Genomic DNA, 71,339 nt, shown 5'->3' with positions numbered 1-71,339 from the left:
AATTATACCCTAACGTACACCCTAAACACCCTAAACACTAAACCCTAAAACCTAGACCCTAACCCCTAAACACTACACCCTAAACCCTAAACTCTAAACACTACACCCTAAACCCTAAACCCTAAACTCTAAACACCCTAAACACTAAACCCTAAACCCTAGACCCTAAACCCTAAACACTACACCCCAAACCCTAAATCCTAAACCCTAAACCCTAGACCCTAAACCCTACACCCTAAACCCTAAAACTAAACCCCAAACCCTAAACCCTAAACCCTAATTAACCCTAACCCTAACCCTAAAACCCTAGCTAGATAACCCTAAACCCTAAACCCTAATTAAACCCTACATATATATATAGGCCAACGACACTTCATTGCGCATCAAGCAGGCGACCAACTAATTAGCGCTGATAAATTAATTAACTTGAATTTTGACAAGTTCTCTCGAATAAAAACACATTTGATTAAGTTGCCTCATATATAATATATATACAATTAGTGTGCATGCGCGCATGTCATACCTTGCACATATCATTCGTGCATATATTTCAATATATATCTGAACATATTCTTGGGGATATATATACATTTCAATCTCTCTCTCGATCTATATATCGTTGGTGGCCAAAAAAACACACTTATATAAGCATGCACTTTATGCGCAAAGGCGCGAGTGCCTCTAATAATGTGTGTGTGCACTCGATCGATGATCCCTAAACCTTAAACCCTAAAACCCTAATCCCTAATCCCTAATTATACCCTAAACGTACACCCTAAACACTAAGCCCTAAACACTAAACCCTAAACCCTAAACCCTAAACACTACACCCTAAACCCTAAACCCTAAACACTAAACACTAAACCCTAAACCCTAACCCTAGACCCTAGACCCTAAACCCTAAACCCTAAACCCCAAACCCCAAACCCTAAACCCTAAACCCTAGACCCCAAACCCTAATTAACCCTAACCCTAACACCCTAAAACCCTAGCTAGATAAACCTAAACCCTAAACCCTAATTAAACCCTACATATATATAGGCCAACGACACTTCATTGCGCATCAAGCAGGCGACCAACTAATTAGCGCTGATAAATTAATTAACTTGAATTTTGACAAGTTCTCTCGAATGAAAACACATTTGATTAATTAGTTGCCTCTCATAATATATATATACAATTAGTGTGCACGCGTTCATGTCATACCTTGCACATATCATTCGTGCATATACTTCAATATATATCTGAATATATTCTTGGGGATACATATACATTTCAATCTCTCTCGATCTATATATCGTTGGTGGCCAAAAAACACACTTATATACGCATGCACTTTATGCGCAAAGGCGCGGGTGCCTCTAATAATGTGTGTGTGCACTCGATCGATGATCCCTAAACCTTAAACCCTAATCCCTAATCGCTAATTATACCCTAAACATACACCCTAAACACCCTAAACACTAAACCCTAAACCCTAAACCCTAAACACTACACCCTAAACCCTAAACAACACTAAACACTAAACCCTAATTAAACCCTAACCCTAGACCCTAAACACTACACCCTAAACCCTAAACCCTAAACCCTAGACCCTAGCTAAACCCTAATTAACCCTAACCCTAGACCCTAAACCCTAAACCCCAAACCCTAAACCCTAAACCCTAGACCCTAAACCCTAATTAATTAACCCTAACCCTAACACCCTAAAACCCTAGCTAGATAACCCTAAACCCAAAACCCTAATTAAACCCTACATATATATAGGCCAACGACACTTCATTGCGCATCAAGCAGGCGACCAACTAATTAGCGCTGATAAATTAATTAACTTGAATTTTGACAAGTTCTCTCGAATGAAAACACATTTGATTAAGTTGCCTCATAATATATATACAATTAGTGTGCATGCGCGCATGTCATACCTTGCACATATCATTCGTGCATATATTTCAATATATATCTGAACATATATATATATTCTTGGGGATATATATATTTCAATCTCTCTCTCGATCTATATATCGTTGGTGGCCAAAAAACACACTTATATACGCTTTATGCGCAAAGGCGCGGGTGCCTCTAATAATGTGTGTGTGCACTCGATCGATGATCCCTAAACCTTAAACCCTAAAACCCTAATCCCTAATCCCTAATTATACCCTAAACGTACACCCTAAACACCCTAAACACTAATTAAACCCTAAACCCTAGATCCTAAACCCTAAACACTACACCCTAAACCCTAAACACTAAACACTAAACCCTAAACCCTAACCCTAGACCCTAAACCATGAACCTCAAACCCTAAACCCTAAACCCTAGACCCTAAACCCTAATTAACCCTAACCCTAACCCTAAAACCCTAGCTAGATAACCCCTAAACCCTAAACCCTAATTAATCCCTACATATATATAGGCCAACGACACTTCATTGCGCATCAAGCAGGCGACCAACTAATTAGCGCTGATAAATTTATTAACTTGAATTTTGACAAGTTCTCTCGAATGAAAACACATTTGATTAAGTTGCCTCATAATATATATATATATATACAATTAGTGTGCATGCGCGCATGTCATACCTTGCACATATCATTCGTGCATATATTTCAATATATATCTGAACATATTCTTGGGGATATATATACATTTCAATCTCTCTCTCGATCTATATATCGTTGGGGGCCAAAAAAACACACTTATATACGCATGCACTTTATGCGCAAAGGCGCGGGTGCCTCTAATAATGTGTGTGTGCACTCGATCGATGATCCCTAAACCTTAAACCCTAACACCCTAATCCCTAATCCCTAATTATACCCTAAACGTACACCCTAAACACCCTAAACACTAAACCCTAAACAGTAAACCCTAAACCCTAACATGCACTTTGTGCGCAAAGGCATGTGCCTTTAATAATGTGTGCGCAGTCGATCGATCTAGTTTTGATTAATCATAGCACACAAATAAACAAGTTGTATTTGAATCCACACAACCCTAATCTAAAACACATAGCCCCTAACATGGCCTAATTAATTGACCCCTTCTCTCTAGCTAATTAGTGGAAATTGCACAAAATCAAAAGGGGTCTCTCACTAATTATACATATATATCTAGATTGTGATAAACTTTTGCCCCATATTTGGTGGATAGGTGCATCTTGGCATGTAAAACAATTAATGTTTGCAAATGGCGTTGTCAAAATTTATGTACAAATGATTTCTCTCCATCCAAAGTGCATAAAATGGGAGTTTTAATGAAGAAAGTACAAATAAAACAGCTCAACATGCCTCCACGCCCCGATTTTCACACGAAGTAGAGCATATTTAAAGAATAATTCCAGAGTTTTACTATTTTTCAAGCAACTTTGCTAATTTCCACCCACTCACATGACTTTATGTCGATTTAACAAAAATAGGGCGAATTTAAACTACATGGGCGGGATAGTTTGAATTGTGCGCGCGGCAAAGGGAACCGCCTATTCCTCAACATTGTGCACGGCAAATTACACACGCAACTCCATTAAACACCACCTACCGGGCGGCCCGGCCGCATGACCCCCCCACCCACCCCTACACAACTTATCCCCGTCCGTGCGAAGAGCTTCCCCTCCCCGTCCCGTCCGTGCGAAGAAGAAGCTTCCCCTCCCCGTCGTTCTTCTCAAGACGCACCGGCGGTCAAGTTGATCCACGGTAGGGCTGCGATCTCTAGCTCAATCATGCATCGGGCAAGACGGCCTAACGATTTATATTTTCTTGATGCTGCTAAAAAAATCGTCAGTATGCTCGAACTAATTGGCACTTTATAGTTTTTCGATCGATTTGTCCTCGATCAATTTGTTCATTTGCGTGGGCATATAGAGTCAGTTCTGCACTCGATCCGTTAATTTGCTGAAATGCCATGGCAGAGTTTTATACACGATCTGTTTGCTAAAATGTCGATGGGCATTTTTTGTTTTGTACTCGACATGATTGCTGAAATGCATAATCATGTAGTATAGTTTTGTACTCGATGGATATACATTTCCTACTTCGCCTTAAAAATTAATCACCAACCATTGTATCTCATAATTAAACAGATGGACAAAACTTGGATACTGCAAGGACACTTATGTTCCCCTTCATATATAAATGGTGTTCAACCCTTTATGGGGTTTATTAGAGCTCATGAAGGTCACAACCTGGACGTGTATTGCCCGCGCTGCACATGTATGAATGGTGAGAAGAGGCCTCACCATTTAGTGGAAGATCATTTACACATTTTTGGGATGGACCGCACATATGTTAGGTGGGTTTATCATGGTGAACCATATAATGATCCTTCAGCGGGAGAAGCAGATCTTGCTCACACTGTATGTGTGCTGGCATATGTAGTTAATTATTTATATTGATGATGCCGCTGTTTCGATCAATAGTTTGCATTGATGTGCAAGGTTCTGTACTCAAATTTAACTTGTTGCAGATGGATGGACGGGAAGGAGAGAAAAAGCGCTTGCTTCAGGAACCGGGTTTCAGCTCTGGGACATGTGATGTGCCAGATGAGAAGGTAAATATGTAAAACGACATTTGTTCAGGTTGCATCCCTTAGATGTTTGTCTAATCTGTTGATGTACTAATTGCAGAAGCATAGAGTTGAAGAGGTCTCTCAGTTTGATGGGAGATTTGAAGATGAATCTCAGTTTGATGCACCTGTGGATGGTACTGATGACGGGCCTTTCATAGACGAAGGTCCTGCACCTGAGATTATCCAGCCTACAGAAGGAGGCCGTGGACCGAGTACACAGCTTTGCGTTGAAGTGGATGCACGCCCAGAGATCATCAGTGGCGTCCGGGTAGTCTCAAGACCACCCAGCCCTGATGCACCTGTGGATGGTACTGATGACGAGCCTTTCATAGACGAAGGTCCTGCACCTGAGATTATCCAGCCTACAGAAGGAGGCCGTGGACCGAGTACACAGTTTTGCGTTGAAGTGGATGCACGCCCGGAGATCATCAGGGGCGTCCCGGTAGTCTCAGGACCACCCAGCCCTGATGCAAAATGTTGAGCTACTTTATGATTCGTACTCTTATGTTCTGGTGCTGTAGTATGTACTATCTTTGTTATGATTTGTACGCCTTTGGCGCTAGAACTATAATTAAGCATTCAGTGGATGATCGCGTTGCAAAATTTGACACCCACACAATCAGTTCATCGTATGAGTAGTAGCACAATTACTTCTACAGCCAGTCCTGCCAGCGCATTAATTGGTAGCATGAAACACTTTCAGGCACTCCCCTCTGATTCATATTAATTGACTCAATTTTGTCTAGATATGGATGTATCTAGATGCATTTGTTAACTAGACTAACAAACTTGAGTCAGTTAATATGAATCGGTGTAAACCGCCCAAGTCCTCGAGCAGCTAGTTTATTGACTCTTGACTCCAAGCCTCTCGCGGCAAGCCATTGACGAAGCTTTGACCAGATCTTGGCCCGCTTTTTTTTTGCGAATAGCAAAGCTTTGACCAGTTCCTCTCGGGATACATCACGCCGGTGAGCTTGCACGGTTGCCATGAGCACTTTCCGGCGGAACTTCCTCTGCATCGCCCTCAAGCCGCCGCTGCGAGACAGCACGCAGTGCCTCGAGGTGGACGGAACGGACGAACTCGGGATCTCAGGGCGGGGGGTCCGCCTCGTCCCGGAACGATCTCCAGCGGGTTAACGAGGACATGCATGGCGGCCAGGGGATTTGGGGTTTTTTGTTGTTGTTTGAGCTTGGGATTTGGGGTTTTTTCGGATAGGGGAGGAGGAACCGAGGAAGAGGAAGGAACAGCCCGCGTGCTTGGCGCGTGGCAGTGTGCTTGAATTTCGAATTTTTGTGAAATGTTTCATTTCCCCGCTACAATTCGGGGGTTTTCTTGATGCGCCAATGCGTCCCGCCGGGCAGGTTCAAGTGAATTTGGGGTGCCACACTATGGGCCCCAGTTTCAGTGAGACATGTAATGACTAGTCACGTCAGTAAGTTCACTATGTAATAAAATATGTTACCCCTCCCCTTTATGTAGCCCCCTTGTCTCTCCCGATCGAGTGCCGACAGCCGACGGATGCAAGCCGCTAGCTCGATCCCCTCCTTTCGCCTCCACCGTCCAGGCATCCAGCTTGGAGGGGCAAGCTGCATCTAGACCAAGCGGATTAGGTAGTACTCTACTAGTAATGTTCTATCCTTTCTCGATATCGGTTCCTTTTTCCTCACCTCGATATCTTGCGCATCTATTTCCTATTCTGGGCGAAGAAGTGTCTTTCTGGTCACCCTCGCGCTGGGAGTGATTGATGGGGATGGGGGTGGGGGGCGAGGGCTACCTTTGCTTGGATTGGGGTGTTCTTCCTTTATTTGTCCACATTTGCAACCCTTGTAGTCTCTGCTGATCCTCAATGTATCTTTTGTCAGCTTGTACAGGAAAGGGAAGACCTCGGTGGTGGTGGGGGGAGCAATGGAGCGTAATAAGGCCACCACGCATGTGGGAAGTTGGCTGAGCCTGAGCTGCGTCCCCAGCCCCGCAAAGCAGGTACTCCGTTTGCTTATCCACTCTGTCTGTCTGCATCCTCAATCTGTTCCTGTTCTGGAAAATGCTTAAAGTAGCACATGTCTTCAGCTGTTTGTGCGTAAAGCCTCTGTGACACCATGCTCTATATTCTCTGTATCAGGTTGGTACCTCCGTGTTCCGTGGCCGAGGCTATGGGGAGCGATAGCGCCCACCCGCTGCAGGAGCATGGCCAGATCTGCAGCACAAGAAGCGAAATGCCACTGCCGTGCTGGGCAGGGACCGCCCAGGGGTAAATTTTTTTAACCAACTTACCATGATGTAGTCTGAATCTGATACTCCTTCAGATCCAAATTAATTGACTCAACTATCTGTAGATACGGATGTATCTAGATGTGTTTTAGCTCTAGATACTACTACCTCCATCCCAAAGCTTAGGGCTTATATTATTTTTAGAAAGTCAAACTATACCATGTTTGACTAAGCTTTTAACAAAAATCATTAACATGCAAAATACAAAATTAATATAATTAAATAGGTTGTGAAATATATTTTCCTACGGTATCTACACAATATTATATTTGTTGATAGAATGTTCTAAAATTTTGGTCAAACTTTACTTGTTTTGATTTCTCAAAAATAAATAAGCCTTAAGCTTTGGGATGGAGGTATCTAGACAAAGCTGAGTCAACTAGTTTTTTTTGTCTGTCCATATAGCTAGTGTTCATGGTGCAAAAGGCTAAGAGCATCCACTATATGCATCAGTCTATCTCATACCGTAATTCAATATAACTGCTGAGGTCTGCCTTTTGTTTTGCTATTCATATGCAGACTGAAACTTTAGGGCCTTTACTCAAAAGGAAGATCAAAACTGCGGCTGATCAGGCTGCCAGTATGTTGATGCCGCCCCCATCTTCTAAATGCCTCTACAAGCACAAGGCCATGCGCCAGCTGGGTGGTGACTTTTAATGAATATGGTATATTTTCTTAATCCACAAAACATGCCTTGATTTTTGTCTGTTTATTGTCGTTTTTTTCTAATGCTTGCCAAAAGTTTACAACAACAACAACAACCAAGACTTTCAGTCCCAAACAAGTTGGGGTAGGCTAGAGTTGAAGCCCATAAGATTTCGAAGCCAAAAGTTTAGAAACACCAAATTCGTTTGCTTACAATCATCATACAGTAATGTTCATCTACTCTCCAGTTCCCCTAACCCAACAAAAAACGATGTTAATTACGATTTTAGATTAAAAGAGCACCATTAGGCGCTGTTAATTACAACTTTGAGATTAAAATGTCATTTACAATTGCTAATTACAATTTTGAGACAAATGATTAGTTTAACCTCGACCTGTTCTGCTCTCCATTTTTCCCAACCGAACAAAAATGTAACCATTCCATTCCTCTGAAATGGAACCATTCCATTCCATTCCACGCTGTTTCAGAACCGAACACACCCTTGCATTGTTGTGAACGGTTGTCCATACACAGCCATACCCTTCCACTTACATCCAGCACTATATGCTTCAGTCTGTCTCAGAGTCATTCAATATCACTGCTGAGATTTGTTCCCATTCTTATGCAGGCTGAAACTGATGCGCCTTTACTCAAGTGGATGCAAAATGAGGCTGATGAGGCTGCTGTGAGGACGATGGTGCCGGCACCATCATCCGAAAACCTCTACAAGCACGAGGCCATGGGCCAGCTGGGTGGTGACCTTTTAATGAATCTGGTATATTTTCTTAATCCACATACATGATTTTATTATTATCTGTTTAATTACTGTTGGCTTTGCCTAATGCTTACCAAAAGTTTAGAAACACTGCGTTTGCTTACAATCATCATGCACTAATTTTTCACTTTTCAGTCTGTCTCATCCAGTATATAAACTGTTGAGTTCCGTTGGCTTCTTTTGTAATCATCTGCATTGTTGTCAACTGTTGTCTATGCACAACCCTATTCTTCCACTTACATCCCGCACAATTTGCATCAGTCTATCTCATAGATTTATTAAATATCAATGATGAGTTCTGTTGCTATTCATATGCAGGATGAAGCTTCTGTGCCTCTACTCAAATGGAAAAAACTGATCCTGATGAGGCTGCTGTGAAGAGGATGGTGACGCCACCATCTTCTGAAAACCTCCTCAAGCACAAGGCCACGGGCCAGCTGGGTGGTATCCTTTTCAGTAAGCAGGTATATTTTCTTAATCCTCATACATGATTTGATTTGTCTGTTTATTGCCGGCTTTGTCTAATGCTTACCAATAGTTCAGAAACACACACAACCCTATTCTTCCACTTACATCCAGCACTATATGCATCAGTGTCTCATAGATTCATTTTATATATCACTGCTGATGTCTGTTGCTCTTCAATTTTCATATGCAGACTGAAACTGCTAAGCCTTCATTGGTCAAAAGGATTGCAACTGCTGCTGATGAGGCATCTGCAGAGGCTGCCACCAAGTTACTGTCAGCCCCACCTTCTGGATGCTTATATAAGCTCAAGTCCAAGGACCAGCCGGGCAAGCTTTTGCTCTTAGCAAGTATGTATGTATGATCATCTATTATGATAACTAATGTTTGTGTTCATCTTAATTTGCATTTCCATTTTAGAAAAAAACTTAATTTCTATTTTGGCTGACCTGTTAGAGAACTATCAGATTGAATCCACAACATGATTCAAATAGATTCATTACACCGAGCCACATGTCTTGACCTTGCTGTACACTAGTTCCATTAATCAGTGCAAGAAGGCTTACCTGAGCTGCCTGAACCACGGCAGATTTGAATCCACCTTAGCTATCTAGCTAGAAATACAACCTTTGCAGAAAGAGGATTTGCAGTATGGGGAGGCTGACATTGGGGACCCATGAGGCAGCAGCGTTGTCCACGTTTTAAAGGCGGAAGGAGATCAAAACAAAAAATAAGCCAAAAATCAGTTGGTAAACAAAATCCAAGAAATGAAACATTTACCTTTCTGAGAGGATGACATGCGGGACCCATGAAGCAGCAGCATCCTCAACTATTCGAAGGCGGCAGGGGATCAAAGTAAAAAAGGGATTTCTATTTTCGTGCCCTAGGGTCCTTAGTTGTGCTCAGTTTTCCCCAGCTCGTTAGTTTTTCCTCAGTTTTCCCCTCCCTCTAGTTTGAAACCCCTCGTAGACGGGAGGGTTGCCGTCAGGTCAGAGGCCTTACCGTTACCGTTAATCTGACGGGTGGGGCTGCACAGAGGGCAGTTCCTCTCTGACCCGTCTCGTGCTGACAAATGGGGCTGCTCTATAGGGCTGCCGCAGCAATTGACCAGTGGGGTCATCTATTTTTCAGGAAAAGTCATATATTGCCGCTCTGAGGGGCTGCCGCAGCCAATGACCAGTGGGGTCGTCTATTTATTTATAGAAAATCATATATTGCCGCTCTGTGGGGCCTCCGCAGCCAATGACCGCTGGGGTTGTCTATTTATTTAGAGAATATAATATAGAGCCGCTCTGTGGGGCCGCCTCAGCCCATGGCAGGTGACTATTTTCGTAACTTAATCTAAAGTGACTCTTATGCTAAACATCGTGCATAATATATAGAAAATAGCTAGATCTCTAAATATATAGAAAATAGCTAGTAGATCTCTAAATCGATGCATATGAAGCTACATATGTATTCTTGGTCATAATCCCCTTATCTAAAGGGGATGGATGCATGGCTTCACGTCGTCGTCACTTTCATCGTCAGTATCTTCGTCGTCAGAGTAGTAGTACTTCCTGCACATTGTTCCGTCGAACACCTTCACTGTGAGCACATCATCGCCTTCATATTTGAAGTGTACGTAGCAGCCGAAATCCACACCGTGCGCGATGGCGAAATTCTCCCAGCCCTTGTCGAGATACATCCGTCCTTGTCCGTCAAATAGGACCTCCACGGTCCAGAGACGAGGACCGCAGTCAGCTGCTCGCAGATACACCTTAGCTGGCTCCTGGCCGTCAAGATAGTCCGCAAACTTTTTTGGGAGTGCCTGCAAAGAGATCGAGCGCCGATCGTTTGAAATTAAAAGTTTTTTAGAACATGCCCATAATTAATCACATGCATCATATATGTGTGAACGCGTACGTACCTTCTTGACCAAAGGGTCTTCGTAGATGACGATGAAGAACTCCTCTATGATCAATTGCAGTGTTGACGACGGTGGTGGTGGCAATGATGATGATCCACCACCCCGGCCGCCCCTTCCCCTTCCCCTTCCCCTTCCCCTTCCGGTCCGCGTCCGAGACGTGGAAGCCATGGCAATGGATGATCAAGTGTATGTGAACGAAGAAGAGAGAGGCAGAACCTATTGACACAAGGGATGGCCGTTGTGGGTGTTTATAAGGGAGAGATGACCGTTGTAGGGGTTTACACAATTAATTAAGGAGGAGGTGACCGTTGTGGGGGTTTACACAATAATTTAAGGAGGAGATGACCGTTGTGGGGGTATATATCTCAACAAAAAAGTAATGCGGACTATTTTGACGGAAATGGAACTTCGTGATTTAGTTTATCATTTTACCGTGAAAAGTAATGCCTAAAAGAAATGGTAATTCGTGATAGTTTATCATTTTACCGTGAAATGGCTACAAGAAATGGGTGATGGTGTATCATTTTTTGCGTGAAATGGCTACAAGAAATGGGTGATGGTGTATCATTTTTTGCGTGAAAAATAATGGCTACAAGAAATGGGTGATGGTGTATCATTTTTTTGCGTGAAAAGTAATGGCTAAAAGAAATGGTGATGGTGTATCATTTTTTGCGTGAAAAGTAATGGCTAAACAAATTTGTGATGGTGTATCATTTTTTGCGTGAAAAGTAATGGCTACAACAAATTGGTGATGGTGTATCATTTTTTTTGCGTGAAAAATAATGGCTAAACAAATTGGTGATGGTGTATCATTTTTTTGCGTGAAAAGTAATGGCTACAACAAATTGGTGATGGTGTATCATCTTTTGCGTGAAAAATAGTGCAGAAAACCAAACTTTAGCGTACTGGGTAACCGCCCTTAAGCATACATAGAGGGTGGAAGCTAACCGCCGACAGAGAGAGAGAGAGAGAGAGGGTGGTGGCCCCGACCAGAGAAAGAGAGAGATAGGGGTTATCCTGCCCGTTAAATCCTACGATCAACGGTCGGCGGGCACGATCCGCGTGACATCGGCTAGACCAATCAGGGCAATGTTGGGCGTCTATGAGAATTTGTGAAGGGAGAGGGCAAAACTGAGTAGTATCAAGAAACCAAGGGCAAGTGAGTAGTAAACAGACTAAGGGATTCAAATATGAGATTTAAAAAATGGAAAATGCGTGTTTGGTACAATGAAACCCATCTTGGCCTACCTCAAACTATTTGCAATACAAATATACATGAGTGTGAAAATTATGGCCTCATTCAGACAAAGTATGTTTTGGGGAAAGCTGTTTTGGGTAGGGCTTATTGTGGAAAACCATGCACCTTCATAGCTACTAGGTGATTTGAGAAGTGGCAATTGGTGGTAAAACTTGATTTATCTATGATTTATCTATGATTTGAGAAGTGGCAATTTGTGCTAAAGACTCCATGAGTAAGTGCCACTCTTTTTGGGAATTTTTTGCACATTAAATAACTCATTTAACTAGTTAATCCCATTTGTTGACTCTCTGTTGACCAGCCACTTGAGGGTAAAATTGAGTATATTGCACTAGCCAGTATTAGCACTCAAGGCGAAAACTGAGCACACAAAAAATGCTAGTATATGACTCGAGGGTATACCTGAGTATATCTAAATTTCCAGGGTTAGACTCGAGGACGCGTGTTGCGGTGCAAAAGTGGAAGACGTGCCATTGTTGACGTGTGTCGCGGTGCAGACGTGCAATAGTGGACGCGTAGGACGCGGGTCGCATTTAGGACGCGTAAGTCTCCCTCCCTCTGGACACAGTACGTCTCATTCCCGCTCACGCACGAAACCACCCCTCTCACGTCCCATCAACTTCTCCAAAAAACCCCAACCGCCGTACGAGCGCTCCCCTGCCGGCGATGGAGAAGAAGAATGCGCCGGCGGCCGTCGCCTCCGAGCCCGTCGCCTCCGAGCCCGTCGCCTCCGAGCCCGTCGCCTCCCAGCCCGTCGCCTCCGAGCCCGTCGCCGCCGAGCCCGTCGCCTCCGAGGGCGGCGCATCCAAGCGCGGCGCCTCCGTGAACTGGGCCTGTCTCACGGCTGACGGACCACTTCACAAGATCGGCGAATGCTTATTGGCGAATGAGGAGTACGTGGACACCTACTCTGCTATGAGGCAAGTCTGTAGAAATTGGCGCTTAGGTTTACCTGATCCCGACGTGCACCTGCACGAATGGATCATGCTAGACCACGCCCTTCCACGCGCCGCTGAGTTCACCTTCCTCCATCTCGGCACATCCCGCTACGTCACCATAGATCTATCTGCAGTTCGTGCAAGGTTCAAATTCCTCCATATCTATAGGGTTAATCTATTCTTATTTTCAATCTTAGTGCTGAATGTTATCTTCATCAATATATTTTAGATTCTACTTCGTCGGCTTTTCCCGTGGCGTCATCGTGCTTGCCCAGAAGAACCCGCCGCACAAGATACGGCTTCTGAACCCACTCACAAAGACATCGAACACTATGTTTGGGGTGCAGATGCCAACTATTTTTCTGGATTCAGTCGCTGCAATCAACTCCCCGACTATGGTCTTCGCTTGCAGACATTACCCGGAGGAACTTGGTTGGGTCGATGAGAGCATTCCAACTAAGGATATATATGAACATGGTTGGGGAGAAGGAAGATTTTCGATCAAGAACCATAGTATGCGTTGCATTACCCCGTTCAATGGTGAATCAGATGCAATAGCTTCGGACAATTTTGAGTCCTAAGAATAGTGTGCACCAATGTACGTAAGCAGCGCGCGAGCAGTGTCAAGATGGAGACACTAATTTCATTTCCAGAACTTGGACGTGACAAGTTCTACCTTGTGAAGTCGGATGGTGATCTGCTGCTTGTGTTGATGAAAAACACGCCTGTGGTGTACCGTGTGGATACTCAGATCCGCTCTCTCCATCCCGTCAGTAACATTGGCATTCATGCCTTGTTCGTGCATTATATCCGGTGTATCTCCGTCGACACCAGAGTGCACCCGACTCTTCGACCTGGCTGCATCTACTACGCGGATTTGGGTTATACCAGAGAGTACTTTCATGATACAAATTCCTGGGATGAGTCGCCACAATATGTGCATAGATTAGGAAGCTACGGTCTGAGAAATGAACACATGCCATACCGTTTGGAGGATGTATTGGCCGCACACTGCAGACGGCGGGAGTTCAATGAATATTTCCTCGGGATAATGCACGGCTGGAGCGACGGAGAAATATATAAGGAATGAATAACAAATTCATTCATCCTGGGGTATCCTAATCTTCTTGTTGGCCATACATTGCGTGCGTCTTGTATTTTTTTTCAGCTTAGTTTGTCGTGAACATTAACAATGTTATTGGCTGCTTTTGGCTGCTGTATGCAGTTTACCTATGTATTATACTTAGTTTTCTGATTATGCTGCTGTGAATTTATCATATAATAGCTTCTAGATTTGCTACTAAATTTTCTGCCATATTGGGGAAAAACGAGAGCCAAAAGGCATAAATAATTGAAGAAAGACAGAAATAGAAGCTTCTCTAGATTTGATACTAATTTGGTGAAAAACACAGAGAGAGAAAGAGGGGAAAAGGTGCTGTTAAAAATGCCAATTTGGGCCGAGAGAGACAAAACCCAGCTCTCACGTACAACCAAACACGGTCTCGTGCTGTCCCACACGGCCCCTTCCTACCAACCCCACACGACGCGGCCCCACATACGACGCGGCCCCACACGTCAGCACCGAACGTTCAAATAAACGGATTCCTTCCGTCTGAGCTCTTTCTGCGGGTTTCAGACAAAGGCTTGGGGAAAACTGAGGAAAAACTAAGGGGCTGGGGAAAACTGAGTACAACTAACGACCCGAGGGCACGAAAATAGAAATCCCAATAAAAAAAGGAAATAGCCAGAAATTAATTAGGGTCAAAAATAAATCTATCAAAGGAAACCTTTATTGTTCATAGAGGATGACATGTGGGACCGACCTGCCAGCTGCGTCGTCATCGTTTCAAAGGGGGCAGAGGATCAAAAGAAAAAGGCAAATAGCCAGAAATTAGGGGTAAAAAATAAATCCAATAAAGGAAACTTTTATTGTTCACAGAGGATGACATGCGGGACCCATGAGCCAACAGCTTCCTCAATGTTTCAAAGTCGGCATGAGATTGAAAGAAAAAGGAAAGTGACCAAATATCAGGAGCCAAAAATAATCCAAGAAAAGAAATTTTATTGTACATAGAGGATAACATGCGGGTCCCATTTTGCAGCAGCGATCTCAACGTTTTCAAGGTGGCACATGACCAAAACAAAAATGAAGTAGCCAGAAATCAGGGGGTGAAAAAAATCCAAGAAAAGAAAGATTTCAATTGGGCTGCATCTGGACATCTGGGCCTTCGAACTATCCTGCTGGGCCTTTTGACTCGTACAATTTCAGCCCACTCCAAAACAGGAAAGTTCGGATTTTTCTAAAAAAAACAGGAAAGTCCTATGCTTCGCAAAAACACAAAACAAGGAGATTCAAAATATAAGTTCGTTTATGTAAAAATAAAGATTTAATTTATCCGTTTGCAATAGCTCAGAGCGAAATACACTGTTTATTGTCTGCAAAATAATCAAGATATCACATGTTTCTTGTACGAGGAGGCTGACATCGGGGACCCATGAGCCAGCAGCGTCGTCAACGTTTTAAAGGCGGCAGGGGATGGAAAGAAAAAATAAATCAAAAATCTGTTGGTAAAAAATCCAAGAAAAGAAACATTTTCGTTCTGAGAGGATGACATGCGGGACCCAATGAGGCAGCAGCATCCTCAGCGTTTATTGTTCATAGAGGTTGACATGTGGGACCCGTGAGCCAGCAGCGTCCTCAACGTTTTAAAGGCTGCAGGTGATCGAAAGAAAAAATAAGCCAAAAATCGTTTGGTCAAAAAAATCCAAGAAAAGAAACATTTACCGTTCTGAGAGGATGACATGCGGGACCCATGAGGCAGCAGCATCCTCAACGATTCCAAGGCGGCAGGGGAAATATCCAAAAATTAATTAGGGGTTCAAAATAAATCCATCAAAGGAAACTTTTATTGTTCATAGAGGATGACATGTGGGACCGACCTGCCAACAGCGTCCTCATCGTTTCAGAGGGGGCAGGAGATCAAAAGAAAATAGCAAATAGCCAGAAATTAGGGGTCAAAAATAACTCCAAGAAAGCAAACTTTTATTGTTCGTAGAGGATGACATGCGGGACCCATGAGTCAGCAGCTTACTCAACGTTTCCAAGACGGCACGGGATCAAAAGAAAAAGTAAATAGCCAAAAATCAGAGGGTGAAAAAAAATCCAAGAAAATAAACTTTTATAGCACATAGAGGATGACATGCGGGTCCCATGAGCCAGCAGCGTTTCAAACGTGGCATGAGATCGAAAGAAAAAGGCAAGTGACCAAATATCAGGATCCAAAAATAATTCAAGAAAAGAAACTTGATTGTACATAGAGGCTGACATGTGGGACCTATGAGCCAGCAGAGTCCTCAACGTTTCAAAGGCGGCAGGGGATCAAAAGAAAAAGGAAATTACCAAAAATCAGAGGGTGAAAAAAAACCAAGAAAATGAACTTTTATAGTACATAGAGGATGACATGCGGGTACCATGAGCCTGCAGGTTTCTCAACGTTTCAAACGTGGCATGAGATCGAAAGAAAAAGGCAAGTGACCAAATATCAGGGTCCAAAAATAATTCAAGAAAAGAAACTTGATTGTACATAGAGGATGACATGCGGGTCCCATTTAGCAGCAGCGGTATCACCGTTTGAGAGGCTACACGGGATCGAAAGAAAAAGGCAAGTGACCAAATATGAGGAGCCAAAAATAATTCAAGAAAAGAAAGTTTTATAGTACATAGAGGATGACATGCGGGTCCCATTTAGCAGCAGCGGTATCACCGTTTGAGAGGCTGCACGGGATCGAAAGAAAAAGGCAAGTGACCAAATATGAGGAGCCAAAAATAATTCAAGAAAAGAAAGTTTTATAGTACATAGAGGATGACATGCGGGTCCCATTTAGCAGCAGCGGTATCACCGTTTGAGAGGCTGCACGGGATCGAAAGAAAAAGGCAAGTGACCAAATATGAGGAGCCAAAAATAATTCAAGAAAAGAAAGTTTTATAGTACATAGAGGATCACATGCGGGTCCCATTTAGCAGCAGTGGTATCACCGTTTGAGAGGCGGCAGGGGATCGAAAGAAAAAGGCAAGTGACCAAATATCAGGAGCCAAAAATAATTCAAGAAAAGAAAGTTTTATAGTACATAGAGGATGACATGCGGGTCCCATTTAGCAGCAGCGGTATCACCGTTTGAGAGGCGGCAGGGGATCGAAAGAAAAAGGCAAGTGACCAAATATGAGGAGCCAAAAATAATTCAAGAAAAGAAAGTTTTATAGTACATAGAGGATGACATGCGGGTCCCATTTAGCAGCAGCGGTATCACCGTTTGAGAGCCGGCAGGGGATCGAAAGAAAAAGGCAAGTGACCAAATATCAGGAGCCAAAAATAATTCAAGAAAAGAAAGTTTTATAGTACATAGAGGATGACATGCGGGTCCCATTTAGCAGCAGCGGTATCACCGTTTGAGAGGCGGGACGGGATCGAAAGAAAAAGGCAAGTGACCAAATATGAGGTGCCAAAAAAACTCCAAGAAAAGAAAGTTGATTGCACATAGAGGATGACATGCGGGTCCCATTTAGCAGCAGCGGTCTCAACGTTTCCAAGGCGGCAAGGGATCAAAAGAAAAAGGAAGTAGCTAGAAATCAGGGGGTCAAAAAAAATCCAAGAATAGAAAGAATTTTCGTTCATAGAGGATGACATGCGGGACCCATGATCCTGCATCGTAAACGGCTCGATCGGAGAGCGTTGAACGAGATGGCGCGATCGAGAAAAAAACAATGCCAGAGAGGCTGCCATCTGGGCCCTACATCCCTCGGCGGTGCGGATTTGCGTTGACTCGGCCGGCGAACCCGAGAATTCGAGATGCTTGATGTCTACGGGTGCTTCTATTCTTGTAGACAGTGTTGGGCCTCCAAGAGCAGAGGTTTGTAGAACAGCAGCAAGTTTCCCTTAAGTGGATCACCCAAGGTTTATCGAACTCAGGGAGGAAGAGGTCAAAGATATTCCTCTCAAGCAACCCTGCAATCACAATGCAAGAAGTCTCTTGTGTCCCCAACACACCTAATACACTTGTCAGATGTATAGGTGCACTAGTTCGGCGAAGAGATAGTGAAATACAAGTGGTATGAATGAATATGAGCAGTAGTAACGGCGCCAGAAAAGTGCTTGCTGGCGTGCAGTTGATGGTAGTAATATTGCAGGAAGTAAAGATGCAGTAAAACAGTAAACAAGCGATGATTGCAGTATTTGGAAACAAGGCCTAGGGATCATACTTTCACTAGTGGACACTCTCAACATTGATCACATAATAAATAAGTTCTCTTCCTTTGTGCTACATATACTCTTGTTTGGTAATGAACACCATTCGTTGTGTAGGGCTACAAGAGCACCTCAATGCCGGAGTTAACAAGCTCCACAACATTCGGCATTCATATTTAAGTAACCTTTAGAGCATAATAGATCTTTGCAATTTAAACCGAGTACTAACATAGCATACACACTGTCACCTTTACACTATGAAGGGGGAATAGATCACATCAATACTATCATAGTAATAATTAACTCCATAACCTACAAGAGATTATGATCATAGCGTACGCCAAGAACTACACGATGCACACACTGTCACCATTACATCATGAAGGAGGAATAGACTACTTTAATAACATCACAAGAGTAGCACATAGACTAATAGTGATACAAAGCTCATATGAATCTCAATCATGTAAGGCAGCTCATGAGATCATTGTATTGAAGTACATAGGAGAGAGATTAACCACATAGCTACCGGTACAGCCCTTAGCCTCGATGGAGAACTACTCCCTCCTCATGGGAGACAGCAGCGTTGATGAAGATGGCGGTGGTGTCGATGGAGAAGCATTCCAGGGGCACTTCCCCGTCACGGCGGCGTGCCGGAACAGAGACTCCTGTCCCCCAGATCTTGGCTTCGCGATGGCGGCGGCTCTGGAAGGTTTCTCGTACCGTGGCTTTTCCGTCTCGAAGATTTAGGTCAGGGACCTTTAAATAGGCGAAGAGGCGGAGTCGGAGGAGCCAGGGGGTGGCCCCCCCATAGGCTAGCGCGCCCAGGGTCCAGGCCGCGCCGCCCTGGCGTGTGGCCCCCCTGTGGCTCTCCTCTGGTGGCTCTCGGGTGTTCTGGAAGCTTCGTGGAATTCTAAGATGCTGGGCGTTGATTTCGTCCGATTCCGAGAATATTTCCTTACTAGGATTTCTGAAACCAAAAACAGCAGAAAACAAGAACTGGCACTTCGGCATCTCGTCAATAGGTTAGTTCCGGAAAACGCATCAAAACGATATAGAGTGTGAACAAAACATGTAGGTATTGTCATAAAACTAGCATGGAACATAAGAAATTATAGATACGTTTGAGACGTATCAATGCACCACGTCCCGGGACACCATACGCCACGTTTTGGCCGTTTTCGTCGGGCTAGGTGGCCTCAAAAACGAGAAAAAGAACGTTTTGACATGCACAACGGAGAGACCAAAAATCGTCGGCCATGGTACACCAGCAACCACGGCGCGACTTCAACTTCGTCGGCCATGGCAACTTTTCTTGTAGTGAGGGGAGACGGAGAGGAGGCCCTGGGCCCCAGACCACAGGGCGGCGCGGCCTAGAGGGGGGGCGCGCTGATACGTCTCAAACGTATCCATAATTTCTTATGTTCCATGCTACTTTTATGATGATACTCACATGTTTTATACAAATTATATGTCATTATTATGCATTTTCCGGCACTAACCTATTGACGAGATGCCGAAGAGTCAGTTGCTGTTTTCTGCTGTTTTTGGTTTCAGAAATCCTAGTAAGGAAATATTCTCGGAATTGGACGAAATCAACGCCCATGGGCTTATTTTTCCACGAAGCTTCCAGAAGACCGAGGGAGATACGAAGTGGGGCCACGAGGCGACGCCACACTAGGGCGGCGCGGCCCAGGTCCTGGCCGCGTGGCCCTAGCGTGTGGGTCCCTCGTGACGCCCCCTGACCTGCCCTTCCGCCTACTTAAAGCCTTCGTCGCGAATACCCCAGTACCGAGAGCCACGATACGGAAAACCTTCCAGAGACGCCGCCGCCGCCAATCCCATCTCGGGGGATTCAGGAGATCGCCTCCGGCACCCTGCCGGAGAGGGGAATCATCTCCCGGAGGGTTCTTCATCGCCATGATCGCCTCCGGATCGATGTGTGAGTAGTTCACACTGGACTATGGGTCCATAGCAGTAGCTAGATGGTCGTCTTCTCCTCATTGTGCTATCATGTTAGATCTTGTGAGCTGCCTATCATGATCAAGATCATCTATTTGTAATGCTACATGTTGTGTTTGTTGGGATCCGATGAATATTGAATACTATGTCAAGTTGATTATCAATCTATCATATATGTTGTTTATGTTCTTGCATGCTCTCCGTTGCTAGTAGAGGCTCTGACCAAGTTGATACTTGTAACTCCAAGAGGGAGTATTTATGCTCGATAGTGGGTTCATGCCTCCATTGAATCTGGGACAGTGACAGAAAGTTCTAAGGTTGTGGATGTGTTATTGCCACTAGGGATAAAACATCGATGCTTTGTCTAAGGATATTTGTGTTGATTACATTACGCACCATACTTAATGCAATTGTCTATTGTTTACAACTTAATACCGGAAGGGGTTCGGATGATAACCTGAAAGTGGACTATTTAGGAATAGATGCATGCTGGATAGCGGTCTATGTACTTTGTCGTAATGCCCTGATTAAATCTCATAGTACTCATCATGATATATGTATGTGCATTGTTATGCCTTCTTTATTTGTTAATTGCCCAACTGTAATTTGTTCACCCAACATGCTATTTATCTTATGGGAGAGACACCACTAGTGAACTGTGGACCCCGGTCCATTCTTTACATCTGAAATACAATCTACTGCAATTGTTCTTTACTGTTCTTCACAAACAATCATCATCTTCCACACAATACGTTTAATCCTTTGTTTTCAGCAAGCCGGTGAGATTGACAACCTCACTGTTACGTTGGGGCAAAGTACTTTGATTGTGTTGTGCAGGTTCCACGTTGGCGCCGGAATCCCTGGTGTTGCGCCGCACTACACTTCGCCGCCATCAACCTTCAACGTGCTTCTTGGCTCCTCCTGGTTCGATAAACCTTGGTTTCTTTCTGAGGGAAAACTTGCTACTGTACGCATCACACCTTCCTCTTGGGGTTCCCAACGGACGTGTGTTAACTGCACGCATCAAGCACTTTTTCTGGCGCCGTTGCCGGGGATCTGAACAAAAAAGCTACACCACAAAGATTGCTAACTCCCACGGCAATAGCACTTTTTCTGGCGCCGTTGCCGGGGAGATCAAGACACGCTGCAAGGGGAGTCTCCACTTACAATCTCTTTACTTTGTTTTTGTCTTGCTTTATTTTATTGACTACTTTGTTTGCTGCACTAAAACAAAACACACACAAAATTAGTTGCTAGCTTTATTTTATTTACTATCTTGTTTGCGTTCTCCATATTAAAAACACAAAAAAATTAGTTACTTGCATTTACCTTATCTAGTTTGCTTTATTTACTACTGTTAAAATGAATACTCCTGAAAACACTAAGTTGTGTGACTTCACAAACACTAATAATAATGATTTCTTATGCACATCTATTGCTCCACCTACTACTACAGCAGAATTCTTTGAAATTAAACCTGCTTTACTGAATCTTGTCATGAGAGAGCAATTTGCTGGTGTTAGTTCTGATGATGCTGCTGCCCATCTTAATAATTTTGTTGAACTTTGTGAAATGCAAAAGTATAAGGATGTAGATGGTGACATTATAAAATTAAAATTGTTTCCTTTCTCCTTAAGAGGAAGAGCTAAAGATTGGTTGCTATCTTTGCCTAAGAATAGTATTGATTCATGGACTAAATGTAAAGATGCTTTCATTGGTAGATATTATCCTCCTGCTAAAATTATATCTTTTAGAAGTAGCATAATGAATTTTAAGCAATTGGATAATGAACATGTTGCTCAAGCATGGGAAAGAATGAAATCTTTGGTAAAGAATTGCCCAACCCATGGACTGACTACTTGGATGATCATCCAAACCTTCTATGCAGGATTGATTTTTTCTTCACGGAACCTATTGGATTCAGCTGCTGGAGGTACCTTTAGGTCCATCACTTTGGGGGTGGTAACAAAGCTTCTTGATGATATGATGGTCAATTACTCTGAATGGCACACGGAAAGGGCTCCACAAGGTAAGAAGGTAAATTCTGTCGAAGAAACCTCCTCCTTGAGTGATAAGATTGATGTGATTATGTCTATGCTTGTGAATGGTAGATCTAATGTTGATCCTAATAATGTTCCTTTAGCTTCATTGGTTGCTCAAGAAGAAAATGTTGATGTAAACTTCATTAAAAATAATAATTTCAACAACAATGCTTATAGGAATAATTCTGGTAACAACTATAGGCCATATCCTTCTGCTAATAGTAATGGTTATGGTAATTCTTATGGGAATTCTTACAACAATAATAGGAGTGTACCCCCTGGTCTTGAATCCATGCTTAAAGAATTTATTAGTACACAAACTGCTTTTAACAAATCTGTTGAGGAAAAGCTTGATAAAATTGATATTCTTGCTTCTAAGGTTGATAGACTTGCCTCTGATGTTGATCTTTTAAAACTGAAAGTTATGCCTAATAAGGATATTTATAATAAAATTGTTACTATAGCAAATGCCATCCAAGTTAGAATTAATGAGAATATAAGATTGATGGCTGAATTGATGCTAGGTGGGATAGAGAAGAAAACGAAAAACTTGCTAAAGAGAATAATGTAGCTAAAGTTTGGACTATTACCACCACTAGTAATGATAATAATTCACATGCTGCTAAACCTCCTACTATCAATGGTAAAACAATTGGTGTTGGCAATGTTTCTACTCCTAGTGCAAAGCATGCAAAACTGCCTGAAACTGCTTGTGATAAAACTGCTAAAAAAATTTCCAACATTGGGGACAATGATCCCATTGCTATAGACCATAATGGTTTAGATTTTGATGATTGTCACATCTCTGAAGTTATAAAGTTCTTACAAAAACTTGCTAAAAGTCCCAATGCTAGTGCTATAAATTTGGCCTTTACAAAACATATTACAAATGCTCTCATAAAAGCTAGAGAAGAGAAACTAAAACTTGAAACTTCTATTCCTAGGAAGTTAGAAGATGGTTGGGAGCCCATCATTAAGATGAGGGTCAATGATTTTGATTGTAATGCTTTATGTGATCTTGGTGCAAGTATTTCTGTTATGCCTAAGAAAATCTATGATATGCTTGACTTGCCACCATTGAAAAATTGTTATTTGGATGTTAATCTTGCTGATAATGCTATAAAGAAACCTTTGGGGAGGATTGATAATGTTCATATTATGGTTAACAATAACCTTGTCCCTGTTTATTTTGTTGTCTTGGATATTGAATGCAATGCATCTTATCCCATTATATTGGGAAGACCTTTTCTTCGAACTGTTGGTGCTACTATAGATATGAAGGAAGGTAATATTAAATATCAATTTCCTCTCAAGAAGGGTATGGAACACTTCCCTAGAAAGAGAATGAAGTTACCTTATGATTCTATTATTAGAACAAATTATAATGTCGATGCTTCATCTCTTGATAATACTTGATTCACACTTTCTGCGCCTAGCTGAAAGGCGTTAAAGAAAAGCGCTTATGGGAGACAACCCATGATTTTACTACAGTACTTTTGTTTTATATTTGAGTCTTGGAAGTTGTTACTACTGTAGCAACCTCTTCTTATCTTTATTTTATTGCATTGTTGTGCCAAGTAAGTCTTTGATAGTAAAGTCAATACTAGATTTGGATTACTGCGCAGAAACAGATTTCTTGCTGTCACGAATTTGGGCAGGGTTCTCTGTAGGTAACTCAGAAAAATCTGCCAATTTACGTCCATGATCCTCAGATATGTACGCAACTTTCATTCAATTTGAGCATTTTCATCTGAGCAAGTTAAGTGCCCCTGGAAAATTCGTCTTTACGGACTGTTCTGTTTTGACAGATTCTGCCTTTTATTTCGCATTGCCTGTTTTGCTATGTTTGATGGATTTCTTTGTTCCATTAACTTTCAGTAACTTTGTGCAATGTCCAGAAGTGTTAAGAATGATTATGTCACCTCTGAATGTATGAGTTTTCAATTATGCACTAACCCTCTAATGAGTTTGTTTTGAGTTTGGTGTGGAGGAAGTTTTCAAGGGTCAAGAGAGGAGGATGATACAATATGATCAAGAAGAGTGAAAAGTCTAAGCTTGGGGATGCCCCCGTGGTTCATCCCTGCATATTTCAAGAAGACCCAAGCGTCTAAGCTTGGGGATGCCCAAGGCATCCCCTTCTTCATCGACAACTTATCAGGTCACCTCTAGTGAAACTATATTTTTATTCAGTCACATCTTATGTGCTTTGCTTGGAGCGTCTGTTTGTTTATTTTTGTTTTTTGTTTGAATAAAGTCGGATTCTAGCATTCTTTATGTGGGAGAGAGACACGCTCCGCTGTTGCATATGAACACATATGTTCTTAGCTTTATTCTTAATGTTCATTGCGAAGGTTGAACTACCTCGTTCATTGATATATGGTTGGAAACAGAAAATGCCGCATGTGGTAAATGGTATAATGTCTTGAATAATTTGATACTTGGCAATTGTTGTGCTCATATAGATCATGTTTAAGCTCTTGCATCATGTACTTTGCACCTATTAATGAAGAACTAGATAGAGCTTGTTAAAATTTGGTTTGCATGATTGGTCTCTCTAAGTCTAGATATTTTCTGGTTGAGGTGTTTGAACAACAAGGAGACGATGTAAAGTCTTATAATGCTTACAATATGTTCATATGTGAGTCTTGCTGTACCATTTATACTTGAGTTTGCTTCAAACAACCTTGCTAGCCTAGCCTTGTATTGAGAGGAATTCTTCTCGTGCATCCAAATCCCTGAGCCAAAAACTATGCCATTTGTGTCCACCATACCTACCTACCACATGGTATTTCTCTGCCATTCCAAAGTACATTACTTGAGTGCTACATTTAAACTTCTATTCTTTGCCTTTACAATACATAGCTCATGGGAAAATAGCCTTAAAAACTATTGTGGTGAAGAATATGTACTTATGTATCTTATTTCTTAATAAGTTGCTTGTTGAGCGGTAACCATGTTTCTGGGGACGCCATCAACTTTTACCTTTGTTGAATATCATGTGAGTTGCTATGCATGTTCGTCTTGTCTGAAGTAAGGGCGATTTTCATGATCAAATGATTTGAGTATGCATATTGTTAGAGAAGAATATTGGGCCGCTAACTAAAGCCATGAATCATGGTGGAAGTTTTAGTTTGGACAATAAATCCTTAATCTCTTATGAGAATATTATATGTTGTTAAATGCTTATGCATTAAAGAGGAGTCCATTATCAGTTGTCTATGTTGTCCCGGTATGGATGTCTAAGTTGAGAATAATCAAAAGCGAGAAATCCAATGCGAACTTTCTTCTTAGACCTCTGTACAGGCGGCATAGAGGTACCCCTTTGTGACACTTGGTTGAAACATATGTTATGCAATGATAATCCGTGTTAATCCAAGCTAATTAGGACAAGGTGCGAGCACTATTAGTATACTATGCATGAGGCTTGCAACTTATAAGATATCTTATACATAACACATATGATTTATTACTACCGTTGACAAAATTGTTTCTATGTTTTCAAAATGAAAATCTCTAGCACAAAAATAGTAATCCATGCTTCCCTCTGCGAAGGGCCGTTCTTCTACTTTATTGTTGAGTCAGTTTACCTACTTCTTTCTATCTTAGAAGCAAACACTTGTGTAAACTGTGTGCATTGATTCCTACATGTTTACCTATTGCACTTGTTATATTACTTTATGTTCACAATTATCCATGAGATATACATGTTGAAGTTGAAAGCAACCGCTGAAACTTATATCTTCATTTGTGTTGTTTCAAAGCTTTCTACTAAGAGTTTATTGCTTATGAGTTAACTGTTATGCAAGTCTTATTGATGCTTGTCTTGAAAGTACTATTCATGAAAAGTCTTTGCTATATGATTCAGTTGTTTACTCATTATCTTCATCATTGCTTCGAATCGCTGCATTCATCTCATGTGCTTTACAATAGTATTGATCAAGATTATGATAGCATGTCACTTCAGAAATTATCTTTGTTATCGTTTACCTACTCGAGGGCGAGTAGGAACTAAGCTTGGGGATGCTTGATACGTCTCAAACGTATCCATAATTTCTTATGTTCCATGCTACTTTTATGATGATACTCACATGTTTTATACACATTATATGTCATTATTATGCATTTTCCTAAGACTAACCTATTGACGAGATGCCGAAGAGCCAGTTGCTGTTTTCTGCTGTTTTTGGTTTCAGAAATCCTAGTAAGGAAATATTCTCGGAATTGGACGAAATCAACGCCCAGGGGCTTATTTTTCCACGAAGCTTCCAGAAGACCGAGGCAGATACGAAGTGGGGCCACGAGGCGACGCCACACTAGGGCGGCGCGGCCCAGGTCCTGGCCGCGCGGCCCTAGCGTGTGGGTCCCTCGTGACGCCCCCTGACCTGCCCTTCCGCCTATTTAAAACCTTCGTCGCGAATACCCCAGTACCGAGAGCCACGATACGGAAAACCTTCCAGAGACGCCGCCGCCGTCAATCCCATCTCGGGGGATTCAGGAGATCGCCTCCGGCACCCTGCCGGAGAGGGGAATCATCTCCCGGAGGGCTCTTCATCGCCATGATCGCCTCCGGATCGATGTGTGAGTAGTTCACACTGGACTATGGGTCCATAGCAGTAGCTAGATGGTCGTCTTCTCCTCATTGTGCTATCATGTTAGATCTTGTGAGCTGCCTATCATGATCAAGATCATCTATTTGTAATGCTACATGTTGTGTTTGTTGGGATCCGATGAATATTGAATACTATGTCAAGTTGATTATCAATCTATCATATATGTTGTTTATGTTCTTGCATGCTCTCCGTTGCTAGTAGAGGCTCTGGCCAAGTTGATACTTGTAACTCCAACAGGGAGTATTTATGCTCGATAGTGGGTTCATGCCTCCATTGAATCTGGGACAGTGACAGAAAGTTCTAAGGTTGTGGATGTGCTGTTGCCACTAGGGATAAAACATCGATGCTTTGTCTAAGGATATTTGTGTTGATTACATTACGCACCATACTTAATGCAATTGTCTGTTGTTTACAACTTAATACCGGAAGGGGTTCGGATGATAACCTGAAAGTGGACTATTTAGGCATAGATGCATGCTAGATAGCGGTCTATGTACTTTGTCGTAATGCCCTGATTAAATCTCATAGTACTCATCATGATATATGTATGTGCATTGTTATGCCTTCTTTATTTGTCAATTGCCCAACTGTAATTTGTTCACCCAACATGCTATTTATCTTATGGGAGAGACACCACTAGTGAACTGTGGACCCCGGTCCATTCTTTACATCTGAAATACAATCTCTAATTGTTCTTTACTGTTCTTCGCAAACAATCATCATCTTCCACACAATACGTTTAATCCTTTGTTTTCAAAGAAGCTTCGGTGAGATTGACAACCTCACTGTTACGTTGGGGCAAAGTACTTTGATTGTGTTGTGCAGGTTCCACGTTGGCGCCGGAATCCCTGGTGTTGCGCCGCACTACACTTCGCCGCCATCAACCTTCAACGTGCTTCTTGGCTCCTCCTGGTTCGATAAACCATGGTTTCTTTCTGAGGGAAAACTTGCTACTGTACGCATCACACCTTCCTCTTGGGGTTCCCAACGGACGTGTGTTAACTGCACGCATCACGCGCCCAGGTGTGGTGTGGGCCCCCCAGGCACCCCCTTGCGCCGCCTCTTCGCCTATATAATCTCTCGTGACGTGAAAACCCTACAACAATTGACGAAACTCCAGAAAGACTCCAGGGACGCCGCCGCCATCGCGAAACCCGTTTCGGGGGACAGAAGTCTCTGTTCCGGCACGCCGCCGGGACGGGGAATTGCCCCCGGAGTCATCTCCATCGACACCACCGTCATCTTCATTGCCGTTGCTGTCTCCCATGATGAGGAGGGAGTAGTTCTCCCCCCGAGGCTGAGGGCCCTACCGGTAGCTATGTGGTTCATCGCTCTCTCCCATGGTGTGATCTTTATGTGATCATGAGCTTTGTATCACTATTAATCTATGTGCTACTCTAGTGATGTTATTAAAGTAGTCTATTCCTCCTCCATGATGTAAAGTTGACAGTGTGTGCATCATGTAGTACTTGGCGTAGGTTATGATTGTAATATCTTGTAGATTATGAAGTTAACTATTACTATGATAGTATTGATGTGATCTATTCCCCCTTTCATAGCTATTGTTGACAGTGTGTATGCTATGTTAGTACTCGGTCTAAATTGCAACGGTCTATTATGTACTCTAGAGGTTACTTTAATATGAACTCCGGACGTTGTGGAGCTTGTTTACTCCGGCTTGAGGGTGCTCTTGTAGCCCTACACAATGAATGGTGTTTGTTATCCAAGAAAAGAGTGTTTGAAAGTAGCACAAGTGAAGAGAAGTTATTTATTTATGTGATCATTGTTGAGAGTGTCCACTAGTGAAAGTATGATCCCTAGGCCTTGTTTCTAAGCATTGAAACGCCGTTTCCAATAAGTTCTGTTACATGTTTGCTTGCTGCCATCTTTATTTCAGATTGCAATTACTACTTACAATCATCCATTATACTTGTATTTCAATGTCTCTTCGCCGAACTAGTGCACCTATACATCTGCCAAGTGTATTAGGTGTGTTGGGGACACAAGAGACTTCTTGTATCGTAATTACAGGGTTGCTTGAGAGGGATGTCTTTGACCTCTACCTCCCTGAGTTCGATAAACCTTGGGTGATTCACTTAAGGGAAACTTGCTGCTGTTCTACAAACCTCTGCTCTTGGAGGCCCAACACTGTCTACAGGAATAGAAGCGTGCGTAGACATCAACTAGCACATATATTCCTTACTTACTTTATTGTGTTCAAGAGTCAAGAGAATAATAAGAATCAAAAGAGAGGACAACAAGTCTTCCAAATCCAAGCATGCTTTATAGAATGTGAGAGTTATCACATCATGAGATCATATTACTTATTGTCATTCTTTATTGACTGAACGTTGTAAGATTTTGCATGATTATACAGAAGCAATATAATAAACTCCAAAGTTCATGTTAGTTTTATCACCTTTATGCTCGAGGACGAGCGTAGGTTAAGCTTGGGGATGTTAATGCATGTCAAATGCATACACGAACTTTGTACTTTATTAAGACATATTTCCACATATTTGCAACATATATGATGTTATTTCCATGTTTTATATTTATTTACGGGGATTTACCAATGATCTCCTTTATTTGGGTTATAACTCTGCAAAACAGGAAAACACTATTTTGTGTATTTCTCACTTTAAGAGACCGATACGAAGTCAAACTGAGCTAGGATTTTGGAGACTGTCATTTTTTCATCAATAGAAGCAGTATGGGCATTTGGACCAGACCTGGGGGATTGGAGGCCAAAAAGAGGCCAGGTGGCGTGCCCAGCAAGGGAGGCGCGCCACCCACCCTCTTTTGACCGTCGATCGTCCAATTCGCTTGATCCCTTTGCGAACCGATTTATTTTGACCTAAAATCCACTATATATGACTCCAGAGGGTTCTCTGGAGGAGAGCGCCGCAGAAACACAGAAACACGAAACGGAGGTTGCAACAGCGAAGATTGGAGGGGGAAAACTCCGTCGGAACCGCCACCAGAGGGATCTCCACCTTCTCCAACATCTTCCTCATCAACACCATGATCAACGGGGAGTAGTCCACCTTTGGATTACGGGTTTGTGGCAGTAGCTTGATCTATTTTTATCATGTTCTTCATAGTTCTTAGTACCATATGAGCTTCCCAACATGATTATGGTCATATATGCAATTTCTTATGTGGTGGATCTTTATTCTATGATACCATGCTATGAGATTTGACTCTAGTTTGTGTAAGATGTATTGATAGATGCATATTATGTACCCTGTTCTTAAGCATTGGTTCTGATCTAACTTGTATGCAAGGACGTGTGTGGGGTGATGTGTGTGTTAGATGTAATAGCATGGTTTTAGTGATTGAATAGTGACAACAAATTCATGATCTATTATGGCTTTGAATTTTCTTTTGCTATCTCACTAGGGATAAAGTGAATGCATGTGATATGTTCGTCACGTGAAAAAGTGATAATTTTGGTTGTTCAAGGTAGCATATTTGATATTCAAACATCATGTCAAAATACTTATGTCTATACTCTGTTAATTATTAATACAAGATTACATGGAGTTTCCCTTTCTTGTGGAGTATAAGAGAGATATGTTGCATCATATCTATGTTAGGATGTGATGCCCATATGAATGCGTATCTTACACATATTGAAATTATATTCTTATTATCTCATTGATGAATTGTTATTATCCACTACAACATAAAAGAGAGAATAGTCTAGTGAACCCATGAACCCCGGTCTAATTTTAATCATAAGAAATATCTTTCCATTGCATTTATCTTACTTTCTACTTGTAGCACTATTTTAATCCAAAAATACAAAAATATTTAGTTATCTTATTTGCACACAAAACCCAAAAAACAATCAATCATTTACCGCTTTTACTTAGTTTCCTTTACTTGTCTAGTTTATATTACTTTTGTTACTACTTTATTTTACTATTAGTAATACCAAAACTTGTGCTTTACAACCACACGGTGGAGCAAGGCTTTATTTTATTTTGCAGGATTTGTAGAAGAAGGGAGGGATAGATAACTCTTTACTTCAATTCTCCGAGAGTTCGATATAACCCTCGAGTCCCTTGTGGGTGAAATATTCTGCTGACACAACACTCTGCACTTGAAGTCCCAATGTCATCAGCCCCTCCCGCCGCGAGCCGACCGCCGCTCGTCCCCAGAGCTCAGTCGTGGCGCGCGCCACGGCTGCCACCGCTCCTCCCTCAAGCTCATCTACTAGCCTATCACTTCTCTTTCCCGGAGGTCCTCTGCTCAGCTGCTGCCGCCGCCCCTCCCCGAAGGCAACCGCTCGATACCGGACCTGGAGGATATGGTGACCGCGGCGATTTTTGGTAGGGCTCCCTCGATCTGGCCCAATCCAGATGCCGCTCCTCCTCTCGCTAGCCATCGCAGCCACGACTGCTCCTCCACCGCCGATGCAATTGTTGTCAACAACCTCAAATCGGGTATGGTGGTGTCTCCATGAATTTACTACAGAGAGTTTTTGCACCAATGTTACATATGCTATGGTGTAATGTTGGATACATTAGACCAAAATGTTGAATGCAATGCACCAAACTGTTATATAATAATGTCACATTTTTTTAAAATGTTACATATGCACAGAAAAGTATTACATTTGAATTTTTTTTGTACCATTGGCAAAAAAAATATACCATTATTTTGCAATTAAATGAAAAATGTTGGAGACCGATGTTACATACTACCGGAAAAATTATTGCATGCAAATCATTTTTATACCACGATTGAACACGTGAAATTCGCTCGTTTAACTAGATCGGACGGTCTAAAAGACGACTGATGGAAGACATTTTTAGAGCCAGTGGATGCCTAGCATTCGCCTTTGTAGTATAACAAGAGTGTTTCCACCCAATGCCCTTCAGAAAATATCTTCAAATACTCTGATACACTTCTGCCATACGAGGCCTTAGAGGAAAAAAAAAGGCAAACGGTGTTATTCTTGGACGGCACTACACAGCGGGGCCGCACCAGAGGCTGTTCCGTGCGGCGGATTTCACGTATTTAATTATGCATGCATGCAGTCACATATGCAATTACGTCATCAAGATTTCCCCTAATTTGTAAATTTAAAAACCATTATCTCTCAAACCGTTAATCCATTAGAAAATCCGTTTTCACCGTAGGCTTAGTTACGACGAGATCTTCAAAACTAGATCCCATGTTGGTATGTTTTGAGAACTTTTTTTTTCTGTCAGTAATTGCCAGATTGTTATCACTTACTTACCAGATTATTCACTACTTAGTTGCCAGATTGTAATAAGTTGGTTGTTCGGCTCATGTATGTCATTGTACACCAATGTAAAGCTTCAGGACACCTGATTTGTGTGAAATGATATCATCCCTTAGCTCTTAGAGACACTTTAACACTGTTCATTAGATATCATTGCAATATTTATAGATGAGTAAACTTTTATTCGATAACCATGTACACTTATCATAGTATGTTCGTTGCTAATCTGGTAAACCATATTACTATAACCTGAAATTGGTGTTACAGAAAATAATATCACAAACATAGTGTAGTTGTGCATATTAATGCAATGTTTAAAAGACACGTAAAAACTTTTCCGGCATCCATGAATAATTATTGTGATAGTTGTTCGATATTAATCTGGTATTGTTCGATATTAATCTGGTAACTGATGCGGTGAAAAAATAATAATCCAAACATAGCAACAACGGATCTAGTTTTGAAGCTCTCGCCGAGACGAACGCAATAGTGCAAACGGATCATAAATTAGATAAACGGTTTGGAAGAAAAATCATTTCCAATTTTCAAATTCTACTAGTAGTAATGCAATGATGCCATTGTGAGCTGGCACATTGGTGCATGCATGTACGTAGTCACCTCCTATAGGGGGAGAGCACCAAAAATCTGCCGCCGCACAAGCTTACAAGTAGTGCGGCGCTTCTCATTAGCTTTTCCCGTTATTCTTTCCGTTGGAGAAACGTATACGGTGATATATTCGGAACATGACACATCAAGAATAGAATACGTTACCGAATCGTACTTGGGTAACTCCTCTTTATAAACAGAGGCGCAGGTCCTATTCTTCCGTAGATCAGTATCGACACGAGACACGAAAGTACGGAGAGGGTCGATCGGCCTTGGGAAATTTCTCCAGCGACGACAGGCGCGTGCAGCTAGGTTTAATTGAACCTAAATTCTAGGAAAGCGCTGAGCGTCCTCCGGGGGATCAGAACTTTCGATCCCCCGCCTCGCGAGCCGTCGGATGTAGTCAATGCAGCGCGCTAGTCTGTTCGATATTCAACACAGAAGCGGTTTCTCCACCTCCACCAGGTGGGTGGACCCCGCCGTCCACATGCCCCCGAGTTTGCAGGAAAGTAAAAAAAAAAACAAATACTCCCATCATCTTCCGACTCCCGAGCGGATCAAGCTCCTGTGCTGCTGGGAAAAATCAATGGAAGAACGGCGAGAATGCCGCCGCTCGCAGTAGCGCTACCGACGCAGTAGCCGCCGCCGCTGCTCGCAGTACCGTCACCACCGCCGCTTGTAGCACCTCCGGCAAGGGCTAGTAGCACTTCCGCTTGCTGCTTGCGTCGTGGATGCTGTCGCCGGCAGCGCCTTCACCCGCAGCAGCTTCGGCCATGGCTCACCGGACCACCGCCGCCTCTCGCAGCATCGTCCTATGTCCCTTGTAGCAACCACGACGAACCTTAGTAGCAGCGCCGATGAATGGCTGCGGCAACCCGACGAACCCATGGCAGCGACGCCGCGAGCCCCTTGTAGCATGGCCGGCAGCCTTTTGTAGCAAGGCCGGCAGCCACCGGCAGCAAGCGCCTCCGCCGCGGGAAGCAACGTTGCCAACCCCTTGCAGCAATGCGGCCGGCAGCAACCGCCTCCGCCATGGGAAGAAACACGGCCAACCCCTTGCAGCAAGGGTCGGCTGCCCTTTGTAGCAAGGTCGGCCGCCGCCGGTAGCAACAACCTCCGCCGCGGGAAGCAACGATGTGGACCCTTTGCAGCAAGGCCTGCCGCCGCCGGTAGCAACCACCACTGCCGCGGGAAGCAACGACGCGGACCCTTTGCAGCAAGGCCGGCCGCCGCTGGCAGCGACCAGCTCCGCCGCGGGAAGCAACGACGCGGGCCCTTTGCAGCACGGCCGGCCGCCGCTGCGGTATGTCCATGGCGAGAACCGTCTCCACGAGATGGCGCGATTTGTAGGTGGCGGCGTGACTCGCGGCAACGGCCGGCGGCGAGAGTCGCAGCAACACACTCAGGAGAAGGAAGAGGGAGGGATTGGGGGACGGCACGATCGCGGAGGTGGTGACCGGCAGCGGGGCGCTCGCGGAGGTGGTGACCGGCAGCGGGGCGCTCGCGGAGGAGGAGGTCGGAGGAGAACTCATGTTGTGTTTGCGGGAGGCAAGAGGAGAGACATCGGCGTAATACGGCGGTGGCGGCGCGAGCGAGCGCTGCAAAGCTAGAGAAAAAATGTGGAAGGGGATTGTGGAAGAGATGGGTCGGGAGGAGATAAGATGATGTGGGCTCCGCCGCAGTGACACGCATGAAGGGAAGGACACGCGTCGCGCCTGGGAGGCGGACGATGCGAACGCGCTGTCCCCCGGGGGATTGGCAGCGTTTTCCTAAATTCTATCTAGCGGGCGCATGCCAGACCAATCTCCCGAGCACGCGCACTGCACGACAACTGACGCCCCACGCACTCGTCCCTAGTTCCGTCCCAAATCACGCCTCCAGCGCGCCGCCGCACCTCTCTCCGCCCCGCAGCTACGCGCGACCATGCCGGCTGCAGCGCCTCTGCTCCTCCCGCACCGACCGGAGGCCGCGCGCCGCCCCTGATCCTCTCCCACCGGAGCAAGTCCACCACCGCGCCTGCTTCTCCCCCGCCAGCGCGAGGCTACCGGCGCTCCAGCTCCTTCCCAATCGACGGGAGACCGCGGCGCCCCTGCGTTCGCGGCACCCCGCCACGGAGGGCCCCGAGGCGCGCCGCTCCCTTCCCCGCTGTTGACCTCCTCCGCGGCGGCGCGGAGGCCACCACCCGCCTCAACCACATGCGGTTCCCATCCCGGAGTCCGGTCGCCACAGTTAGCGACATTGACCATGACCGTCAATGTCGTAACTTCAGTGCCCAAGGGAACAACTTCGAGGGCCGGACGGAGCAATTTTGGTACCGTGCAATTTGGTACGGTGCAGAGAAAGTTTGGTGCCTGATGATGTAACTTCAGGCCCGTCAGAGCAAATTTGTTACGTAACAGTGTAATTTTGGTATCCAATAGAGCAATTTTGGTGCTTTGCGGAGCAATTTTGGTACTCGATGGAGCAATTTTGATACCCTATAGAGCAACTTTGGTGCCCGGAGACGTAACTTTGGTGCCCGTCAGAGCAAATTTGGTGCCTAATGGTGCAATTTCGGTGTCCAACAAAGCAACTTTGGTGCCTAACGGCACAACTTTGGTGCTCGATAGAGCAAATTTTGTGTCCATCTGGAAAATTTAGGGGACAACCACGGTGGCATCCGGGCATTGCTTCATGTTGTTGTGAACTTGCCTACCGTTGAAGTGAAGTTGTATTTTGTTGTTGCATAGTTGTCTACAGCTGCTGCTTCGTACTACTTTGAAGTGTCCTACCGTTGGTGTGAAGTTACGATGCAATTTTGGATACACTACAAAGCAACTCTAATGCGTGACAGGGCTACTTCGGTGCCTTACGACACAATTTTTGGTACAACTCTAATGCGTGACAGAGCAATGTTGGTGCCCGTCAGAGCAACTTTGGTGCCTTACGACACAACTTTGGTACCCTACAGACCAACTTCGAACCCTCACAGAGCAACTCTAATGCGTGTTAGAGCAACAGTTGATGTCCGCCAGAGCAACTTTGGGATCGAAAGGGAAATTTTGTTGCCTAGGGCAATTTTGGTGCCAACGTCATGATTCTAGTGAGCTACAATCAACTTTTAGCTCCCATCAAAGCCCTTTTCATGCCTGACAACATAACTATGGTAGGAGAAAGCGCAACTTTGGTGACTAAAAAGGAAAAAAATTGCGCCAATAAAGCAAATTTGGTGTCTACATCGCAACTTTGGTGCTCGATGGCACAAATTTGGTGCACTTGAGTTCTCAAACGGCTCCGCGGACTTTCCCGATGGCCGCTTTGGTCAGCTAGTGAAACATCAACTGTCACCGATGCTGACGGTGATACTCACTTCACAACATTCTTGGGTAATTTCATAGCATCGGCACACAACTTTAAATTGTGGTAACTATATAGGGAAAATTACAACTACGGTAATAGTCAACAATTATTATATGATTTAAGGCAACAAACCAGCATTTTTAGCAACTATTATATAATTACAGGAAATAAATTGGCACATATATGTTGCTTCTAGGCAACAAACTACCATTACGCAGGAACCTAGCATTTTTAGCAACTATTATATTATTTTAGGCAACAAGATACTATTCACGTGGCAATGCCCACCCCGGCAAGTGTTGCACTTGAGTTCTCGAGCACCACTTCGAACTTTCCGATGGCCGCTCTAGACTTCCGATGAAATGTCGATCATCGTCACGATTTCATAGCATCCACATCGAACTTCAGAATTCGTTAAATACATTGTATGGAGGAAATTACAACAATAGTATTTTTTTTAGCCAACAAATTATTATACTATTTGAGGCAACAAATTAGCATTTTTAGCAACCACTACATAATTTTGGGCAACAAATTGGCACCTATATAGCTTTTAGGTAACAAATTACGGCAGACAAAAAACTAGTACTCCCTCCGTCCCAGTTCGCAAGGCAAAGTTCCAAAAAATATTTGTCCCAAAATGCCTCACCTCCTAGGCACATTTGCATTTAATGTGGGAGTAAAACTGATTCATTATTGCATGCAAAAGACTACTCCTTTCGCATCCCACCAATTAAAGGGTAGAAAATAAAGTTCTTTTTAATTTCCCAATTAATTGCAGCGCCGATATTAACGTTTTTACGTGGAAATTTAGAGCTAATGAGAATTCACCTTGGGCCAAGATATTTGCGAACTGGGACGGAGGGAGTAGCAATTTGTAGCAACTGCTCGTATTGTTTAGGCAGTAAATGGCATTGTTTACGCAACTTTCATAGACAAGGGACTCGCTTATGCCCCTCTCTCTCTCCTCGTTATCTTCTTCCTCCCACCACAGCTTCCTCTGCCCTTCCCGATTGTCTCTCTGGCCTCCCGTAAGATAGCTCCCGCTGCTGATTCCGGTTGCCGAACGTCTCCTATGTCACTTCCATTCACCGGAGAAGCCCCGCCGACCTGCTCTCGCCCAAATCCCGACTGGCGTGACGCCGTCCCCCCGCGTGCTGCTGCTCCCGGCCTAGGCGCGGTCGTCGCGCAGGGCGGCGCGTGCGAGGATTCTGTCCGTTGCTCGAGGATGCTCCACGGAGACTGGGACCAGGAGAAGGCGGCGGCGCGGGAGGGAGGCTTCGGGGATGAGGGCGGCGACGTGCAGGCCCACGGCGGCGGGTTCCGGTGCGGGAGCAGGTGGTGCGACGTCGGCGGTTGAGGAACACTGGATGCCCGGGGTGGATCTCGGTCGAGAGGCAGCGACAGCGAGAGCCTTGTCCGGCCCAAGCTGGATAAGCTAGTTTGGGAAGACACTTAGAGCATCTCTAGCAGATCCCGCAAACCGCAAACCGCATACGCGCGTATGCAGGCCGCGAAAAACGCGATATGCAGGCCGAAATTTGCTCCGGCCGGGAATATGCTGTTATGCGGTTTGCGCATGCGGGATCTGCTCGGCCGGAGCACGCACGAAACCTGTATACTAGACTGCAAAACAGGGTTTTTGCACATTTCAACATTTCTATTCAACCTAGTTTATTTCTAATGCATAATATAACAGAATAAAACATAATAATTCATAGTTCTGAACAGCACACAATACAACAATAATCCATATTACAACAAGAGTTCAAATCCAAATAATTAAACAAATTATTACAAATACAAATGAATGTTTGAATCATACATCAAATAAATGTGAAAAATGTTCATCAATGGCCACCATGCCTCATCCAATGATGCTGAATCAGATCTTCCTGGAGTTGCTTGTGAGATCCCGCATTCTCAATGTTGCGGTATGTCTCAAGAAATGCTTCAATTTGATCCGGATTTCGGGCTGGCTTCACCCTAGTGCCGACATTGTCAAAGAAGAACTCCAAGTTCAAATCCCTCTCATCTTCGATAATCATGTTGTGAAGAATTACACAAGTTGTCATGATATCCTTGAGGGTCTCTTTGTCCCAAAACCTACTGGGACCTCTCACAATTGCAAACCTAGCTTGCAAAACACCGAAAGCTCTCTCAATGTCCTTTCGGGCTGCCTCTTGTGCTTTTGCAAATTCAGATTCAGCTCTACTAAGAGGATTTCTGATTGTTTTCACAAATGTTGACCACTCCGGGTATATGCCATCGGCAAGGTAATAACCCATTGTGTAATCATGGCCATTGACGGTGTAGTTGCAAGCCGGGGCATCACCACTAGCTAGCCGGGCAAGAAGATGAGACCTATGCAGCACATTGATATCATTGAGAGAACCCGGCAAACCAAAAAAGCAATGCCAAATCCATAGATCCTCAGAGGCAACAGCCTCAAGAATAATTGTTGGATCATGGCTTTTGCCACAATATATGCCCTGGTATGCCTTCGGGCAATTCTTCCATGTCCAATGCATACAATCTATGCTGCCTAGCATTCCCGGCCAACCTCGAGCCTCATTTTGTGCCATCAGCCTCACCGTGTCTTGTTCATTGGGGGCTCGCAAATAAACAGGGCCATACATACGAATCATCACTTTGCAAAACCGCCGGACAGATTCCATTGATGTATCTTCACCAATGCGAAGATACTCATCGGCGTAATCGGCCGGGATGCCGTAAGCTAATATCCGCATGACCGCGGAGATCTTTTGATGCGCGCTGAAACCTAACAATCCGGCGGCATTGCGCTTGCGCTTGAAATAGCGAGTATTTGTCTCGCAAGTTCGCACAATTTTGTTGAAAAGAGATCGCCGCATTCGGTACCGGCGGCGAAAAAGATGAGGAGGATATGTCGGTACCTCGGCGAAGTAATCGCGCATCAACAGGTCGTTGCCGAGCTTGCGGTTGCGTGGAATGCAAAGGCGGCCGACCTTCGAGCCGCCCCGCACCTTCTTCTGCCTGTCCGCGAGCTCCTTCACGGCGACAAGCACCACTGTGTCCTCCATGTCGTCGTCGAGCAGCTCGTCCATATCGGAGTCGGAGGAGTCCGATGAATCCTCCATTAAAAACAGCGCCGCGGGGCTCAACGGCATCTACAAAGGAGCCGCGAGTGAGGTGGGCGAAGGCCGGCGAGAAATGGCGAAGAACAAGCCGAAGAACAAGCATACCTTGCGACGGCGGCGGCGCTCGAATCGCGGGCGGCGGCGCTCGAATCTCGGGCGGCGGCGCTCGAATCGCGGGCGGGATTCGCTCGATTGGGTCGCCGACGGCCACCCGCGAGCGGCGATTCCGTGCGGCGAGCCGGCTAGGCGCTCCTACGCGGGGGGCGAGGTCGGACGTGCCCGAGATCTGCGGCGGCGCGCGGCGGCGGCGGCGCTGCTCGCGGAAGGGGGCGACTGAAAGTTCCTTCGCGCGAGTTTTTTCCCTTCGCACCGACGCCTCGCACGCGATGCAGACCGGCCTGCATAGGGCACCAAAAACTGCTTTTGTGCGGTTTTGGGCGACGCGGATGGCGGCCCCTGCATCGAAATTTGCGGTTTTGGCGGCTATGCGGGATCTACCCTGGTCCATTTTTTGGCCAAAAACCGCATAGAGGCGATGCAGGGCGCGTTTGCGGGATCTGCTAGAGATGCTCTTATACGGTTTGGTAGGAACTTTCTTAATTTGGCAGGGGCGCCAGGGACTACCAACGGCAGGGACGGAGCCAGAAATGAAGTATAAGGGGGGCAATCTTACTATGAGGGGGCAGAACTAGCTAAAATCAAACAAATAAGGAGCTGGCATGGCTTGTCTACAAAGGAAAATCATGAGCATAGGGGGGGCGCAGCCCCCCCTCGTCCCCCCTTGTCTCCGTCCCTGACCAACGGGCGGTCGGCCGCCCGCTAGACTCTCCCTTGATTGAATCGAAGGACGATCAGCATGGCGTGCAGCACCAGCTGCAACGTTGCCGACGAAGGCAGCACCGGCGCAGGTGCCGCCGCCACTCAGCCACCAGCATTACACGTCCTCCGCGCTCTGCCACTCCTCGTCTTCGAACACCAACCCATCCTCGTGGACAAGAACGAGAATACGATGACCACCGCACACGACGAAGAAGACGAATACGATTGCGAGATGCTCATGTATAGCATCTCGGAAGGGAGGAGCGTACACTCGGAGGAAAGGCTACCCGAGATCATATCAACCAAAGACAGGATGTGCTACACCACCCCGCAGGGCTGGATCTTCATAATGCACGGCGCCGCGCCGTGGGAGACCTGGCTGTGGAGCCCGCTCACCGGAGAGACGATACCCCTCCCGCCGATACAAGATGACCACTACATCCCCGTCAACGGCAGCTGCCTCCTCACCCACGGCTCCCCCTCCCACCCCGACTGCGCCGTCGTCCTCCTCAACATCGGTGAGCCCGACATGTGGTTCTGCAGGATCAGTGGCGGAAGCGACAGGAGATGGGGGCAGCACACATACGATATCGGCGAGTACATCCCACATTATCCAGATGATGCTCCTCCGAGAAAGTTCCCCATCCCCATCATCGCCGCGCTGGGAGGGAAGCTGCACTTCGTCTTCTCGGATTCGGAAGCCAACCATGATAAGATAGGCGTCGTCCATTTGGACTTCAGCCGTCCTTCTCCAGTCGCCGAGCTCGAGACGCTCGAGGACGTCGATGCGAGAACCGTCTTCCCCCAAGGCATGTGCTCCGGCGAGCCGTGGCTGGTAGAGTCCCAGGGGGAGCTCTTCCACGTCTTAGTCTGCTTCTGGGAGTTCGACCCCGATAACATCGGTGCGGTCCTTGTTCACAAGATGGATTTCGAGGACCGCCGCTGGCTTAGGGTTCATGACATCGGTGACAGGGTCTTCCTTCTGCCTGACGGAGGCAACGCGGCGTCCTGTACCGCGAGCGCTTGTAACTTGAGAGGGAATCGCGTCTACTTCATGAAGAACTTCAAAGAGGACGATGCAAATATCTGCGTCTACGACATAGAGGAACAACTCATGGAGATTGTGCACAGGGCCGGCCCTGAGCCAGTGCACCCAGTGCGGCCGCACTGGGCCCCCAATCTATAGGGCCCCCAGCCAAGTACGCCCATTAACTTAGACTTTGATTGCAACGGGATCAGCCCAATCCCTAGCTAGCAGGCTCAGGCAAGGCATGCATGCAGCTATCGTACAAGGAAAAGAAACCGAGCTTCACGCAATGATTCCAGTCCAGATCATCTCAATCGTCGCATATTAATTGTCTGCTCCTCTCGACTCTTGCCCTCTTTTTTCCCTAATCACAGCCGTCTCTCTACCTGTTTCTTAGAGAATTAATGGAGTAGGATATGCGAATTTGATGTTCCCAATTATTTATTCCTCGACCTGGACTGTCTGTAAATCTTATACCTCCTTGGATTAGTCTACTTTTGTGCATATGATTCATTTCGATTCATTCTCCTTCTTCATTTCTCAGGCTGGTCATAGTGCATAGTAACTTCAACTAGTAACATACACATGACACTAGTTTATGTTACTACTCTCATAGTGCATAGTAACATCAAGTTAGTACTATCATAGATGGTTCCATTAATTACCTTGTAGACTCATTGTGTCTTGAAAAGTGTGATGTTACAATAACTAGCTATGTTACTCTATCCTTCTCTCTCCTCATTAACTCAGTGCCACATAAGCAAACTTGCTGAGTTGGCTTCTAAGTTACTACTGAAGTTACTTGAACTATGAGTAGTCTCATAGACTTGACTTGAGAGAGAAAAACTGTGTCAGAAAAGATCAAATGCAAGGGGGCAAGAGGAAAAGAGAATTGGCGTCCACGGCAAGCGGCAAGGGGATGGCTGACGGACGGTCCATGAGCAAGCCAGCGGTAAAGCATCCCTCCTCCAGGTATTTTTGTTTCAACTTTCCCTTAATTATATGCCCTAATTTTCTAGTGTTTTTTTTTTGCTTCTGTGTGAAGATGACATCTTTTTGCAAAAAAAAAAAGATGCTTGCTTACAAACGACAAAAGAAAATGTAAGTAGATTAATGTTGTGTAATTGCTTAGAAAGTGTATGTGTATAGCGAGAATTGTCACTAGTAAGACCATGAGTAGTTTGCATTTGAGAATCTAGAAAGAATTTGATGTCATTAAGTTGCTATTAAAATAAGGACATGCTGTTTCTGCTCCCGGGAGCACATGCACCTGGTTTTTAAAATTAAATTTCAACATATTATATAATGTCAAAAAAATCCGATAAAAAATGTTACGGATACATCTTGATGTTCTATGTGTTTGCAAAGTCGTTTCACGAAAAATCAATACTTTTTGTGTCATGTGCAAAAAAGTTAAAATTTGGTGCTAAATATAAGCTCTTCACAAGACGTTTTGCTTGTCATTTTTACACAGGACACCAAACCTACCGGTTTCGCGCGAAACTTGGCATACACATATGGATTGTTGACATATACGCGTGAAATTTGTGTTCGTATTTTTTGTGATATTTTAAAATGTTTTTCTCTGTAGCAGGAGCATATGCACCTGAGATCAAAATTGCATTTCCGTTAAAATAAATAATCTATAAATATTTGTGTATAGGGGCCCAAAAATATTTCTTGCACTGGGCCCCTGATATCTCAGGGCCGGCCCTGATTGTGCAAGCACATGACCTAGACTTGGTTCTCGGGCGCACAAAGCCGTACTGGATTGTACCGCATAGTATCTAGTAGTAGCAGAAATGAATAATTATATTAATTAGAGGTGGATGAATTAGTTAATTATATACCTCTATATATTGTCTTTTGTGTTCGTTTTCTTCTGCATTTGCATTAGTGCATTGTATCTTTAACTGTTCGTGGCTTTATTAACCACGTGACGATTAACCGATGATAGATGCCCATTCCAGATCGATGATAGATAAAAGCTCAGATAAGACCCAAGATTAGCAACTGAACTGTTGAAAACCCAGCCAACCAGAAATAAATTGGCAACCTTCATAGCTGAACTTTTCTGAAGGTGCAGAGCTCACGTTAAAACATGACACACATAGCAACTTTGCCGATACAAGCAAACCCATGGAATACAAGCAGCTTCGGTTGTTAAAGTTGCCGGTCAATTCAAGCAACTACCCATGCAAACTAATCTCATTCTATGCGTCTAAGCAAGCTCTTCTGCTCATAACATTCGTTGGAGAACTTAATTATATCTTTTTAATAAAGAGCCTTTGTTATTTAAAAGGTTTAAATATCACATATGTCCTCTACATAACTAGGATGCATGCTGACCAAATCATGAAATCAAACAAGGAGAAAAGCAAGGGGAAAATCATCCTATACTAGATCTCTCATGGACACATGAAACCACACAAGAAAAATAGATACCATAGGAAGATGACCTAGCTCGCAGCTCTGTACAGCGCGAGAAGGAACAACGCTCGCCGAGAAGAGATCCAATATATCTAATCGACGACGTCGGTGTCACTCATCTTCTCGCATGTGCTCTTTTATCCTCTTCTCTTCTTTTCTTCTCTCCTCGATAAAGATCAAAGATTAAAGTCTAAGTCGCAGCATACGGCCTAGGACGGCTAGTATAGGACGGCTAGTGTAAGAGTTTGGATATATTTACAAATTAATTGGGCATCAGGATCTGGACCAGAAATGCTGAAAAATACTAAGAGAAGATTTAAAGGTCCCTGTTTTGTGGAGATTATAATCTTGGCTTGCTGGAATATTTGGAAGCAGAGGAATAATAAGATTTTCAAGAATATATAACCAACTTTTAGGAGTTGGAAAGAGGGCTTCGTTTCTGATGTTAGTCTGCTTAAGCATAGGGTTAAAGAGAGTACTGTTCCCATTTTGTCATCATGGATTGACAATTTGTTGTAAGTAGTTAGCCTATAGTTAGATCTCTAGTTTGTTGTATATTTTTGTACATACTGTTTTGTTTTTGAGTAATAAAAGGCTGTGGGGGACTCCCCTGCAGTAGATAGTTTCAAAAAAAAAAAGTATATATAGAGCGAACATAGCTGATGGGTTGCTGCTTGTTGAGGATTTGGGAGAACAGATGGAAAGGGTCGACGGTTTTGATGGAAACAAATAGATGCTCCAGATGCAAATCACGTGGATCGCTGAGGTGGCCACTGAAGTATGAGAGAAGTTCATCGCCTTGATCCAAACATGTTAACATGAGCCCTTGCCGAACAATAGACCCTTCTCTGAACTTTCGAGCGGGATTGACTCAGAATTGTGTAAACAATCCTTCATCACCTGTCACCCTAAGTTCCATACTTCCATTCCTCGCCTTCGTCGACAATGTTGTGGCTAGCTGCATCGTCCCTGTCTCCGGCAAGGTCCTGGCCTTGGCTCCGTTGGCGATGTCGCGACAGGCCATGTCATCCCCCTCTCCGGCAAGCTCGTCCCAGGCATTGTCTTCATCGTCTCTAGCGGGATCCACCGCCGCATCCCGACCATGGTGGGCCTGCCCAGTTCCTTAGGTGGGGTGTGCGTGGACACACTAATTGACGCATGGGACGTCAAATAGGGATCACCCCTCGAGTGTCTTCCGCGTTCAGCGTTCATTATATGGGCCGAAATACAACGTTGGGCTCCCATCGGGCCATTTATGGCGCAAAACAAGCGATTCTACCTGAACCATCCTCCTCGTGAACCTCACCCCGACCTCAGGCGGCGGGCGGCGGCGCCCCGTGCCGAGTGCCGACGCCAGGCCCCAGCTGGCGCTGCACACCTCCGTCGCGCTCCCGTACGCCAGAGATTCCGATTCCCGTGGTCCTTCCGGCCCCTTGACGCCCCTGCTAATACTCCCCAAAGAAACCTATTCGACTGACGCAGGGGCCGCGCCGGCGCACAGCCGCGCTCCGACCTGAGTTCGGCAGTCTCTGAAAAAACGGCGACAGTGGCATTGTGGCACCGTAGCAGAAGCAACTGTCAAGTACCGACCGTGAGTGATTCAATCTAGTTTCTGTTTTTTATTTTCCCCAATTGGGATTGCAGGATAATCTTTACTACGGAGTAGTTAATTTTGTGAGACCGTAGAGTTAAAAGATTATTTTCTTGCTTTCAAAAAAGAAACCTTAGAGCTAAATAAAAAAAATATCTTTGTGTCTTGCAATGTAGTTTAACTATTCAAGATGCTATTACGATTATGAACAATCTATAGTTTCCTTCTTGTTATTGTGAATTTTTATATCTTACATTGTCGTGCCAATTTTGTTTTTGACTTGGTATGCCCAATGTGAAAATCCTGCATTCGCCACTGGTTCTAGCCAAAACTCACATCTTTCGTATCCGTTCCGAGTGTTCTCTTAGGTGCAATTCGGATATTTGATCGCAGCAACCTTAATACTAACTGTACTCTCAAATCTTTTCTGTATCTTCAGGGTACCAGATTTCAGCTTTGGTTACTTTGGCGATTATGATGAACCGTAAATTCGTGAACATGATAGTGAATGATTACCAGAGTAGAGTTTATTCGGTGCGGCGTATCAGCCTCAAGCAGCATCTCTTCCACCCATCAACAGAAGATGCACAGAAAGCAGCAGCAACAGCACAAGCGGCAGGAGCGAGTAAGAAGGGATGGCGGTCAAGGATTTCGAGCTTCAAGCATCTACCCAAGCCGAACATCAAGTTCTCGATGCCGGCAAAGGGAGCCGAATTAACGACCATGCATTTCTTCTCCCTTCTTAAAGGGCAGGGAGAGGGTTCCGTCATGTTCGTCGGCCCTTTCTACAGCACCGTGATGTACGACCTTGACTTGGAGTCCGTCTTTCCCATGCCCCAAGCCTACTTCTGCAAGCCCAGCGGCTCAATCTCCTTGTCCATGACCCGGCGCAGCTCTGGCCAAGATGAGCAACAGCTCTACATCATGGGCAACGGAGACGAAGAGGATGGCAGGTTCGAAGTCTTGAACTACAGCAGGACCGGCTTCCCTGAAAATCTATGTGTGGACATGGAACAGTGGTGGAATTGGAAACCGCTGCCATCGCCGCCCATACCGCCACCTGACACAGGCATCGACAGGAAAGCGTGTCCCCCCTCATCGGCTGCGGTGGTGGATGACACGACTATATGTGTTTCGTCCGTGGATGCTGGCGCATTTGCCTTTGACACGGTGAAGACCGAGTGGAGACGGGCCGGCAGCTGGGCACTACCCTTTCACGGCGGGGCGGAGCACGTCCCTGAGCTCGGCCTCTGGTTCGGTCTCGCCGCCATTGACAGCCCCGACCACAGCCTGCGCGCTTTTGACCTCTCCTCCTCCTCCTGGCCGCCTGTGGTGCAGCAAGACTGGAGCTACCTCGATCCCCTGCCCGACGAGTGGGTCCTGCGGCAGCGGCACCTAGTGAACCTGGGCTCTGGTAAGTTCTGCATAGCCACCAGCTTTGAGAATGTTGAGAGCCACGCAGCAGCATACTCTTCTGCACACGGGCTGGACGATTACCTCGTGATCAATGATCTTACCGTCTTGACGGGTGTTGAGCTGCTGCGCGGTGACGATGGCCTGCAGATGATCAAGCACAAGTCTAAACGTTACACCTCTCAAGACACACCATTCCACTGCTTGCTCTGACTGAGCAAAACGTTTTATTTTTTTTTTTTTTTTGCGAGAAGCAAAAAACGTTTTTATATATGCCACACTGCCACTGGAGCTATAGATGGATCGATCCATTCTTCTGTTTACCTATAAGTGAATTCAATTTCTTCCTAGATTGTGAAATGATATGCTTCACTTTTATGGCCATGGATGAAATGGCCAGCGATGGATTATTAATTGAAACATGTGAATCCTTCTTTTTAATTAAAATTAAAGTCTAGAGCTCTATTGTAAATGGCGGCAACCACTGTGCTTAAAATCATCCATCTACCTCCTAGTATCTACTAGCTTAGAGCACGCGTGTTACCACGTCTTTTTGAACCTTTTTAACGATACAAATGTCACGTATGTAAACATACTAGCTCAATTTCCATGTGTTGCTACAAATCAATAATATGATATGTATGAGGATATTGGAGAAAATACAGTTGTTAATGGCATTGACATAAACATTGTTGTCTCACTCCCTCTCCGGTGACAACCATATGAACCTGTAGTTCCATTTCTTCCCAGTAAGCTTTTTCTAATCAATACATACACCACCATATGAAACTGTAGTTCCATTTCTTCTCACTGCTTCAATGCAGAATATAAGGACTGCACCACATCATATGACATCGTTTCCTGTCCACAAGCCCCTCACTTTCATTGCTTGTATCTCCTCTAACTACGGAAAATATCTGTCTCGCCCCGTTGTCAATTGACGTGAATCAGCCAATATGGTTAATAATGATAAGGGGATCATACATCAATGACAACACTCATCGTGCATTATCTGTTTAATTTCAATGCATATTTGCTCGCATCTTGGGTAGGAAAGCAAAAAATAGTTTCGAATCAATCAATCAATGTTCTCCTAAAATTATTTTAGTTAAGTGCAAATTTTCGGTAAACCAAACTTGCATTTATCTTAACGACTGGTACTTTAAAAAATATCAGTCTATTGAGAAAATTTGCAAAAGTGCTGCGTACTTTTTACGATTTCTCTCCCGCTCTGAAATGCTCATTATGTCCGGATATATTGGAGATCATAGAGTTGGATTACTGACAGAAACCCCAGCACTATTCTGCTGTAGACATTTCAGACAATCTTCTTTTCAAGCTAGTTCTGTTCACTACATGGCATTGTCCAGGACAGGAGAATATAACAGAAGTGCGCTTTGAAATTGAGTTTTTACTGGGTGTCTCATCCAAACATTTGGACAAACTCTTGCAACTCGACACACTTTGGATACATATTGATCAAACCATTGCAGACATGGATGTTCCTTCTGAAGCACTTCTTGATGGCCAGTGCATGGATTTCCTTCACCTGCCATCTCAGCGAACAATTCAAATGCCTTGTCTTCCGGTCCATTTTGAGCGAATCCGGCCAGAATCACTGTAAAACTGGCGTAATATGACAGGTTAGGCACGGCTAGTTTGAATTTTCCATTATAGCATTGACTGTGTCACCATTAGCAGCCTTGAGTGACTTCACAGCATTTGCCCTCAGCAGGCCGGCCTGGGTCATCGCCAGCGCAATGTCCTTGGCTCAATGCTGGTCTCATCGACAAGCTCGTAATCATCGTGATTTTCTATCGAAGCCCCAGGGTTTGAGATGACGCTGCTAAGATCAGGCGCCTCGAATTGCTCAGGGGCCTGTGACTGCAACTGTGAGCTCAGATCCTCGATCTTAGCCTCACCAAAAAATGACAAAGGCTGTGAATAGGATCTAAAAGGCTATTGAAGACATCTGGTTTGGAGATGCAAACAGGATCTGAATATGGAACACAAGCTAGCAGCATTAGAATAACTAAGATGATTGTGGAAAGGAAGATAAGAGTACTCAAGATGCTCACCTTCTTGCTCTTCTTGACAGCTAAATGGCCAGGCTTCAGCATGGCCTTCCTGCTGCTTTTCTCACTCGACATTGCTTAGAGATCTTCCACTTGCATCAACTCCTGGTCATTAGAGCATAGGAGTATAAATTTGAGAATGAAGATCACTTTAAATTAAGTTCTAAATTTCCAGCAAAAAGAAATTTCCATGCAACTAAAAAGCTTTATTGCAACGAAAATACTCACTTAGCAATCGGTCATGCTACAGTAATAAAATGTTAAGACGTGTACATTAAGAGCTCTCAAAAACATATGTTGGCCAAGTTACAAATAAGTCTTGTGTGAGGGCAGTGTCGATATCAAGCCCCCGGGCTCCGTTAGTCGAAATGTTTGTCGTCTTGGAATTTTTCTTGGTGTAGCTATATGCATCCCCCGATCAACTCAGTAGTACTTGTGTTGTTGTAGACCAAACAGTTGTACTGATAGTCGGTTCGAGGCTCAATAATCTTCATGGATCAGCACCCGACGCTCGTGTTGGCTTAATCGAAAGGCGGCTCAAGTCTTGATAAAAAAAAAAGCCGCGATTGTAGCCCCCCAGGTGTTGAGCCGAGTAGTAAATTGGCTCGAAAGTCGTAAGTACCTTAGTCCGAGGACCGGCTGAAGCGTCCACCTGCAGATAAGGTGGCTAACCAAAATGCGCCTAAGGAGTCCGCACTTGAAGATAAAACACCTTCAGAGTAGAATAGATATGGCTGCATTAAGGTGATATTTTGTGATGTAATATATTGAACAAATGTAATGCGAAAAAACGCAGTATTTGAACAATGTAACTTGGATAGAAGTTTTAAGCGGGCCGACTTATTGTTATCCAGTTCAATTGCATTGATCTATATTTCGTGGGCAGGCAAACCTCGAGCAACAGGGAACATTTACCGGATTAGCAGCGTTAAAAATGCGAAATTGTGTGTCCCGGAACGAAGATCCGAGTTTTGGTAGCAAAGATGCACTGCTTAGATACTTGCGCATAAACAACGGGTAAACTAAGTCGGGCCAAAACAGAGTTGCCCGAGTTGCATACGGTTGCGCGCATAAACAAAGGCTAAAGCCATAAGGCGGCATATCCAGTGATTAACACACGAGGCGGCAGACAATTCAAGTAAAGCCCACGCTCTTTTTCAAGGTGACCTGACAATCTCCGATAAAGAGTACTCGAGTAGCTTGTATTACTCAAGAGTAACAATATATATAGTGCATGGATGATCTCCAGATATACCAACCGACAAGAAAGAACGCTGCTGAACAGTAACTGTATCCTACATGAGCTTTCAGGTGAGCAGGAAGCTCCGGCCTACCAGCTAGCTGACGGTTTACTCATTTGCCTTGCCAAGCAAAATGCATGCAGGATAACACGACTCAGATAACTATAAAGTGAATGCAGAAATCCCACACGACGATCGGCTGACGATAAGTAGAAATTCATGTTCAGTCAGATAAAACCCAACATGAGCAACCGAGCCGCTGAAAATACCGCCAACTACTGAGTACTGACAGCGTTCATAGCTGAGCTTTTCGGAAGGTGCCGTGTTCAGGATAAAACATACTAGCAGTTTGTGAAAGGAGCAGCTCGGTTGTTAGAGCTTTCGGCACACTCGTCTGTCATCTCAAGCAACCTAACTGAAAGCATTTCCTGAAGATAAGCAAAGGTTTCTTCAGGAACTAACGGTTTGACAGAGACTTTGCCTGTTACCTGAAGTCCTGAACATTCTGCATATGTCATGGTTGCAATTATTGCCCGCAGGGAAAACTACGGCCATTTCTCTTTTTACTCAACAGGATCAGGAAAGAAAAGGAAACTATGGAGGAACGTACTTTGATCACCTGTTTGTAACCTGTGATCGTAACTTTGTTCGATTTTTCTGAAGTTATTACCATCCCTTCCTAACCTCCACCTACTGATGTTGTATTTTGACAAGGGTAGTTACTCTCACTCTCTCAGCACGAAACTGTGTACTCACTCTGACAAAACGAGGTGGACCATTACTGTTGACTACCCATCGACAGGATTCTTTTAGCTACTAAAACCATGTGATCTACCTTACTGCAAGGCAAATGATGAGACTGCCAACCATGTGCAACTCCGTGAACCAACTCTAGCATTCCAGTGCAAGTTTGTTGGAGAGATGTCACGAAAACTAGCCAACTGATCACAAAGGCAGTGATGATTATATCTAACTTTGCAACAAATATGACAATCTGTTTAACTTGATGTCGCCTTTGCTTCGATCATTTCCATTGAGATGTGTAAGAGGACATTCAGTTGGTTAATTAATCAGTGCTTAAAAACTAAAATAATAGGATGATTGGTGTTTGCCATTGAGTCACAATCTGCTTGCTGGTTCCCAACACTACTGCATCATAATTTGCATTCACGTGTTTGAACTCGCCACTGCACCAAGCCACCGATGCAATCAATTATTTGTACCACCTTGATCAGTGTCTCCTGTCCAAGATCTTCCTCATATGTTGACTGGCAATGTTGTCAACCGTTTAGGTTAAGAACACGCCCGATGATTACGGTACGCTAAGTTATGGCATACATAATAGATTTACCGACAAGTGCAACTTGAAGAAAATAATTATGGGTCGAGCAATACATGCACCAACATGGAAAACAAGCTTTCAGTTCAGAGGGGCAAGTAGTGGAGCGTCAGAGATTTGCTAGATGCCTCCTAATTAGCTCCATCCTACACCTAAGCCTTTTTAGAATATTTGTATAGCTTTTCCAACCAATTTAATCACCCTTTTATGCAAATAGCATGTTCCTTCCATGTCAAGAATGATGCTTTTGTTGACATTTTGACTTTATATTGCCTTGAATTGCAAGAAACCAGCTGAGGCAAAGGAAGTTGGTTGTTTTCCTTTCCTAGTGAAGCTATGAGCAGTCATTTAATTAATTAATTTTCATATGTGGTGGTTGACACTTAGCATGCTTCTTGCTGTATTTTTGCCAATCACGGCTCTGTGGAAGTGGATCATTTTGATGTAACAGGGATATTATATTTTTGCTGAAAGAGAATAATATTTACCGTTCTTCAGTACTCTGAAATATATATGATTTACTTAAATAGTGAGAATTACATTATACATGAATGTAATACATAAATATAATCCATTGAGCCGAATTCACTGTTGACAACAGACCACATTAGAGAACAATTTACTAGCCCTGTGTCACTACTAAGTATATTGAACAACACAACACATTTGAGAACCAGTCACATTTACGTTCTCTTGCCAAGTGGTAAATGAAAGAAAATAATTAGATGTACATTTAATATCATAAATTGAATAGTCAATTGATGAATTTGTAGCGAGAAAAAAAATGTAGAGACAAGTACAACAACTCCAGTAAGCACCAACAGTTAGGTAGTTGCGCTAGAAAAGCATGGATGCAAAGAGGAAGATTGATGGCTTAATTAAAATAGTCAAAAAGAAGGAAAGTAAAGGTGTAGTAGACCAGACAACCCTTTGTTGCCATGGGGCCTTTGGGTTTGGAAAGGTTTCTTGCAGCCTTGCAGGAACAGATTTCTGAATCAAGCCCAATATTGGCTGTAAACAGCATTAAAGAAAAAGGCAGAGATCCTCTAATTGTTAAATAGTCGCGACGAAGGTGGGACTGAGACCGGTGGCTCCACTGGGAACTATATATTCGTTAATACTCCCTCCATTCCACATTAATTGTCGCTGTTTTAGTACAAAAAGTTATACTAAATCAGCGACAACTAATATGGAATGTAGGGAGTACGTTTCTAATAATTCTCCTAATTGGAAGGAAGCTCAATACAAATTTTTGATTAACTAATATTGATCAGAGCAACAACTAATTTAGCACCGCCTTTGGTTAATTGTATTTAGCAAAATAAAGATCGATCCGGCAGTCAATTTGGCATCATTGTTGATCTCTGAATAATAGCTCTGATGATGGTGTTCAGTAGGGGCTCATCATCCATGGGGAAAAGCCTAACTTGTGATGGAAGCATCATCACACATTCAGGTTTACTGCACCGACTTAGCATTCCATCACATTAGGCAACCAAACAAGAAGAGCGGAGCTGGCAAAAGTTACTAGTCAGAGTAGAATCAACTTAGCCATATGGATCACCTGAGGCTAACCAAAATGGAGAGCAGAGGTTGCAAAAGTTACTAGTCAGAGTAGAAGTTGCAAGTCTGAATTAATCAGGTGAAGCAATGCAGGACCTAATCTCTCCAACCACAGAGGCAACTGGTCTGCTTGCCCCCTATATAAGGAGGAGCTGGTCCCCTGCATGAATCGGAGTTGCACACAATCAAGTACCACTCGGCAGGGAGCAGAGCAGAGCTAGCTGCAGGGTTCGATCAGAATGTCAAGTTCAGTCTGCTATGTGGTCCTTGGCCTTGCTGCTGCTCTTCTTCTCTGCTGCCCGCAGCCGGCAATTGCCAAGGAGCAACGCCATGAGTTCGTGGTGAGTAATGCTCTGTCTTCCTAGCTTCCTTGCCGAAGCTAATTCGCTTGTCAATTCAGATTAAGGATGGGGGCACTGAATACGTGCATGTGTGCAGATCCAGGAGGCATCGGTGACGAGGCTGTGCAACGCCCGGACCATTGTGACGGCGAACGGGCAGTACCCGGGGCCGACGGTGGAGGTGAGCGAGGGCGACTCCCTCGTCGTCAACGTCGTCAACAACGCCACCTACAACATCACCATCCACTGGTACGTACTTGCCATGCCTAGCTAGCATGTATACATGCACCACGATCGTCAGCAATGGCAACTGCTAATGGAGGTGCAACAATGGCGGCAATCGCAGGCACGGTGTTCGGCAGATGCGGACGGGGTGGTCGGACGGACCGGAGTTCGTGACGCAGTGCCCGATCCGGCCGGGGAAGAGCTACACCTACCGCTTCACGGTGACGGCGCAGGAGGGCACGCTGTGGTGGCACGCCCACAGCTCGTGGCTCAGGGCCACCGTCTACGGCGCGCTCGTCATCCGCCCACGCGACGCCGTCCCTTACCCGTTCGACTTCCACGGGGAGATCGCCCCCATCATGCTCGGTACGCGCCTACACCATCTTCACTCCTCACTACTCACCACTCTCCACGTCAGTGTCTCCAATAGTCATCATCAATCTACCTAAAGGTGGAAGCTATGACATGCAATATATATAATGCACTGTAAGAGAGTTACCCAGTTTGATTACAAAAAAGACAAACACCAATTACAAAAAGAAGCATAGAAATTTACTCGGTGTCGAAACGGTGTGTCTTATCTTTCATTTACAAGATTGACGTAGATTGACGTGGCGTTGATAAAATTCCTGGTTTATGAATCGTTAGCTGAAGAATAATGTTTCAGGTATTTTCTTTCCGTTTTCGCTATATAGAGGAAGAATTATGTGCGCAATTAACAAGTACATATCTCCCTTTTTTTCGATAAAGAGTACATATCTCCCTGCCTCGCTTTTCACTTGATTTTCTTTTCTCGCCAAATAGGCAGTACACTAAAAGGAGCGCAGGTCTAGAAAGTAGAAACTAATGATATATATAATGTGCTGGGTATCCAGAAATGACAGAAAGGAATTAGATGGATCCATCCCATGCATGCGTTGTTCCAAAGTAGCGAAATTAGTCGGTGCTATTTGCTTTTCCCGCGTGTGTTAACAACTGCCATCATTTGCCATGCTTTGTGCTGGTTGTTGGCGCCACCTGCTTACCCCAGAGTCAAACGTCCAGGATTGTATCTGCAGTTAAGCAAACGCAGGAATTTTTATCCTTTCAGAGAAGATATCAAAACCATGCATGCATTCATGATCATGGCAAAGAAAAAGAGATAGCTAGTTTAATAGCTAACTAATCATGTATGCAGCAAAGATCATTGTGCATGTATGTGAGATCCTTCTGTACTCATCACATGCACATGCTACCTAGCTATATTCCTACCTAGGAAACATGTGCATATCTCAGTCTTGGAAACAAATAATACTAGCTTCAGCCTTAAGAAATGAAGAGACTAGCATCTTTCTAGCTTTCAAAATATTCAGACAAATTAAAGGAGGCTGCACACAAAAATGTCTACTATTCTTAGTTGCATAGGCTCTTAATTATATATATTAAGTTTTTCAAAAGGGGTTCTAAAGAGAGAAAAACACGCATGTTCAATTATTCTCTTGAAACGGTTTCTTTATGTCTGGAGAAGTACCCTCTTGAAAACATTCTTGTGAGAGTGTTACTTTGTAACTGCATAAATGTTGTTGCATGTGTGGTCGACATGGCGCGCACAATAGGCCTAACATGTACAGCATGCTAGCTAACCCCTTTTTTGCATTTTCAGCTATTCAATATGTTATATGTGTAGTATTCTTCTCCCTACATATGAATGGAAAAAGGGACATTGCTATATATGTTTGTATTATTTTTCATATTAAAGGGAAAAGAAAAGCTAGTTCCAACATTTATCATCGGGAGTACATGTATTAATCTAGTTTCAGACAGCTACAAATCTTGATCTAGTTGCATGTGCACAGGTGAATGGTGGGACATGAACCCCATCGACGTCATCCGCACCGCCACGCGCACCGGTGCAGCTCCCAACATCTCCGACGCCCTCACCATGAACGGCCAACCCGGTGACCTCTACAACTGCTCCTCCCAAGACACTACCGTGTTCGCCGTGAAGACCGGCGAGACGAACCTGCTGCGGTTCATCAACGCTGCGCTCAACACGGAGCTCTTCGTCTCCCTCGCCGGCCACAACATGACCGTCGTGGGCGCCGACGCCTCCTACACCAAGCCGTACGCCACATCAGTCCTAGTGCTCGGCCCCGGCCAGACCACAGACGTCCTCGTCACCTTCGACCAGCCACCTGGCCGGTACTACCTCGCCGCCCGGGCTTACGCCAGTGCGCAGGGCGTGCCCTTCGACAACACCACCACCACCGCCATCTTCGACTACGGCGCCAGCAGCATGGCAAGCCCGGCGATGCCGACCCTCCCGGCGTACAACGACACTGCCACGGTGACTGCGTTCACGACAAGCCTGAGCAACCTCCACGCGGTGGAGCTCCCATCGGCCGTCGACGAGGACCTTTTCTTCACCGTCGGCGTCGGCCTCTTCAACTGCTCCGCTGCGCAGAACTGCGGCGGCCCCAACGGGACGCGGTTTGCGGCGAGCATGAACAACGTCTCCTTTGTGCTCCCCTCCACCGTCTCCCTTCTCCAGGCGCACTACCAAGGCGATGCAGCTGCGAACGGCGTCTTCACCACCGACTTTCCGGCTAACCCGCTGGTGCAATTTGACTACACAGCGCAGAACGTCAGTCGTGCGCTCTGGCAGCCGGTACCGGGCACCAAGCTGTACAAGCTCAAGTTCGGCTCAGTGGTACAGGTCGTGCTCCAGGGCACCAACATCTTCGCCGGGGAGAACCACCCTATCCACATCCACGGCTACGATTTCTTCATCCTCGCGGAGGGGTTTGGCAACTTCAACGCTGCGACCGACACCGCAAAGTTCAACCTGCATGACCCGCCAATGAGGAATACGGTGGGCGTCCCAGTAAACGGGTGGGCGGTCATCCGGTTCGTCGCCGACAACCCCGGGGTCTGGCTGATGCACTGCCATCTGGATGTGCACATCACCTGGGGCCTCGCCATGGCCTTCCTTGTGGAAGATGGAGTTGGAGAGCTGCAGTCCCTGGGGGCACCGCCGCCAGACCTGCCAGTTTGCTGAAGAAACCAAAATTTGTTTTTTGCTCACCTTCTGCTGATTATTTGGGGGAACGTACCATTCTCACATTTTGTTGCCACATTCTAGTTATTTGCATTTGATTCATTATGAAATATCTTCAATGTCATTCAGATACTGTTGAGAAACTTACTTGCAGCAACATTTTCTGCATCAAAAAGATTGAGTGGTACACTGATATCTTAGTTAGTGCTGAATGAAGTACAACTACCATTTACCACTGCACTGCATTGAAGCATACAACAAGTTACACAAAGTATTTCCAAAAGAGAAATGGCGTCTACCTGGAAAAGAATCTACCTGGCTGCGACATGGCTAGCTGCTGCTGCAGCAATTTCTTCACACATTGGGGTTTTCACCTCCTACACAACATGTACAACAAGCATTTCTTTCTGCTAAAACCACAAACAATTAGGCACCACAGCTGCATTAGACATACTCCAGGCACCACAGATTTGTAGATGGGTTAAGCAACAAATTTCAGGCAGCGGGTATCGTTGTGTATGACTTGGCAGCGGCATGAACAGAACCGTGTCCCACACCGGGGGCATGTATAATTTGAAGAACTCCCACAGACGGAGCAGTAATGGCGTCGGGATGAAGTGCTCGGCGGACCCACAGCAGCCCTCAAATATGTTGGGACATGAGATGGCAAGGACTCCAGATTTGCCTGTAATAGTTCGTGAAAATCCTCTAAGTACCCTATACTTACAAAGGAATATGGCAAGAGATAAATTTTAACTACAGCTTTCCAAGCTACCATCAAACCCTTCTATCTACTCACCTCTTGTAGCACATCCATAAAAGATCTTACAGCCCTCTTCTCCAAAGCTTTTCCTTGCCTTGTCTTGCGTTTCATGTTCTTTGACTGCTTCTTTTGCATCAGAACTACACAAGGCCAAGTAAGAAATAAAAGAATATTAGCACTTGCATCGTAGTTTTAGGCATCAAAGTGGTCTGCAAGATGAGCAGGCTAATTGATTGCGCATGCGCAGTTCCAAAAGCTAGCAGCATGCACAACAGTTAAATAATTCTACACCGAAATGAAAAATCAGCACGGTGGTTGTAATGTTTTACAGGAAAAGTAAAACCATGATCCCCAGTAGCTAGATAAGCTATGAGAGGGGCCAATACTTCAGTCTACTCGCTTGTTCTTATCAAATGTATCAAAGGCACATGACTTCCAAGCAATCCAGCAAGGGTATTTATCTTCTGTAAAATCTATAATCTATAATAAATAAATAGGAGCAACCCACTAAGGGTATTTCTCTCAACATGCAAGCCATCCACCTCAGCAACCATCCTTGAGCAATCAGAGCCTGCCACATTATTATGTATTTCTACAATTTATCCCTTTAAACGAACTAGCAATTAATCATTTTTTAAGCTCTGCCAGCCTTTTTTTTTACTGAGACAGGCTTCAATTTCTGTCTGGTCTGCTGTACTTCCACTCTACTATGTCGGTTTAATTAATCTTCCTCTTTACTGTTCCTAATTCTGGCGTTGATGTCCCAGATTCCATGTGTCGCTTCCATCTGCACTTCCACTTCCCTTCATCATCTTCCCATTTAGTTTCTTCCCATTAATTAATTCACCCAACGGAAGACAACACTACCACTTCCATTTCTGGCATGGTTCATACAAAACATCACCGCCTGCTAGGTATTGATGCCTCCTCTTCTCCACAAATTCATTAAGAAACCAAAAGACAACACAATATATTGCTCTTCCCCACAAGACCCACGAGAAGCAATTGCACAGGAAATTGATGAAGAACATTGCCACAGACTTTCTCTTCTTTAGCCATTGTTTATTTTTCTCACTGCAGTGCCCACCTGACATAGGTTTCTACCCCACTTCCCTCGAGTGCCCGGCCGCTTCCTCCAGAACCTCCACCATGCGCTTTGGGAGGTCAAAACGAAGATGTGCCTCACCAGTTGAGCTCACTGGCTTAATCCAACATTAGCAGCATGTTTTCTCCTCCGCACTAATTACTTCCCTACACCTCCATGGTGGTTTTCCTCAATTGCTCAATCCCGAGCCTAGCTGCAACATGTCATCATTCAATGATATCCCCACAAATCCCTACTTGTTTTAGTTATGTTAGAATTTAAACTCTTAATCCTTCTTTCATCTTCTTTCTCATGCAGCTGCAACAGATGATGCCCATCTGTTTCGCAGTTACTTGAATACGCGTGCAGGTTAACTAGATGATGTGGCTACCAAATTCATTTGTATGATTTTCTTTCTGCTAAGATAGAGGTAAGTAGTACTGACTTTTTGGTCATGCAAATTGCTCCATCATATTAAATTTTTTTTTTTTTGAAGTTACCCATCATATTATTTTAGCAAGTACTAAGTTCCTATCTGGAGACATGAACAACTTGACGCCAGGTGATTACACTGTTTCCTTTATATTTATGCAAGTGTCCTTAAACTACTACCTTTTTCCTCAGGAATACATGCAACATGGTTGCATGCAGAAAGGTACGCATTTTTCAGATCTAACTGTAGTCATTCATCAAATTATGGTTTCCAAGAGAAAAAAATCATTCAACATTCTGATTCTAATAATTCTCCTCTACTTCAGTCTCCAAGAAATGTATGCATCAGTTGCTGCTAAAACATAGGGCATACATCGTCACATCAACAATTTCTTACACCAGAGTTCTATCTGTCAAGTTTCTGCTTTCTGATTTATGCAATATGAATTGTTGTTCATATATTGGCATATTCTCTTATCACTCCTATCAAATCAATATTGTTTCGTGTGTCCTCATCAATAAGTGGAGCATGTGTGTTTTTTCAGAACAGGTACAGGAAGCACTATACATACTTTCTTATCTTTGGTAGAAAAATATAGCTGTTTATAATTTCATAAATAAGCAGTATGCAATTCATTTACTGACTTGCAGATACATTAAACTAACACATATGTTCCTCAATGGAACCTAGTAATTGCATCAAAATGTTTCTGCTTTACTGCATATACCATTAATAGTTTTTTTTTGCCTGATATGCGATTAATAGTTGACGTTGCTATAAACTGAAACTCAATGTCCTCTACTGTAGGGATATTGTTTTTGTGGCTCATTCATGTAATTGTTTTTTTTAGATCGATTGCACACAAATATTCTACTTTTTCAAATATCCTTTGGTGGCAGATTTCCAAGAGAACTAATGAGCTTTCACAGATTTCGTCATGGTCCTGTTATGTGGTCGACTTGAGCTTCAGCAATCAGGATCAGGTAGTGATTGCTTCTCATGTATTAGAGGAATACATTATTTTTCTTAGTTCTTAGGAAGCAACATCACTGTTTTCCTGCTGTTCTTCATGCAATGTTCGTTTTTAAAATTCATGTAAGAAGAATGTTCTCAGTGTACCCATTGTGGTCCTACAACAATATAATAATCCAATTTGAGATCATTTTCACGAAATATACATACTTGATGAACTTATCACTAGATTTCCTTGAATTCGTTAAGTCCGGTGTTCCGCAGCAACTCGCAGGAAATCATCTAGTTTATACATGTGAATATGTCATCTCTGTTACTAGAAGCAACACAATAACCTAGGAATGAACACGTAGCCGTTTTGTGATTTTTGTAATGTTCATTTCTTCAGTTCTGAATTTGAAAAGTGCGTTTATGTACACAACGCATGTCAAGTTCCTTGAAACTTAAAAGAACCATGCAAAAGAATAGTTCATACGAAAACAATAAGAGAAGCAAAAGAACCGACCATGGTCCTCCTCATCAGTAGATCCATACTCATCATCGTTGAGATCCACCACCTCAGCCCCAGCATTATCACTCTCAAGAGCGTCAAGACGAGCTAATGCAGCCTGCATGACATTACAGATATGGAGACTTACAAATTAGGAAAAATAACTTAGTATCGGCTAAACTGACAATACGCACAGTAATTTGGAGGAACTAGTGATATTAATTCAATAGCAGAGAGCCAAAAAAAAAAAAAAAAAAGCTAGGGTTGGCGCCGTTTGATTTTGAAACCACCACATTGATCAGAAGTGGTTAGTTTCCCCTTGGTGCTAAAGCGGGGACGAACAAGGGAGGGAGGAATGGTTCTTACCTGAGCGCGGTTGTCGGAGCTGGAGAGGGCGGAAGCCATGCGCGAGGCCATCCGCCGCGTCCGCGAGCTGGTGCGACGGAAGGGCCCCGCATTCTCGTCTTCCCCGTCCATCTTGGATCTCCAGCGCGCGGCGACGGCGATCGGCGGCGGCGGCGCGGGAGAGGAAGAAGGGGGGACTTGGATTGAAGGATCGATTTGGGCCCTCATCCTCTCCTTTGGAAGCTCATATCGGTGGGCTGGCCCTCTGCTGGGCCTAGTTAATCATGTTGATTCGAATTTTTTTTCTTTTATTTTTCTAGTTGAACATGCATGGAATCCCCCCTCAAAAAAAATCTATCAAAGTTGCATAACTATGAAGGAAAAAATCCGTTCCACGGAAGTAGCAGGCAAAACAAGCGGGGCCAATATTCATCTTGTTCTGCTTTCATCACAATGATGCCTACATATTTTAGCAAGCTTCCTTGAAACAATGTTGAAGCCTGAAACAACCACATACAACAATGTCTACTGTCTTCATCTGATACTTCTCATTCAAGAATCATGGCACTACAAGATGAGTTCGCACATCATTCAAGAATTGTTGGGACATGGTTTTACCTTTAACGGTTCTCCTTTTCTTCGTGGTTATTTATGCATGACAGATTCTACCAGGGCATAATCTGAAAGTAAGAGAATTGCCAGGTATGAACATTGCAATTTATGTGGTGCTGAGGAACTCCTTCGCAGTTTCTGTGTATGTACCACCGTGATCAAACGTTAAAAAAAATAGCAATTCGTAGATTTTTTTTGCGAATATTCCGCCGATCTATTAATAATCATCAATAGCAGTACAAACAGAGCTAAAAATAATAAAAATTACAAGTAGGTCTTTAGACCACCTAGCGACGACTACAGACACTGACACGAGCCGAAGGTGCGCCGCCGTCCTCGCCCCTCCATCACCGGAGTCAGGCAAAGCTTGTCGTAGTAGAGCTTGTTGTAGTAGACAAACAAGAAATCGTCGTGCTAAGGCCCCAAAGAACTCGTAGCTTTATTAAACAGGAATAGAGTTTCCATCTGAATGGACAGCTCCGAAAACTTGGTTCAAAATCAAAACGACTAAAAGTTCTACTAGATAGAACATGTTTAGCACATACGTGTGCACATATATTTGCTTCTATCTTAAGTCTTAACGCTAGATATTTTAAAATCCTCAAAAGTTCTGAATAGCTCTTGAAGTTCCCTCAGAATATGAATTCTCGAGCTCTTGATCTGGTGCACTTCCTGCCATACCAACTCTAGCTCTCGACAGTCCACCCGGAGATGAATCTTTGCGATTTTGCTTCCTCAAGTCCTTTCCTGCATGCCAGCAATTCACTGATAAAAAGATCAATTACACCAGGTTGCAACCTGCATCCACCATCCAGCAGCGATAAAATGTCTCCATTCATTCCGCATGATGAATCCTGAACCTGCATCTCTCCTTGTAATATCCAGAGATCCGTCTGTGTGTTGATCATTACCCAACCAGTGGCGGCCTCTAAACTTGCTTCGGCGCAGCCATCTTCTCCTTATGAACCGGCAAATCCAAACAGTCCACATTAAAGTGACAACAATCGCTGACTCCTTAAGAGAAGAAAGAACCTTTTATGACATCCCCATCCCAAGAAATTGGGTGCAACCTTGGTGCTTTAAGGCCAAACTAGGACAAAGTTTCACCCCAGTACTCTTTAGCATGTTCAACAAATAATCAGAGCATGGAAGAGATCCTCATTTTCGTGGCCAAAAAACTTACACATGGCATTGTCCATAATATGGCGGTGCTTCAGAGTTGCATAGCAAGGCAGGATATTGTGTAAAACCCGCCACCAAAAGATACGACGCACTACCTGCAACTTCCATAGTTTTGGATATTATCATTATTATTATTATTACATAAAAATAAATAAAATTATGCAGTGAGGAAACCTACTGTAGATTCTTCAAAAAAATAGTTTTGGATAATGCAGCATTTCAGGATCCTTCGAGACCCCTCACCTTTGGCACTAGTTGCAACTTCCATGATATAGAGAAGCTCATTTGGCTTTCCTAATAGAGCATGGTCGACTAGTACTAGTTACGAGATGGTTGAGGCAACATAATTTATCTGCAATAATCTTTTTCTTGAAGATTTAGGACTGCAACAAAGAAGCTAATTGGGTGGATTTCATGTGTTTTTCTTCATCTCTTTTGCTAGCTCGATAATACAAGAAACTTCTGAAACTCCTACATGATACATTTCATGTGTTTTTCTTCATCTCTTTTGCTAGCTCGATAATATTCAACAGTTAAACTTCAATTCAGTTTCTTTCAGATAATAGCACCAGGGGGCTTGTTAGTGTTCTTTGGTCAAAAATATCAGTTCCTCCTTTTTTTTTTCCTGCTCAGAATTTGCAAAGACCATGTGACACTTGCAGTATGAAGAGAAAAGAAGAATTAATATAATATGCTCAGTGACAACACAAATGACTTGCAATCCCACACAAACCTGCAAATATACGAGGTGCGAGGATGATTTATTGTTATATTACATTGTGTCCCCTGAATCTAAATAGAAGGTCCAGATCTTCCCGGAAACTAGCACACAAACCTAGTGTAGGACTGATATCTTCTCGCTTTACACCACCTTCACGTCACACTTCGATCCCTCTACCAGGAAATTCTTCCAGAGGTCGGTGGGAAGAAATCTTTTATCGACCAAGTCACAGAAACACGACGGGGTGTCAGGTGGTAAGAAATCGAACATGATTAAACGAACTATAGCCTTAATAGTTAAGAAAACTGAGAGTCGTTGACATCAACCTATTTTAACTTTTCTCGCACCCATAACAGTGTCACCAAAAGCAACAGAGTCGAGCCTCAAAATTAGAACATAACAGTGAGGCCACCCGGAGTGACTCCCACCAATACACGCATACATTGGGAAGTTCAAATATAGATTTTGCATTTTTTTTTTCTCGCGGTTCTTCATTCAACAAACGGCAAACAAAAAGTCCTAACATTCTGCCCACTGTTGGCGGTCCATCAGGCACTAGCATTGTAATAATAATACTCCGTATCACATCTTCAACATGCAGTTTGCCTCACGCATCACAAACACCAGTCATGGGCTCACTCTCCTTGGTTTCATCTCCACCTTTGCTGTCATCTTCATCATCATCCACATCGGCATCCTTCATTTGATAATCCACCTTGAAGTCATAATCCGCATCCATGTCATTCAGCACGCTGAACTTGTTCCCCTTCCGTCGTTTCTTCTCTGCCTTTTTCTTGCGAGGATCGAGTATACCCTCGGCGGTGTACAGCTTGTCATGCTGCGTGTTACCACTAGTCGCCTTGCTTCCTTCACGGTCATTCACGTCACACATGGATTCGTCACGGTTGTCCTGGACAGGTTCACTATGTGTCGTGTCATCCTGTTGAATCCAAGACAAAACATTATCTAGCCGTAGAGTAATATGCAACTTTAATGTCATCTATGTTGTTCCAAATGCACGTTAACTTGAGATATCTAACACAAGGGCATATACCCTAGAAAATGTCTTTGAAAGACAGAAGGATATGCATCTGTATGATCACAATTACTCAGAACATAGCCAAGAAGTTGTAAGAAACTAAAGCATAGAATTCAATATCAAGAATATGTTGGCTCGAAAATCTACAGTATAATGACATAAATAAAGTACAATCACTACTATAGTTGTAAGAAATACCTCGAGCATCCCTTCATCAATCTCTGGTGGGGGATTAGATGGAATTTCAATATGACTGAAATCCTCCATGGATTTTAGACCACTAATAAATGAAGACTCAGCTTTGTAAATTTCATCAACATTAAATTCTCTTCCATCTTCTGAGATAATTACTGCATTGGCATCCTCCACAGCAGCCCTTTTAGGTGGCAACGTATAATAGGGTACTTTACCTAATAACAAATAGTGAGATGGCATGGAAATAATAACTAAGTAACAAACTAACAATATTGGTAAGGGTCAATTGTACCTTCATTCCAGTCGTGAAGCACTATTTTTGCAGCAGCCTCAACATCCACTATGCCACCCTTTTTTAATTTACCGCGGAGTGTAGCAAGTTTTTGAAGGAAATCATCAACTGAAGTAAAGCTTGGCATCTTGTACAAAGAGAGCAACTTCTCGTGTGGGCAAAGAGTCAGGATTTCCTTAACTGAAGAATAAAAATATATGGAAGAGTTATTGCATGATGCACTTCTAGGCTCAGAGCCACATGAAACTGGGATGAATAGAAGAGCTAGCTGGCTGGAATGTTGAAGAAACAAGATAGCACCTACCAGGAGTGATTACATCTTCCATTTTCTCAACTCTTTTGCAGTTGCGAAGGGCTACAGACACACCAGTGTTGGAAGATCTGAGCATCACTACACCAGGACAATCCACCAACTTCACCTTCTTGTCTAACTGAACTTCTTGCATTGATCTAGTAACTCCTGGGGTAGAACCAACATTGACGACACGGGACCTCTTCAAGCTGTTGATTAGGCTGCTCTTGCCAACATTAGGAAGGCCGACAATACCCACAGTGATTGCCAGCTTGAGCTGCAAGCAAACCAAAATAAAATAAAAAGGTATCTATCAAGCATGACATAAAACAGAACAAGAAATACAACTATACAGGTGTATATGAATGGTTACAAGACCACTGCGAAACTGGGAGCATCAAAGAAAAAGAAGCTAGATAACAAAGTAAAATAATCATAGGACACAGGTAATTATCAAAATATCAGGATGAGGTTGATTGAATCAATACAGTAAGAGAGTTGAAACAGCCAGATTAAACTATGTCCAAATAAAAAACTTGCGTGTCTTGTACATGAAAATAAATAAAAATATCATTAACAGTGTCTATGTTAAATCGCTAATACACCTTTCATGAAAATGGACAAAAAGGCAAAATAATACATGAAATGCTGTATATAAGATGCTTTTAAGAAATGATGCAATGTTCAATACTTATAGGCTTATAACTTGTGTAATAAGAAAACAAGAAATCCTAAAAACAACTAAGCAGTGAAACTCCTAATGGAAGCAACACAGGCAACGAAAGACAGAATCTAATAATCTATATACAACATCAAGATCAGTTACCTCATGACTCCTGGAATAATTTTTTAGTAGTTTAATCAGATTCTCAGCACCAAGACAATCACTGCTTTGTGGTACATTGCTTGTTTTATCAAGCTTTGATGATTTCCATCCCAGCTTGGTCCTCTGCTCTTGAGTATTGCACTTGAATGCAACAGTTGGCAATTCCTCCCTTAGATACGTAAGCCATTTCTCAACCGACTCCTTTGGGACAAGATCTGCAACCCACACAAGATTTACCTTCAGAAGCAGAAAGACAAGGAAAGATCACACCGGAAGTACTGAAAGTCAATCGAAAGTTGCGTCATACCTATCTTGTTGAGAAGCAGCACTATTCGTTTAGTTGGATCAGCCTTCCTGACCATCTTTTCCATGTCAACGCAACGAGTGCCCAGTGGGTCCCTTGCATCAATAACCTCGAGAATAACATCCGAAGCTTCAATAACTTTAACCAACTCCTTATAGAAGGCCCTCTCTGAATGATCTGCAGACACCTTCAACAGCGTTAGTGAATAATGCATATGCAAGCAGCAAGGCAATACAAATCAGCAATTGGAAAAGAAATTAACCGTTGGTCTTAGGCATTGCTAAAGAAGCAATATCCTTTGCTGCATCCTTCTCTGCAAACTCACTGCCCTGTGCAGAAGCAGCAGCTACAAGATCAGCAATATCTTCATCCTCAGGCAATCCAAGCTTTCTCTTCCTAGCCTGAAAGAAGGGCCACAGTATATTATCACTGTCCAACACGCTAAAAGAAAAAAGATATGGATGCGTATGAAAATAAAAGGAAACCTCAAGAGCATTGACTATCATAGCTAATTAAGGTGAATCGGGTATCCTGGTGCCCAGGAAATTACATTTTCCTAATGGAGCGAATGTGTGGTGCTATAAACAAACTTAATAATTATTATTATCATACCGATCTTTATACGGTAAATAGACATATACATCATATTTCAACTTCAACCTTGAGCCAACATCTCAGTTAGCCGATGATACAAAGGCAATGAATAACCTCATCGAAAGGAAGCTCATCTATCTAGGCAAAAGCATCTAAAACTATCTAAAGAAGAGTGAGTAAACGTTAGAGGCTGTGCACACAGAGATACAACAGTAGGAGGTGGATTCAGGCTATACATCAAATCAAATCAAACAATAAGAATAAAGTATAGCACACAAAGGAACCTGGACTGGACGGAACAGGGGCCCTACACTTACCCTCTCCTTGCGAGCCTCCTTCTTGAGCTCGAGCTCCTTGAGCGCCTGCGCGCGACGGACCTCGAGGGCCTTGAGCTCCTGCTCTTTGAAGGGCCACTCGTTGGGGATCCCGGGGTCCTTCTCGACCCTGCTCTTGTGGTTCTTGCCGTCCTTCCTGGCCTCCTTGCGCTTCTTGCGGTGGTGCTCCTTCACCTTGCGCAGCACCTTGTGCTTGGCCTTAAGCGTGACGCGCTTGCTCTTGCTCTTCTTGCTTTTCTTCACCATCTTGCGGTCTTGCCGTTGGCGCCGCCGGTGGTGATGGTGGAGGGAAGAAGAGAGGCGGCGATGGAGGGTGAAGGGTACCGGCCACACGGGTCTGGTTAGGGCATATGTATCTGGGTCGCCGCACAGCGACGGGATTCTATGGGCCAGCCCACTAGCGATAGAGGCTTTTTTCCAGTTTTTCGTGCCTTTGATCAGATCGTTGTATGCTTCGTGGTCGTGGTCTTCTCCGATTTTTCTTTTCATTTTCTTCTCCGGTTTTTATTTTTTCTGTTCGGTTTTCTTCTCCGATTCCATCTTTTTTTCTATACTTTATTTCTTCTAGTATGAACAATTTCAAAATCTGAGCAATTTTTTGAAATATAATTTTTTTTCGAATTTTAACATTTTTTTAATTTGAATGTTTTTTTTAATAGAACCATTTTAAATTTCAATATTTTCAAAAATCAAACATTTTCAAATCTGAACGATTTTCTTGTTTGAAAATTTTTAAAATCTGAATAATTTTCCAGTTTAAACATTTTTCGAATTTGAACTTTTCAAAACATAAACTGTTTTTAATTTGAACACGGGGCACCCCACTCCTTGTGCAAGACGCATACAACGAAAATACCTACAGCCCTCTTCGCAAGAGAGGATGTTGAAATCAGCATACACATCCTCGCCGGGTGTCGTGGGGAAGAGATCCAAGGATCGGCATTACTAGAAAATAGCCTATTATTTTCTCAAAAGGAAAATAGTAGTCTATTAGGGACGCACCTATTTTTGGTATCAACGGCGCACCATCCATGCGTCACTGCTACCACGTCATTGCTAATATTTACCAGTGGCGCACTACTGATGCACCATTGGTAAGGCCTATACCAGTGGAGCATTACTCAGCGCGCCACAATGAGCATTTTCGTGCGCCATAGCCGTTGTACGAAAATAAATAGTGAGTGTGCCACATGATTGGTTATTCATGCGTCACACCTAACAAAATAAAATTACAAAGCAGTTAACATTAAATTACTTAGAGGGCGGAAAAAATAATATTAAAACGCAAATTTACAGAAAACATCCTAAAAGGAAAAAAACAATCGGGTTCCTCAGAGGTATGCATCACCGCCGGAGGACCACCTCGCCGCTCGAGGCTTGCATCGCGGAGCTGACACCATCTGTTGCAGCATTGAGTTTGGGGGCGGTGAGTTGATGAAGGGAATATGCCCGAGAGGCGATAATAAAGTGGTTGTTATCTTATTCCATGATTATAATAGATGTTTATTTCTCATGCTACAATTGTATTAACTCGAAACATTAATACACTTGTGTTTAATAAACAAGCAAAGATTCCTAGTAAAGTGTCTCTTTTAATTAGCTCGTTGATTAACTGATGATCAAGATTTTCTAATCATGAATATTGGATATTGTTAATAACGGGGTCACGTTATTAGAAGAATAATGTGATAAACACACCCAAATAGGTATAACAATATGATCAAGTCATTAAGTTTACATTGCAATATCAAACATATACAAAGTAACTCTAATCCTTAGACCATGAGATTGTGTCAATCACTGATATCGGAATGGTGCTTTGATTCCATCAAACGCCACACCGTAACAGGATGACTATAAAGGTGTCGTTGGGTACTTGAAAAGTATTAGTTGAGGCTCATGGATCAAGAGTGGGATTTTTCCATCCAGATATCGGAGAGATATACTCTGGACCCTCTCGGTGATATTATAACGACATTGCTTGCAAGCACGTGACTGGCTCACGAGGATGCCATATCACATAACGAGTAAAGAGTACTTGTCACTAACGAACTAGGTATGGTTGATATCGATGATCAGATCTTAGACAAGTAAAATATCACGAGACAAAAGAAAATTTGTTACGATGTTTATGGTTCACGCGATCACTAGATTCATCGTTGAATAAGTGGGAGTCATTACGGATCTCTAGATCCTACTGATGATTATTGATCGGATCTCGAGACTACGCTCTACTAGAAATATCCGCATTGTCAACAATGTGATGAAAAATCCTGACGGACGTGTCAGGTAAAACGCTTATGCTGGAACTCAGAACTCGATAAGTCCTCCGCGGCCCGAGATGAGTTACGCCAGGTTTCTGCATTCGTGTCCAAGGACGCGAGTTTGAAGTAGGTTCCACGCATTTGCTCATGAAATTAAGAGATTCCCGATCCATTCGGATGCATCAGACTAGTTTACAATATCCCTACGGTTATAATATTTATTTATACATGAAATAATGAAATATTGCTTCATGATTAAAGAAAGAAGAAGTCGAACAAAGAAGGAATCGAAGGTTCTGAGATTCGACCTGAGTCTACGACTCATGTAGAATCTCGGAGGCTACTGACATGGGTATGCCATATCGGATCCTAAGCATTGATATCCCTAGTACAAATCCCATTAAGGAATAGAGGAAAGCCCGTGAAGAAGTCCGGAGGAATCCGAAGGAATCCTATTAGGAAAGCTAAGCCCATATCGGGTGAACCGACATGAACTGTAACTCGACCTCGAGGTGAACTGAAAGTTCAGAGATGGTAAACCTAGAGGGGGGCTGAATAGGTTTCTACAAATTTTAATTCTTTCTTTGCAATATTAGGCTTTGCGGAATATAAAGATGAGCCTAATGCAAACTAGGTGAGACAACCTATATGATGATACTAGTAACTCGAGCACGAAAGCTCTCACAGGCAATTGTATCACAAGTAAGGAGTTCGGTTAGAGATAACCGATAGCACGCGGAGACGAGGGTTTATTCCTGTGTTCCCTTCCTTTCCAAGAAGGTACGTCACGTTTGGAGGGGTGGAGGTCCCACGAAGGATTCCCCAACGCCACGAAGGCTCACCCTATTCTCCGGAGCCTATCCCACAAAGGAATAGCTCACTCACTTGTGGTAGACTTTAAGGTAGCCTCCAAACCTTCACAATCTTGTCTGGAGCAAATCCTCAACCCGGATGCTTCCGGACCTCTTTTGCCCACCTAGGGTTTCCAAGGAACCCTAGAGAGCAAGTATCTTGATTAATACAAGGGGAACAAGATTTGGCTTGGTAGAACGGTAAATCAGGTCTTCCTCTATCTTTTCCCCGGAGGGATTTGAGTTTGGGTGGAGGAGGAAGGAGATCTGAGGCTTTTGGTGTTTCTAACAATGGAGTATGAGAGAGAGAGCTCAAGAATAGTTTGTAGTGTAGTGCCTAACTATTCAGAGGTAGGAGAAGAGGTATTTATAGTGTCACTTGAAATCTGGCCATTGGAACTTGACACCTCAGCTTTTTCTTCGAGGAACCCGGTCAACCGGGCCTGGGATCGGGCAGTCTGGCGCAGGGGCTGGGACCAGGTCTTGACCGGGGCAACTCTTTGACATACAGAACAAGCCTCTGGTTGGCGTCGGAACATAAGTCGGTCGGCGCCGGGGCGTCCGGTCCTTAGCCCGGTTCAACCGGGCGGATGACCGGACCAGGTCGGGCCAGACCGGGCCTCTAACCGGGCCATGACCAGGACAGTTCTGTGACAAACAGAACATGGCCCCGGTTGGCACCAGTCCAGGGGCCGGTCGGCGCCGGGATGGCCGGTGCCAGGGCCGGTCTATGACCGGCCAGATGCTGAGGAGACCTTCTTTATTTTTGTTGAAGTGGGGGGTCTCCCTCTACCTTCTTGTTCCATTGATACACCATTATGCATATTTGGCTAATACCTGGGAATAATCTTTTTTTCGAGAGTACGCGAATGCGTACCGTATTTTTATAGAAGGCAGAAGTATTTACAAGATTGGCTTCACCTGCGGATAGGCAAGGCCAAGGAACTCCAAAAACATAAAAGGACTACTCTCTCCTAACAGCGGGTACTCCTACTCCAAGACCTATACCTCTATCTTGCCTCCTTGCGCTAATAAGAAGATTGAACTCGTCAAGAATCCAAGAGGACAGACGAGTCGCGCTGAACTGTCGCTGAGTGTTCCCAAAGCACCAGGCATTCCTATTCTTCCAGAGTGCATGGCTAATGGTGCAGACCAGCATGTCAAAGTTCTTCCGAGGCTTGTAACGGAATCTCTCTCTCTCCATAGTCCACCAATCCTGGATCCTGCTCGTAGGTGTGGGCAGCTGAATGGGAAGTCGCAGCTGCTCTGCGCAGCTATGCCACACCTGCCGTGCGTAGACACACTGCAGTAGAATATGATCGACAGTGTCCTCATCCTGCAGACAGACGAAGCAAGCCGAAGTGTTGTCCTGAAGCTCGTGCCTCGTCCGCCTATCAGAAGTCCAGACACGATACTTGACTGCCAGCCACATGAAGACCATGCTCTTCGGGGTGGCTCGGCATCTCCAGATTGCATCGCTCAAGGGGAAGCTGATCTCGCCATGGCAGAGCATTTTGTAGGTGGACTTCGCCGAATACATGCCAGAGGCGGACCTAGGAATAATCTCATATACATGTATTAGACCAATACTCTAGCAACGGTGTCATTGTTACCAAAATAATGGATAAGGGTAAAATACC

At 44.1% G+C, this 71,339-nt stretch overlaps 6 protein-coding genes across 6 annotated transcripts; 2 read left to right on the top strand and 4 right to left on the bottom strand.

Moving 5' to 3' along the window:
* Window positions 1-37,507: 37,507 nt before the first annotated feature.
* Window positions 37,508-39,574, bottom strand: LOC127300107 (protein ALP1-like). The gene is made up of 2 exons (XM_051330184.2): window positions 39,110-39,574; window positions 37,508-39,034 (listed from the first exon to the last, which is right to left on the bottom strand). Exon 2 carries the CDS (start codon window positions 39,032-39,034, stop codon window positions 37,736-37,738), a length of 1,299 nt encoding a protein of 432 aa, XP_051186144.1. The 5' UTR covers window positions 39,110-39,574; the 3' UTR covers window positions 37,508-37,735.
* Window positions 39,575-44,573: 4,999 nt separating this feature from the next.
* On the top strand, window positions 44,574-46,741 carry LOC127304843 (uncharacterized). The gene is made up of 2 exons (XM_051335417.1): window positions 44,574-44,871; window positions 45,311-46,741. Exon 2 carries the CDS (start codon window positions 45,346-45,348, stop codon window positions 46,495-46,497), a length of 1,152 nt encoding a protein of 383 aa, XP_051191377.1. The 5' UTR covers window positions 44,574-44,871; window positions 45,311-45,345; the 3' UTR covers window positions 46,498-46,741.
* Window positions 46,742-48,030: 1,289 nt separating this feature from the next.
* LOC127303624 (nascent polypeptide-associated complex subunit alpha-like protein 1) lies at window positions 48,031-48,434 on the bottom strand. The gene is made up of 2 exons (XM_071820922.1): window positions 48,363-48,434; window positions 48,031-48,222 (listed from the first exon to the last, which is right to left on the bottom strand). The coding sequence occupies exons 1-2, from the start codon at window positions 48,432-48,434 to the stop codon at window positions 48,031-48,033; spliced, it is 264 nt and encodes an 87-aa protein (XP_071677023.1).
* Window positions 48,435-52,448: 4,014 nt separating this feature from the next.
* LOC127300105 (putative laccase-17) lies at window positions 52,449-56,244 on the top strand. Its single transcript, XM_051330182.2, has 4 exons — window positions 52,449-52,843; window positions 52,941-53,092; window positions 53,190-53,434; window positions 54,904-56,244. The coding sequence occupies exons 1-4, from the start codon at window positions 52,742-52,744 to the stop codon at window positions 56,103-56,105; spliced, it is 1,701 nt and encodes a 566-aa protein (XP_051186142.1). The 5' UTR covers window positions 52,449-52,741; the 3' UTR covers window positions 56,106-56,244.
* A 69-nt stretch (window positions 56,245-56,313) lies between these two features.
* Window positions 56,314-60,417, bottom strand: LOC127300106 (SWR1 complex subunit 6). The gene is made up of 4 exons (XM_051330183.2): window positions 60,214-60,417; window positions 59,863-59,965; window positions 56,905-57,008; window positions 56,314-56,790 (listed from the first exon to the last, which is right to left on the bottom strand). The coding sequence occupies exons 1-4, from the start codon at window positions 60,322-60,324 to the stop codon at window positions 56,587-56,589; spliced, it is 522 nt and encodes a 173-aa protein (XP_051186143.1). The 5' UTR covers window positions 60,325-60,417; the 3' UTR covers window positions 56,314-56,586.
* Window positions 60,418-63,022: 2,605 nt separating this feature from the next.
* Window positions 63,023-66,922, bottom strand: LOC127300104 (guanine nucleotide-binding protein-like NSN1). The gene is made up of 8 exons (XM_051330181.2): window positions 66,567-66,922; window positions 65,918-66,056; window positions 65,659-65,832; window positions 65,352-65,566; window positions 64,538-64,802; window positions 64,234-64,413; window positions 63,945-64,156; window positions 63,023-63,647 (listed from the first exon to the last, which is right to left on the bottom strand). The coding sequence occupies exons 1-8, from the start codon at window positions 66,828-66,830 to the stop codon at window positions 63,315-63,317; spliced, it is 1,782 nt and encodes a 593-aa protein (XP_051186141.1). The 5' UTR covers window positions 66,831-66,922; the 3' UTR covers window positions 63,023-63,314.
* Between the last annotated feature and the right edge of the window lie 4,417 nt (window positions 66,923-71,339).

Source organism: Lolium perenne, chromosome 5 (assembly GCF_019359855.2).
Source record: "Lolium perenne isolate Kyuss_39 chromosome 5, Kyuss_2.0, whole genome shotgun sequence".
In the NCBI taxonomy this organism is placed as follows: Eukaryota; Viridiplantae; Streptophyta; class Magnoliopsida; order Poales; family Poaceae; genus Lolium; species Lolium perenne.
This window is presented reverse-complemented; position numbering and strand designations above follow the sequence as displayed.

Excerpts from the sequence above, each read along its gene's own strand:
- LOC127300107 (XM_051330184.2), bottom strand. The coding sequence starts at position 39,034 with ATGCCGTTGAGCCCCGCGGCGCTGTTTTTAATGGAGGATTCATCGGAC.
- LOC127304843 (XM_051335417.1), top strand. The coding sequence starts at position 45,346 with ATGATGAACCGTAAATTCGTGAACATGATAGTGAATGATTACCAGAGT.
- LOC127303624 (XM_071820922.1), bottom strand. The coding sequence starts at position 48,434 with ATGTCGAGTGAGAAAAGCAGCAGGAAGGCCATGCTGAAGCCTGGCCAT. Across the intron at positions 48,223-48,362 it reads CTGTCAAGAAGAGCAAGAAG|CCTTTGTCATTTTTTGGTGA; the intron begins GTGAGCATCTTG and ends TCCTATTCACAG.
- LOC127300105 (XM_051330182.2), top strand. The coding sequence starts at position 52,742 with ATGTCAAGTTCAGTCTGCTATGTGGTCCTTGGCCTTGCTGCTGCTCTT. Across the intron at positions 53,093-53,189 it reads TACAACATCACCATCCACTG|GCACGGTGTTCGGCAGATGC; the intron begins GTACGTACTTGC and ends CGGCAATCGCAG. Across the intron at positions 53,435-54,903 it reads GATCGCCCCCATCATGCTCG|GTGAATGGTGGGACATGAAC; the intron begins GTACGCGCCTAC and ends GCATGTGCACAG.
- LOC127300106 (XM_051330183.2), bottom strand. The coding sequence starts at position 60,324 with ATGGACGGGGAAGACGAGAATGCGGGGCCCTTCCGTCGCACCAGCTCG. Across the intron at positions 57,009-59,862 it reads TACTGATGAGGAGGACCATG|TTCTGATGCAAAAGAAGCAG; the intron begins GTCGGTTCTTTT and ends GGCCTTGTGTAG. Across the intron at positions 56,791-56,904 it reads TTATGGATGTGCTACAAGAG|GCAAATCTGGAGTCCTTGCC; the intron begins GTGAGTAGATAG and ends GAACTATTACAG.
- LOC127300104 (XM_051330181.2), bottom strand. The coding sequence starts at position 66,830 with ATGGTGAAGAAAAGCAAGAAGAGCAAGAGCAAGCGCGTCACGCTTAAG. Across the intron at positions 64,414-64,537 it reads GGAAGATGTAATCACTCCTG|TTAAGGAAATCCTGACTCTT; the intron begins GTAGGTGCTATC and ends TTTATTCTTCAG. Across the intron at positions 63,648-63,944 it reads TTGATGAAGGGATGCTCGAG|GATGACACGACACATAGTGA; the intron begins GTATTTCTTACA and ends TGGATTCAACAG.